This window comes from Dipodomys merriami, unplaced genomic scaffold, assembly GCF_024711535.1.
Source record: "Dipodomys merriami isolate MVZ:Mamm:240054 unplaced genomic scaffold, mDipMer1.0.p SCAF_7, whole genome shotgun sequence".
In the NCBI taxonomy this organism is placed as follows: domain Eukaryota; kingdom Metazoa; phylum Chordata; class Mammalia; order Rodentia; family Heteromyidae; genus Dipodomys; species Dipodomys merriami.
Window position 1 is genome coordinate 21,982,770 of NW_027206290.1, and position 72,089 is coordinate 22,054,858.

The window sequence follows — 72,089 nt, forward strand, 5'->3', positions numbered from 1 at the left end:
TTAGAAGATCTGGAAATAAAACCATATACTTACAGTTATCTGATATTTGAAAAGGGAGCCAGATATACACATGGTAGAAAGATAGCTTCTTCAACAATTGGTGTTGGGGAAACTCGGCATCCTTAGGCAGAAAACTCAAAGTGGATCTCTGTTTGTTGCCAGGCACAAATATCAACTCAAAGTGGATCTAAATTTTCTTAATTATTTTTCTGATATTTTTTTTAGTGTGTGTGTGTGTGTGTGTGTGTGTGTGTGTGTGTGTGTGTGTGTGTGTGTGTGTGTGTGTGTGTGTGTGTTTTAGGGAAGGAAAGCAGGTGTTTCTGCACCTGGTGAAGTAAAAGTTCAAAGATAACTGATAAAATCATAAATTATAAACACATTATCTGAAAATATGCTGCAAGGCCCAGAGTTCAAGCCCCACGATTGACCCCCCCCCCCCCGCAAAAAAAAAGTTGCCAGGGTCCTTTGAATAAATAATACATTTGTGTCTTCAACAGACATAAATTATATGTTTACTGATTTACTTGTACATCAATTCCTGGGTTTAAGGAAATGCTATCCTTCTATAACTTTAGTTACTAGTTTCTAGATTGCCAGACAATATCTAGATTACCAGAAACTTTGGGAATAATTGCTCTGATTAGCTTATCCCTGGAGCTGGCAACCAAGTGCCAAACCTATCTAAATTGCATGGGTGCTCCATCAGGAGATACCAGAATGAATGTTAGCCTGCCAATCATAATCCACCTCACAATCATCCTGATAGAAGTATTGTTTGCTTAATATTGATTCTAACTCAATGTAACCAGCATGCTCTAGGTTAATGTTTCATGATTTCTTTATCAAGCCATGAATCTCTTTATGCATACAGAAGCTATGCAGCTGAATTTCTTTAGTCTTAAATGAAAAGCTTTATATTTGTGTCATATTCCTTTCAATATTTTGAATGCTGATGCTATTTTCCCAATATAAGTTAGCTTCTGTCATTTGCAAATATGGTTAGCATACTTTATTGCAAATATTAAATAAGAACCCAAATCATATTTCTTTCCCTTTCTAGAAAGGATATTTTATTTCTAAAGTTGAACATGGGTCTGTGGGTGAGGAAATCATGTATTAGAGTAAAAGTGTTTTAACAGACACATTTATTACTAAACAATTAATAGAGAACCAAATTAGAACTATTTTTAGCTCTGCTTTCTCAGTTCTTCATTGCAGTTGTAAAGGGTCCAAATTCCTCTGGAGACTAGGAATATTAAAAGATTTGAAAAGGCTAATGGCTTTCTTTTGTTATGTGGTTCCTTTCTTTGTCAAGTTATCAGAGGATTTAGTTTGGTAGTTTCTGTGTCAGCTTAAATGTCTGTTCCCTTAAACTACACTATTTTTGTTAGCAAAGCACTTGTCCTTAGTTTTCATTTGCATAAAGCTACATACATTATGATGTCTCAGTTTGTGGTTTAATATATTCTAAGGTAAGATGTTTCCTTTATATTAACTTTTGTCCCCATCTTTACTTTCCTGTGAATTTCTTAACTTTTCTCATTCCATCCCTAGTTTAGGTTTTTTGTGTGATCATTCTAAAAACTGCTGATCTTCTCAAAGCATTGTGTTCTCTTCTAAGAATCATCTTTATTATGTGCACAATATAAGGACAGCCAGCTATGCCAAGGGTTTTTTCCCCCCCAGTAAACATGCAGATAAGCAGTTACTACTGTTGAATACAAAAGAGCCCTCAGTGCTAAAATAGCCCTTTGCTCCAGCCATCTAATCCCTTCTTCTTTTTTAATGTAAAACTTTATTTTTATCTAAGTTAAACATGCACATGCCTTAAAAAAGATGGTTTTGGAGGATTTATCACGGAAGAAACAAACTCCAAAAGTATACTATTTTGTCTCACTCTTCCTCATCCTCAATTACCACATCCCCAAAACAATCACCTCCAAAATCTTTCCCTATACACCTAGTATTTATGTCCAAGTCTTTGTGTTCTATGCTGCTCTGCTATTTCTCACCTATCAGTTTAAACATTTTGTGTTGATTTCCTACTTTGGGAGATGAAATTTTAAATTTCATTCCTACATATACACACACACAAACACACACACACACTTCTCTAACATCTTACAAAATTGTTTTACAACCTTAACTTTATTAATAATTAGAATTTATATTAGTATGTTGACTTTTGTTTTCTGGTGACTACAGATGATTAAACTAAGGCCTTTCACTTAAGCCACTTGAGAGACACCTCAACATCTTTGCTTTTAATTTGTTTGTTTGTTTTTTAGATAAGATCTCATACTTTGCTAAGGTTGACCTCAGACTCCAATCCTCCTGTCTATCTCTTAAGTAGCTGGGATCACAGATGTGCACTACCACAACTGGCCCTAGATAAAACTATTCTTAGCAACTGGGCCACATAGTATATTAGACATATACTTACATATACACACATTTATATACATATACAGATACACATATATACATGCATATATATATATACATATATATTGCAGTAAGAAGACTGGGTCTAAGTAACATCACCTTGTTCTCACAGACATCCAGGTGCCTAGCTGGGTGATGGGGGCTTTTCATCCAGCTTCAAAGCCCTAAAGGTGAGACAAGCCATCTTTTGAAGTGCAGATGCCTAGCTCAGTCAGTAGAGCTAGGAGGGCTCTGTTTTAGAGGATATACAGACACATCATGTTCTTTAAAAGGATGTGCAAGTGTATTATGTTGTTAAGACCCAGAGAGAAAAGCCTTGCTCCTGGTGCCTTTGTTTAAGCTGTGGCTTTGTCACCACCCAAACATGTGGCTTTTGTCTTTAAAAGCTTTGTGCAGGTACTGTGTGGAGTTTCAGGTCTTTGAAACAATAGTCCACCTGCAGGTGCTGGCTTTCTAATAAACACTTGGGATTCCATCTCTCCAAATGGGGCTTCTCTATTTCCCATGGCTGGATTTACCTTACAAATATGGTTACAACCCGTGGAGTGTGGGGGGGGAGGACTTTTATTTTTGCCAGACCTGGTATTTGAACTCAGGGCCTAGGTGCTATCCCTGAGTGTTAACACTCAAGGTTAGCACTCTACTACTTGAGCCACAGCTCGACTTCTGGCTTTCCTGGTGCTTAAATGGAGAAAAGAATCTCATGGACTTTGCTTCCTAGGCTGGCTTTGAACTGTGATCCTCAAATCTCAGTCTTGTGGGTAGCTAGAATTACAGGTGTGAACTATTGGTACCTGGCTATGATCATATTTTATGACATTTTTTGTTATTCCAGAATTACTTAAAAAAATGGTACTTGTGTTTTTGATTCTTTTCCTATGTTTGCTAACAGCACTAAAAATCTCTGCTTAATATATTCACTTTTAAAAATCTGTCTCACATTCCTTTTTTTTCTTTTAAGAAATATCATTCCTGACTTGGGGGAAAAAACTATATTAAGTGAAGTAAGCTAGTCCCAAAGAAACATAGGTTGCATATTTTCCCTCATTTGTTATAACTAGATTGTGTCTACTAACATACAAGTAAACATACTGGATCATAAATGTGATACATTACACTTGGACATGATAAATTATACAGGACTCTATAAACATTCACATAGTGAGACCAAAGGAAGGCATTCTTTTTTTTCGTGGGACTGAACTCTGGGCCTGGGCGCTGCCCCTCAGCTCTTCTACCATTTAAGCCACAGCGCCACTTCCGGCTTTTTTTTTTCCCGCTTATGTGGTGCTGAGGAATTGTACCCAGGGCCTCAGGCATGCAAGGCAAGCGCTCTACCACTGAGCCACCTTCTCAGCCCAAGGAAGGTATTCTTAAGAGTGGATCACAAAGGCACAATAGCTATGTGCATATGATCATATAAAACGATGTTTTGGAAGTGAACTCTGAGAAATGGAAACAAGAGGATATTTTGTTATTTTTTTTCTCTTTCGTTGTTGTTTTTTATTTCTGTATCTTTTGTCTTGTACATAAGCTTATATGTGTTTTGGGGATGGGAAGGAGGAGCCCAGAAATGGTGGGACAAAGGGTGAACAAATGTAGCAATGATACATGATAAATGAATTATACAATTTGTGGGGGAGGGGATTGGGTGGGAAAAACTGGGAGAAAATGAGGGAAGAGGTGACACTGTTCAAAAAGAAATGTACTCGTTACCTGATTTATGTAACTGTAACTCTTCTGTACATTACCTTTACAAGAGAGAAAAGAAAAAGAAGTATCATTCCTGAAGCCCTGTGGTCTCTTATTCCATTGGACCCTTCAGGCCTTTTATATAACTGTACTTTGAGGTCTCTTTTCTGAACATCCAATTACCTTCTCTTCTCCATCAATATGTGGGACCTCTAGCTTCCTGGATCCTGAATATTCTTGATCATGGGGGTTATCTCATCCATAGATTCCAAAGAAAGACTTTCATGTGAAAATTTTTTTTTGAAATTTAATATAACTTGAAGTATCCTTATTCTGTCTTCACATGGTACTGATAAGCAAGGAAAGGAATCCTTTTACTCAGACTCAGATGTATCTTAGGGAGGGTGTGTTGTCAAGTAAAAGAAAAGTAGCTTAGTATTTTTTTTTCACCTTGAATTCCTTTTCAGTAGGGCTGAGGATATTAGTTACTTTTGTGTGTGATTTTACAATTTTATTCAGATGCTGCATCCACTGTTCTATTTGGCCCTTGGCTTTGACTTTTGAATTTTGTAGGAATTCCTTCTATATTAAGAAATTCCTTCTTTTTCTCTTTCAACCAGGAACTGCTAATAGTTTCTCCAAGGGCTCAAGACCCATGTAGCGTAATATGGTCACATCCTTTTTGTTAGGTTTTTAAAAAGAGGTTGCCGAGTAAGAACAGCACCAGCATGCACGTGGTATTCAGGTAAGGGGTAGGTTTATTCAGTAGACCTGCTGGGACCAGGCAAGGTTGGCACTCCATGTGGCTGGGAAAGGCCTGGGAATGAGAGAGAGCTGGGAAGAGAGGAAAGAGAGAGAAAAGAGCCAGAAAAGAGCAGAGAGAGGGGTAAGAACAGTAGCACTCACGTGGTATTCAGGTAAGGGGTAGACCTGCTGGGACCAGGCAAGGTTGGCACTCCATGTGGCTGGGAAAGAGAGAGAGCAAGAAAAGAACAGAGAGAGAGAGCTAGAATAGAACAGAGGGAGCAAGAAAAGAGCAGCAAGAGAGCGTCAGGGCCTGGGCTAGGCCTTATGTAGGGTATGGGCGGGGAAAGGTGTGGCCACATCAAATTCAGATGTGACCTCAGCAGATGCAGATGTGACCTCTTCCAGGTGTCCCAGCTGCCTAGGTAACGCAGGTACTAGGTGGAGACTTTACTGCGAGGAGGGTGGAGTCTGCTTGCCATCCAGGAGCAGACCTTACACTTTTTTTTTCTTTTCTTCATTCTTTCTTCTTTCCTTTCTTTCTTTCTTTCTCTTTCTTTCTTTCTTTCTTTCTTTCTTTCTTTCTTTCTTTCTTTCTTTCTTTCTTTCTTTCTTTCTTTCTTTCTTTCTTTCCTCCTTCCTTCCTTCCTTCCTTCCTTCCTTCCTTCCTTCCTTCCTTTCTTTCTTTCATCCCAGTCCTGGTACTTGAACTCTGGGACTGGGAGCTGTTCCTGAGCTTCTTTTGCTCCAGGCTAGTGCTCTACTACTTGAGCCACAGTGCCACTTCTGGCTTTTTCTGAGTAGTTTATTGGAGATAAAGAGTCTCACAGACTCCTGCCCAAACCTGCTACAAACCATGATCCTCAGATTGTAGCCTCCCAAGTAGGTAGCATTACAGGTGTGAGTAGCCAGCACATGGCTATTGGTCACATCTTTTAAAATTAAAAATGCATTATGCCAATAGTTTAATAGTATTTGTTCAGGAAGTATATTCAAACACATGGAAACTGATTTATAAGACATATTCATTACAGAATGGCTTGTTAAAAAGCAAGATTAGAGGCAACCTAAATGCTCACCAACCTACTCTAGTTAAATAAATTATAATTTACTTGGTGGACTATTACATAGCCATATAGAAAGACTGAAGCCACTCTAAGTGTACTAATAAGGAAAGATTTCTAAGATACAGATATTTAAGTTGCAAAATAAATGGCCTATCATTGCAAAAAAGGTACTTATTTCTTTGAATAAAAGCACAATATGTGCATAATGAAAATACATGTTAGGACATCTCTGATGGAACATGCAATAAACTGACAAGATGGATTGTTCCTTTTTTAAAATTTAATTATTTTTTATTATCTTTTAAGTAGTTGTAAAAAGCAGTTTCAATTCAACGTGTCAGTTTGTGAGTATAATGCATCTTGATAAATGTTTCTTGAAGATCAAATTCAGTGGTGGGGTAGTAGGAATACAAGGTACATGCTTTTTCTTTTAGTAACAGCTTTATTGGCATATAATTCACATGCCCTGAAATTCATGAGTACTAATGAGGTGTTTAATTCAATGTCGAGTACATTTATAAGTTGCATAATGCTCATCACATTCTAGCTTTGAACCATGTGCATCATCTTCAAAATGACTCTGTCCATTTACATTGCTTCCTCTTGCCCCTACCAGCCCCTTACTACTGCTTACCTACTTTGTAGCTTATACATTTGCCTTTTCTAGATAGTTTTTTCATTGGACTGCATATTATTTGAATTTCTTTTTCTCCAGTTTGAATTTCTAGTCACCTACTTGAAAATTAAAATGGGATTTAGTTGATCCTTTTGCTATTCCTTGGTCTCATAAGTAGCAACCGCATCATGAAAAAGTTAAATAGAACCTCTAGTACGATAAGCAGATAAGATGGAGCTAGAAGTGGAATTAAATCAAGCATTATGAACATGATCTCATTTCCTACTTTTATAGTATCAATGGACCTCATTTTCCTTTAGTATACACTGAATTTTACATTTAATCATTGTTCACATAAGTGTAAATCTCTGTAAAAGGTCAAAACATTTACCATTCAGACAGGAAAGAACACATCATTATGCTGAAAGTAAGAAGATATGGGTATGAAAATAATACTCTGTAGGCACATCACCTTTTTATGCCTTCTCTTGTCAGGAATCTTGTCATGTATACAAAAGTTGACTGTCCTCTAATGTTGAGATTAACAATCTATCTCACAGTTAACTCATAAAATCATGCAAATTTAGATTTGGATGGGGCTTTACAAATTTATCTATGACATTTTCCCCAGATTTATTTCTCTAGATACCAGCCAATCTAATTACTTTAGTGACATATTTAACCATGGGGAAAAAAAGTCTCTATATAGATTTATTTATATGAGTATCTTTGGCTATTAAAAATCCAAGGAGCAAATTTGTGTCCTGTTCTTCTCCAATGACTAATAATGTAATAACAGGAATAAGAGAGATGATGAAACATCCTTTATTAAGCATTATGTATTTACTGTAGCCAGTTGTTGAACTGAGAAGGTTCTCTTTACACACTAAATCATTTAGAATTTATGATAATCTAGAAAGAAGGCTCTATGTTAAGTTGCCTTTCTGGTATGGATATTTTTTCCTGTGGAGGACAGAGAACACATCTAAGGTCCTGTAGCTATCAAATGAAAGAGTTAAATGTGAACCCAGGTTTTATGCAGTATAGTTTTATGATGCACCTATCCACAGGGAATAAGTTCCAAGCCCCTCTTGTCCCAGCAGATACCTAAACTATCGATAGTTCCAACATCCCTATATACACTATTCTATATGTGCATACTTATAACAAAGTTTAGCTTATACATAGGATTGATGAGGGATTGATGACAAAAACTAATAAAAATCAAAGAACTGTGAGAACCACTATAATGAAAGTTACATGAATGTGTACTGCCTCAAAACATCTGATATTTTTGCCTTGTTTACAAAGAAGTGCTTTAATTTGGTATATCTAAATTGTCAGCATTACTCCTCTTATATTTTGAGAGCTTTATTGAGTAATAAAGGTTACCTGAGCACACAATGAGATACTGTGATGAATGAACTGGTTAACTGGAGGATAGCTTATAGAGCCTAGATATTCCAGACAGAGATGATTGGAATTAAATCTGTCTAGGGTGAAATAGAAAAAGGATGGTAAAGATCGTACTATGGTTTACTCAGAATGGAGGGCAATTTAAAACTTACTGTTTACTTCTAAGTTTTCCATTTAACATTTTAAGATCATATTTGGCCTGGACTAACAAACTACTGATGAATGGGGAAGGGAGCCTATCTCTGTCTATGGCTGTATTCATCGCATTCCAGACTCAAGCTGTATTTTGTCCTAGCATTGAATACTTTAGTTCATTTCATTTTTTTTAATCTCTTATTTTCCCGCCTTGACTTGTAAATAATGCCCTTAACTCTTTTCTACAGTGCTTGCTAAAATAAGCAAATATATGTTTGTTCTCCTGTGCTTTCTTAGGAGGAAAAAAAAAAAAACTGAGTTTTCAGGACAACTATACTTTCTTTTACCATGGGGATGGAAAAAATTGTTTCCTCCAGTAGAATAATTTGTCTTTGCCAAGATAAAGCAAAACGCCAAATAATATTGATTGAACCACAGTGTGTAAAGTAGGGGATTAATACTGTATGTAGTTTCTGCCCTTCGGGAGCTTACATTTTAATTGTTGAGCCCAAACTAGTATTTAATATAGTGAAGTTCCAATTAGGGGAGAAGCAGTTTCTCTAGAAGAGATACTGGAAAACTAGAGTCGGTATTCAAATGAACAGAAAATCGTACGGGGTATTTATTTCCCAAGACTTCTGGAGTGGATTGGGAGTGGGGTTGAAGGATGAAGGTGGGGAGAGATGGCAGAGGTGTCATCCACTGAGCAAATTTCTCTAGCAAGTGCCAATCCAAACTGGTCGAGCCTCTACTAGAAACACTATCGTACTATTAAAAAAAATACTACAGGAAAATGTCTACTTCACTATTAAAATTGCTATCTTGGTACAGAGGGCAAAATGAGTTTATTTGCATGGTCCATTGTGATGATTTTTACCTTACCCAATCAAAGGTCCCCAATCCTATCCCCATTTTCTTTCACAGCTCCATAACTATCTGCAGCTTTTGCTCAGCACAAACTCTTAACCCCTCACTCCACTGTGTCCAGAGTTCCCTTCCCCTCCCCCCATAACAGGTGCACACAAATGACCAACTGAAATGAGAACCAGGAGGGCTCCCACTTAGCCTGATCAAGTCCCCAGTTTGCAAGCAGAACTCTTGTTCCAGCCTGAGATGTGGCCCTGGCTTTCGGAAAGTACTACTTTTTACTCATCAGCCGGCCTGGCTCCATGGGGCAAGCCTTTTGCAGGGGAGACCATGAGAAAGGGCCAGGGAGACCGTCTAACAAAGCAATTCTCCACCCCAAGGCACCCCCAGGCCGGCTACATAGGTCAAGGGTCACCCAGCTGGGACTAGCTAAGGAGGAAATAGGGCTGGCTGGGCGTAATCATTGGCAGCCGAGGGCTTGGGACAGGCCGGGGAGGAGCCTCCGTTAAATTGCCCAGGAAGAGGAGGGGGAGCGCTGGCCCTCCCCTCCGCGGCCCCGCCCCTCGCAGCGACCACGCCCCCCTCTCGGCCCCGCCCCCGCCCGGCCCCGCCCCGCGGCCCGGCCGCTCAGCTCCCGCGGCCCGGCGCCCGCGCGCTCGGCTCTTTCCGCCGCCGCCGCTGCCCCGCGCGCCCCGGCACCTTCGGCAATTTCCGTCGGGGCCGGGCCGCCATTTTCTCGCCGCTCGTGTGGCTCGCTGGCTGCGTGGCTCGGTTCTGGGGAAGAGAGAAGCTTTGTCCGGCTCGGCAATGGACGGGTACGTGTGCGCGCCGGGGTGGAGAGGGGCGTGCGGCCGGAGGCGTGAGGGGGCCGGGGCCCGGGGGATGCGGGGGTCCGGGGCCGGGGGGGGGGGGCGCCGCGGCCCCTCCCAGGGCTGGGCTGCCGTTACCCCACCCCCGCCCGGCGCGCACACCCCTCCCCGCGCTCCCGGGCGCGGAGGCCGCGGCGGGGCTGGGGGGGGGGGCGCCGCCGGGTGTGTGCGGGGGGGGGAGGACCGCACCCGAGGAGGGGGGGACCCCCAATCCAGGGCCCGCGTCGAGGGGTGCGCGGGGCCCCGGGGCGGGGGCGCGGGAAGGGGGGGCCGAGCAGGCCGGGGTGGCGCGTTGAGGGGAGGGGGTGCGGCAGGTGTGTGTGTGTGGTGGGGGGGGACCCCGGCCGCTCCCCCCTCTCCCCCGTGTCCCCCGGCGGGGCGGGCTCGGGGAGCCGCGCGCGGGTGGCGGGAGCCCCGGGGAGAGCCGGCCGAGGGCAGCCGCCGGCGCCCCCCGCCTTTGTTGTCCTCCGACTGGCTCCCGGGGCGGGAGGCCGCACCGAGGCCTCTCTCTCTCTCTCTCTCTCGTGAATTTACGTATTTATCTTATTCGGCTTCTTTTTACAAAGGAATTAATTGGGGTGGGGGGAGGGGAAGGTGGGCCCTAAGACCAGGCAGGCCCCGCTCGGCTCTCCAGGCCCCCCCCACCCGAGATTTAATCGGCCTCCGCCCCCCCCACCCCCACTCCCCCGCCCCCCACTCCTCCCCACCCCCCCACCCCCAATAATAAAACGAAGTGGTTGAGGGCGACATCAGTCACACGGGGCCCAGGCCGACCGCCGAGGCCGGGCCCGGAGGACCCCCCCCCCCACCCCCCCACCGGGGTCGACGGTGGCCCTCTTTATTATTTATTTTTTGGTGTTTTTTCCTTGTCTACTTTAGTCAGTTTCGAGGGGGAGGGGAGGAGGGGAGGACACCCCCCCCCAAAGAACCCAAAGGCAGAAGCGAGGTGCGTCTTTTGAGAGCCGAGGGTGGGGGGTGGTGCTGGTAGGATGCTGAGGGAGGTAACACGCAGGCCAAGGAAGAGGTGTGGACCAGCCACGGGCTCCCCACCGAAGAACTGACTCTGTTTATCTCACTGTCAGAAACGGGGGGGGGTGTGGGGAGCACTTGAGGACAGAATGACAGCTCGACTATGGGTATTAAGGAAGAAGAAGAAGAAGAAGAAAAATAAACCCACACGGGGTCCCTTTAACGAAGCACAGCTGTTCAACTCAGTCTTGTCCAAAGTTAAAATCCGAATTTATTTTGGCCAAACCCAGAGGGTTTGGTGGTGTTTACAAAAGATACTGAGTAAAAGTTTTAACAGACCGAAGAAATCATCCTAGAACACTATCTTGAGAGATTGGGTGTTCCAGATAAAAACATAGGAGTTTGGAATCTATTCATCAAGATCAACAGAGGAAACTGATCGACTTGAGCTTCCCATCCTGTTATCTTACCCCTAGATTTCATTTAGAGTACTAAAGAACTGAGATATTAAATTGGTTACCTAGCATACTAGAATGGTAGGAATGCTATTACAATGTTTTGGGTAAAATCATTGAAAGTAAAAACGTTAAAATTATTCTTAAAGATTACCATGCGTTCCCCAACTTTGCTGTAGTGTTTGAAAGTTACTTGTAAACCAAGGTGATTAAAAAAAGTACAAAGAAGTAACCACTGTGTCTGGAAGTTTTATGAATGATGACTCTGGAAACTTGAGTCAAGCACTGATCATTAGAAGGAGGTTAAAACTTTTGTTTTTGTGTTTTTTCTTTACAGAATAGTCACTGAGGTCGCTGTTGGTGTGAAGGTAGGAGGTTATGTTTGAACATAATATTACTGCTTATTACTGCTTCAGTGCTAGAAAGAGTAAAGATACAATCACACAGCCTGCCTGAGGATACTAAAAATGTATCAATTAACAAGGATTGTTGAATATGTCATGGTGCAAGAGTTCAGTTAAATAGCTAACGAAGTGTTGTAGCTAACAAAACCTGTGCATGAAATATTTTAGTTTGTAAAATTAGAAAATCAACCATACTGTAAACTTCTAGAACTGACAGCCTACAAGAATAACATTTTAAAGTCACAGCAGTGCTCAATGCATGTTTTGTATTCATTACTCGTGAATACAAAATTATGTCATTATTTTCTCAAGGGAAGCAATGGTTTTAAGTAGATATATTTTTATTATTAAGTTTTGTAATTTTATTAATCTAAATTTTTACTCTTCTATTTTAAGAAAATGAAAATGTTTTGTTAGTAGTACACATTAAAATGATTCTGAGCCTTAAAAGAAAAAAGGTTAGACAATGTAGATTTGTGTCAGAAGATGAAGAGTTTTATTTATTAGGTCAGCCTTCCTCACTTTTTTGCCAAGGGAAACTCAATCTTTTAAACTTTAGTTCTTAACACTTAACATCTTTCATTTCTTTGAATATCTTTTAATGTCCTAATACAGGTTTTTTTTTCTTTTGTTTGTAAGCTTGTGGGTTCTTTCTGCCTATTAGAGCATGGTTCTTGTCTTTCACCAATTTTTTTTTTTTTTTGGCAGTATAGGGCCTTGAACTCAGGGCCTGGAGCTTTGAGTGTTCTCTACTAGACCCATGTTTCCACTCCTGAAATTTGTGCTAGTTACTTGGAGATGTCCATCAGAAGACTTTCTGCCCAGGCTGGGTTCATCCCCATCTGAGATCTTTTGGATCTCAGCCTCCTGAGTAGATAGGATATCCGGGGTTTAGCTTTTTAATTTCCAGAGCATGGCACAACAATGGGATTTACTGTCCCTTTACCCACTTCTTTACCTGCTCTCCTCCCAAATGTGAATAGTCTTGGGATTGCTATGTACTTAGTCCAGAGAGGTTGACTGGTTGGCATGTTTTTAAAAATTCTTAAATTGCATCTGTAATATGATAATTGTTTCTAGACTGGCGTTCTACCACTTGAGCACTGCCTCTAGCCTATAGTTCCTTAGAATAGTTTTGGTGATATTTTTCTCCTGCTCAGTAGTGACCTTGACCCTTCTCTGTGTCTTCATATTTAGGTTTATTTTTTGAGTGTAGATGTGGGGCATAATAAGCTTCTGGGGAAGGACATGTTGGCATTAACATTTCAAATTGCAACAGTTATGGTATTTGAAACAGTAGGTATTTGAAATAGTAGCTTTCTTTTATGAGTTCTGTAAAAGAAGAAATGTTGAAAACTTCTGCAAAACAATCTAGTATTAGCAGATGGGAAGAGTTTATAGACAAGAAAGGAGTAGCTAGAAAAGTAAGGACACTTACACCAATGGGTCCAGATACAAGGGGTTGGTTTTACCAGTTTTCTACCTTTGTAGTTCTGATATAAAAAAAATTAGTGATACAGAAATATTACCATGAAAGATTTCTTAATATAAAAGTTGAGGGCTGGGAAGGTGGCTCAGTGGTAGAGTGCTTGCCTTGCATGCATAAGGCCCTGGGTTCGATTCCTCAGCACCATATAAGCAGAAAAAGCTGGAAGTGGTGCTGTGGCTCAAGTGGCCGAGCACTAGCCTTGAGCTGAAGAGTTGAGGGACAGCACCCAGGCCCAGAGTTCAAGCCCCACAACCACCACCAACAACAAAAAAGTTTGAATAGTGGTCTTTTTGTGTATAGTGTTTTTAGGATAATGGTCAAAATCTTTTTTTTTTTTTTTTTTTTTTTTTTTTTTTTGTCGGTCGTGGGGCTTGAACTCTGGGCCTGGGCGCTGTCCCTCAGCTCTTCAGCTCAAGGCAAGCGCTCTACCACTTGAGCTACAGCACCACTTCCAATGGTCAAAATCTTTTACTTTGGTGTCAGACTTTTGTGTACAAGTACTTAAGTTTTGTTAAAAATGAAAAGGCCATTTTAAGTAAGTAGTACATGTGTGTTTGAAAATTTATGTGAAACATATTTCTCTTGACTTCCAGTTACATTTTTAGGTTTAATTTAAATTTTTAATTTTTTTTGAAATTAAAGTTATCTTACTCCACTAGGCATATTTTTCTTATTTCTGCATGTTTGTATCAATAGTCTGTTCTTTTTTGTTGCTCAGTAATATTACACTCTGGCGTATAGCAATATTGAACTCTTCATGGACATTTGTGTTTTCATATTGAAGCTGTTGTAAGTAGTTCCTGTATGTCTTTGTATGGGCATATGCTTTTATTTCTTGTGGGACTTACTGTTAAGATTGGTTGTATCATATGGTAAGCATATGTTTAACTTTTTAACTTTTTGAAAATTGCAGAGTTTTCCACAGTGATAGTACTATTTTACACTGCCATTAGCAGGGTGTGAGATTTCTAGTTTCTCCCCATTCTGTCAGCCCCTATTGTGTTTTTTTAGTCAGACTTTTTGGGAGATATGAAGTGTTAGTTATAACTAGTGGGAGTAGTCTTAAGGTTTGAACTCAGGACCCTTTGCGTGCTAGGCAAATGCTTTACCACTTGAGTCATGCCCCCAGTCCTACACACTTGGTTTTTTTCATATAGGATATCTTATTTGTGCCCTGGCTAGCTTGGGTCCTGACCTGTTTATACTGTGTTGACAGCCACTTGCCACCACATCCAGCTTTTACTGGTCAAAATGAGTCTCCTTGGGTTTCCCCTAGCTTCTGTTCTCCTTATCTCTGTTAGGACAATAACAGGCTGGAACTACCACATTTGGCTAGTTGTAGTTTTATTTTCTATTTGTGTGTGTGTGTATAAAATGATGAACCTCGTCTGAGGTGCATTTTGACAAAGTTATTGTCTTCATTTTGATGTTGTTGGTCCTGGGGCTTGAACTCAGGACCTGGGTGCTGTCTGAGATTTTTTTTATACTCAGGGTTAGTGCTCTTATCACCTGAGTCCCATTTCCGGCTTTTTTGGTGGTTAATGGAAAGAAGAGTGTGGGACTTTGCTGTCTGTGGACTAACTTTAAACCATGATCCTCAGATCTCTGCCTTATGAGTAGGTAGGATTACAGGTGTGAACCACCAGTACCTTGCTAGTTTATAATCTTTTGCTAAACATCTGTTTAAATCTACTCCTTTTTTGTTGGTTTTTCATAGTAAGGCTTCTGTCCTTAGATTCATCTTATTTCATATCTCTTGATGTTACTATAAGTGATAGATACTTTTAGAAATTTAACTACAATAGTGGTAGTATTTAGAAATACAAATAGTTTTTGAATATTTTTTAAATAAGCAAAATCTTTTTAGACATAGCATTTTAAAAATTTGATCGTATTTTCAAACTATTTATGTCCTGTTGTCTTTAGACAGTTTTCTCCCTTTTCTATTTAAGTACCATTTTTCTCTTCTCTATGACAGTAGTAAGATGCTGAATAGAAGTGGTAAGATTGGGAATCTTTACCTCATTCCTCACATTAGGGAGAGCACTCATTGGTACTATTTTTAGTTTATCTTCCTCAACCGTGATTTGTGATTTATACCAAACAAAAAGTTAAGGGAAGAATGTTATTCTAATAGTGTGCAATGTCTGAGGCTTCCACATGTTCATAATCATTTCATTGCTGTACATTCTCTCTCTTTTAAATTTTTAGTTTGTTGTGGGGCTTGAACTTAGGGTCTGGGCACTGTCCATGAGCTCTTTTGCTCAAGGCTAGTGCTTTACCACTTTGAGCCACAGTGCTACTTGAAGTTTGCTGGTGATTAATTAGAGATCCTCATGGCCTTTCCTGTTGGGGCTGGCTTTGAGCTGTAATCCTCAGATCTCAGCCTCCTGAGTAGCTAGGCATGAGCCACCGGTGCCCAGCTCTACAGTCTTTTTATTAGAGAGCCAAAAGAGACTTTTAGGAAGACCTTATCTACTTGGAGATGTAAAAAAAATCTCATGATTTTATTTAAGTGCCATGAAGCTATGAGAGGTTACTTCTGGATGATAGGATATGAGTAGGTTCCATTATTAAAGTAGTAGTCTTAATCTGTGCTTTCTAGATAGGTTTGGAGATGAGAAGAACAGAGAGGTACATGAAGGAATGGCAGAAGTTGTGTGGATTAACTGGTATAAATTTATAGTCACTGCACAGTGAGTCAAATAATTTATTGTTTTTCTGTAAGAATACTGATCAACAGATGTTTATTATGCACAAACTGCACCTAGCAAAACAAGTTACAACAACAACAAAACACAATTATTGTGTCTTCTAATGGAAGAACTAGTACCAAAAGTAGAAAAAGAATTTGGTCAAGTTTCTAGTTCTGACTGTTGAATTTATATTGGAGAACATACTGTATTACAATTAGAGTATAATCAGTAAGTGTGGCTGTGGTCAGGTCTGCAGAATCAATACCAGTAACTAGTAAGAGACAGTTAAACCAAACAGAATGAGAGAGAACTTGTAGACTAAAAGATAATTCAAGAGGCAGAGTCAACCTATCCAGCATGTAGTTTTTATTAGACCCTGATTCTTTCCACTTTAAAAAATTCCTATAAAAATACTATAACTTTTATTTGAAATGAGAACTTTTAATAAATAAAACATTTGATAATAAGTTTTTGGTTTAAAGTATTATAGTTGTATATATTTTTAAAAAGAACCCTTTTTATGTAAGCTCTAAGACTTACACATAGGAAGTAATATGCATTTCTGGAATTTATCACAACAGGAAGAGAAAAATGGACAGTGCTTTTATAATTTTTAGCTATGTGTTTTTGATGATAGCACTAATAATAGATAACTTTTATACTATCATGTTAAAGATTCATGATAGTGTTATGAAAGGATTATTGTTCAAAGTCTCCTATGTTAACTTTTAGTGTTGCTGTTTTTAAAGTCAAAACAATTGTAATAAAGTATGCCTAAATACTCATATTCATTACCAAAAATATGCCTAAAACTAATTCCATTCTTTTGTTCACTTTAAGTCAATATTGAGCTCCATATTTTTTGATAAAATATATTTGAATTTCAGGGTAAGTTAAGGATGATAGCTTTGTCATCAAAGTTGTGGCTTTTACAATTCTCCTTTTTATTAAAAAATTATTATAAAAGTTGTAGTGCATACAAAAGTAGAGGAAAAGTTGTAATATACTCCTTTCTGTTGAGAATATTTTAGCATATCTTCTGTGCTTTATATCATCTCGAGATAACTTAGTATATATCTCTAAGTAATAAAATCTCCCTAGTGAAAATGACCATGACATTGATACTATTGTTGTAATTAATAAAATTAAAAAAATTACTTAGTATTCAAAATGATTTTTGCCTTTTATGTCAGGAACCAAAGAAAGTTAATGATTTAATTGACATCTCTCTTAAGTCTCTCTCAATCATAAATCACTTTATCCTTCACTTTATCCTACCCTGTTTTCTTGTCTTTTCTTTGTTAGGGGAAATGAGTAGTCTACCCAATATTCACTTTCCTGCATTCTGCTGATCATACTTCATTTTATGTTCCTCATGTCTTCTGTATTTCCTCCAAATTTGTAGTTAAATGAGGCTTTGTGAAGTACAGGTTTAAGTTTTAGCAATATTTTGCAGATATTCCCATGTGAATTCTTGGTTTACCACTGCTAAGGAACAGAATGTCTAGTTTTCTCTGTGATAACATTTATCAGTAGGTTGAGGTATTGTCAGCTTGATGGATTTATTACAGAATGCTCCCATCCTCCTTTCACCAAATAGTTTTTTTAATACGTTTTTTTATTGGGAAAATACTGTACAGAGGAGTTAATACAGTTAATGAGCAAGGTAATGAGTACTTTTTTTGGGGGAGAGGGGGTCCGGTCATGGTGCCTGAACTCTGGGCTTGGGCGCTGTCCCTCATTTCTTCAGCTCAAGGTTAGCGCTCTACCGCTTGAGCCACAGCACCACTTCCAGCTTTTTTCTTTTTTGCTTATGTAGTGCTGAGGAATAGAACCCAGGGCCTCAGGCTTGCAAGGCAAGCGCTCTACCACTGAGCCACCTTCCCAGCCCCAATAAGTACATTTTTTATCCAGCATTGTTGCTGACTCCTTCATTTTTCCCCTACCACCCCTTCCCTCCCACTTTCACAATTACACTTCCCTCCTTTGCCCCTCCCCTGCCTCCCCAACTAAATTGTAAAGTTTGTTGTTCAACAGTGTCTTGTACATCTCATTGTTACAGTGGGTCAACCTCTATAAATAGTTTTTAGTAGTGAGTGATTGCATAATCGAATTGGTTATTCTAAAAAATGGTAGTTTTCCTTTTCATATATTAGGTGAATTTCTCTATTAGCTCTTAAGAACTTCATGAACTATTTGGTAACAATGAAGTGCCTTTTTATAAGAAAAAAGCAGGGTAGATTTTCTAAACTATATTCCTGATGAACAGCCTCCATTGTAGCTTTTCCTTTTATTATTGTTGTATCATTGTGAAAGGTTCTAACACTAAATTGCCTAAATTGTTTCATCTTGATCCTGGTTGGACCTTGGAATACTAGTAATGTTGAAGCAATTATACTTTTTTGATCCAGAGCTTTAATAAACTATTTTTGGAAAAGTACTGGTTCCATATTGTGAGTTCCTTTGAAACCATGATAATGCGGGGGGGAGTTCTAAAGTGCTAGGTTATATTCCAAGACCCTTCCGGTTGATAGTTAGCATTTAAAAAAAAAGCAGAAATCAATTATATTCCTGTTACTTCCAATAATACTTCAGGTTATACATTTTTTTGCCTATTTGATTTTATATTTGAGTTTTTGTACACTAAAAAGATCTTTAAAAAATGCTGTTTTAAGCATTTTTTTTAAAAAGTAATGTTAATATTATACTAACATTGTTATTAGTAGTCACTTTTATCTTTAGTTTATTCCGCAAAGCAAATATTGTGTAATTGCTGTGTGTTAGTTTATTAAAATAAATCTAGATAGTGTGGAGATGCAAGGATAAAGTTGAGACTAAACCAGATAAAAATAGTTAATAGCAAGACTGAAAATAAAAAAGTCAGCTAAGTGTGGTAGCAGAGGCAACGGTAGGCTAATCATGGTTCCAGCCCTGAACATAAACTAGATCCTTTCTGAAAAGCACACTTGCTAAAGCATAGAGGGCTGAGGTTATGGCCCAAGTACAAGGCCCTGAGTTCAGAACCCAGTACAACCAAAGGAAGAAGGACATCTCTGGTTTTAGCAGATGGTTTGAGTTGTACTTTTTAAAAGTCAAGATTGTAAAGCAAGTACATTTAGAGAAGTCTGCCAGACCACTGCTGTGTAATCTATTCTGTGTTTCTTTCTCCTCTATTTTCATAATCCTGGGTTTATCTTGTCAGTATGTTCTTCCCATCTTCTTCTGTGTGGCTAACACAGTATGTCCAGTCTTGACTTCCTTTCACCTAAGGATACACATCTTGGAAGTCACTGTTTCACTTTTCCTTCCTTAAGGCATAGTAGTCTGGTAGACTGTTTCCCCACATCACCATTGCTCTACTACAGGTTACATGGTAGTAAATAGCTTTGTGCATACTCACTTTTGCCGGTGTATTTTAAAAGCCAATATTTCTTTAGAAAAGCTCCTGCATGTGGAATTCTGCTGGACCAGCAGGTAAATACACATTGCTGTATTTGTTTTTTGTTTTGTTTTGTTTAAGTGTAGAAATTACATTTTGCTATCTAGAAAGAATCCCACAGTCTGCCCAACAGAGTGTATTTGGAGTTTTGATAGACTTGATAGGTAAGTGGAGGGCATCCAAATGTAGTTTGGATTTGTCTTGCCAGAAGTAAGATTGAACAGATTTTGAACAGATTTTCAGTTTAAAGGTAATATTTACTAACTGTATTGAGAACTTTGCATGTTTTCTTTTTTAAAATAGAGTAACTAGCCTTAATTTTTGTATGTTTCTATTTGAGGTGTAGCAGTTGAGTGAAACATTTTCATGCACTGATTTTAAGAAGTAAGCTATATAAAATGAAAAGAGGACAGTACTAATCTTTTTATACCATTATTTAAAACATGTAAGTTCGAGTGGTTGCAGAATTGTATGCAATTTAAGGATAGTTTATTTTGGAGTGAGAGAGAACTTATATTTATTAAAATTGATGTTTGAATTTTGTTACTAATTTTTAAAATGTTAACCAGGGTTATCTGACCAGAGAGATTATGATCCATGGTTCCTTCTTTGTAATATTCCTATTCTAAAAATAATATTGCTTTGTGTTGTTTTAAATATGTTGTTTTAAGCTTTTATAAGTAAGTAGATGACCAGAATATGAGAAAAATTCTTCGATTAGCTTTTAAGATCATTAAGTAAAACAGCCACATTTAGGGATAGCTTAGTTGTAGAATAATGCCCTGTTTTAGTACATACGGGATTTTTTTCCCCCCATGGTGTTTTTGAACACAGGATCTCACTTTTGCTCATCTTGCTTGCATGGCTGGTGCTCTACCTCCCTGCCTCCAAACACAACCTGCTTGTTCACTGGTTGTTTTGGAGGTGAAGTCTCTTGGACTATTCTGCCTGTGTTGGCTTCAAGCCACTATCCCTGCTTTTCAGCCTCCTGAGCCATAGGCACCCATCCAAAAGTCATATTTATATATGCAGTGTCTTAAGTTCCTTAAGTTCTCCTTATTCCCTCTGTTATGTGAACTGCTTATGAAAGTACTCTTCTGGACCTTTCTTTTGGTTGGTGGTTATTTGGGTTATAAAATTTTTTAACTTTAAAGCTACCGTGATCTTTCTGTGTTGTTACTGGTGTATGTATGGCAGAATTTTTGAGTGTGTATATCTAAGGATATTTTTATTGCTGGGGATGGTTAAGAGTACAGAATGTCACAGGATAGTAGATTGATTTCCTAGAATATCAGTCTAATTTATGTCTCACTAATTAGTGCATGGGTGTTGTAGATTGTTGCAAGAACTGTAAGTATTTAATTTGTTACTTTTTGTTAAATCTGGTATTACAATTTCTCTAGTCTCTGCATTTTCCTGATACCAGTGAGATAGACCTTTTTATCTTCATTTATGTTTCTTTTTTTCAAAATCATATGAAATGCTTGCATGTATCTTGCTTGGTAAAATTTTGTATTATTTAACTGATTTTGTAGTTTTATTGAAGTATATATTATGTTTACTGATTTTCTGTTGGCTATTTTTGTTGGTAATATTTTCTTTCCAGTTGTAGATAGCCTTCTCACTGCTTAATGTTGTGGGGTTTGGCTTTTTTTTTTGGTTGGTCATGGGACCTGAACTCTGGGCTTGGGTGCTGTCCCTCAGCTCTTCAGCTCAAGGCTAGTGCTCTAGCACTTGAGCCATAGCGTCACTTCAGGCTTTTTCTGCTTATGTGGTGCTGAGGAATCAAACCCAGGGCCTCAGGGCCTCATGCATGCGAGGCAAGTGCTCTACCATTGAGCCACCTTCCCAGCCTCTTAATGCTGTCTTTTGATGAGATGTATTTTGCAGTATGGACTTTAAGTAGTATATGTTCCATTTACATCTTATTCCTTACACATTTGAAGATTTTCCTGTTTTGGATTCTTTTTGATTGACTGTTGCTTTGAAAACAGTTAGAAAAGCAAACTTTTTCCTATCAAGCCACAGTGGACACAGATGAGTTCTTTGACTACATACTAAAATAGTATCATCTTTGCGATTTCTAGGATTTTAGGAGTTTCCTAGGATATGGAGATGAAACTACACACATACACACACACACTATAAACCTTAATAGATGTTAGGTTTTCAATGTTATTGATAGAACAGAAGTTTATTTTCTCATAAACAGGGGTCCTGTAGGAATAGGAAAATGGTCATATCAGGCCAGTGTCTTTCATCTTGTATTACTAATCACTAAGCTTTTTGGTCCAATGACGATGATTTCTTCCTTTCCCTTCTCCTCTCCCCCCCCATTTTTTTTGTTTTGTTTTTGTTTTTTGTCGGTCATGGGCCTTGAACTCTGGGCCTAGGTGCTGTCCCTGAGCTCTTCAACTCAAAGCTAGCACTCTACCACTTAAGCCATAGCACTGCCTCTGGTTTTCTGGTTTTATTGGAGATAGTCTCATGGACTTTCCTGCCCAGGCTGGCTTTGAACTGCAATCCTCAAATCTCAACCTCTTGAGTAGCTAGGATTACAGGTGTAAGCCACTGGCCACCCAGTTTTTCCCTTTTTTTTTTTTTTATTAGCTTTGGAGTATATTTTTATTAGTTGTATGAGTTACATGCAAAATTGTTGTATTAACAGTATGAAATAATTTAATAGCAATTACATATTCAAAGTTTGAAAGAACACTTTGCTGTGATTATAAATTTATTTAAGGGAGATGCTATCCTAGCTTTTAATAAGTAGCACTCAGTATACCTCTTTACCTCCAGCTTTATGAATTTATTTTTCCTCAGTAACTTGATAGGTGTCTTTGCCACTATGTCTTTCTGTCATGATTTCTTAGTCTGACATCTTGAGAAGAGGAAGTTTTGGCCAGACCTTAGTAGGAAACCTAGCAGTCTCAGTCTCAGCCTCGAGTTCTTGGTTATCTTGCTGGCAGCTCAAGAGTGTGTGGCCAAGGAGTGATAAATGTTTGTGGGATTGAACAGAAGAATATCAGTCACTATGAGTAGAAAAGCACTAACTTTAATTTGAAATTATTGCCAGTGGGTACTAATGTACTTTTGTACTCACCTTTTCTAAAAAATATTTTTATTGTAAAATATTCTATAGAGGGGTTACAGTTACATGAGTAAGGTAATGAGTACATTTCCTATTGAGCATTGTTACCCCTCCTTTATTTTTCCCCTACTATGTACTTAACTTTTTTTTTTAAAAGCTTCATTCTTCCTCTGATTGATATTACATTGTGTCATCTTCTATATTTCCCAAATTGTTTCTGTGGGATGCGAGATTTTTTTATGGACATTAATACACCATAGAAGTTTCTGAATTCAGACTTAACAAGACATCTAAGCCAATCTTAACGTTTAGTTTCTCTTTTTAGTGACTAAGATAAATCAGTAACTATCTTGTATGAATTAAATTATTAAAAGAGTAAATATTTTTAGTGGAGTTTTCCATCCTGCATTTAAGTACTAATAATTTGATTTGGTTTCAACAGTCACTAATGTAGAATAGCTGTCGATCATTATTGAATCATTCGTTTTAAGTTAAACAACTAGGTTAGGATTTCATGTAAAATTGCTCTATTGGCAGATATATGAAGTCACCTTATAAAAATTGACTACATATACAAAATTTTTAAAAAAGACTTTGCCATGGGTAAAGATTCATTTCAGGGAGGAGATCTTTTAAGCATCCTGCTTAGAGTAAGTCAAGACCTAATATTTTCCACCGATTACCTTCCACCAACCAATAGTGCTTTAGGCTAGGAACCAGGTCTACCAGATAGGCCTTGAAACACCACAGTGTTAGTTAACAAGTATGTTTGGATATTATACCTGATTGACACTTGGGAGTAGAATAGTGCACACTACTGGTATGGACCAAGTACCTGTAATCATTCTCCATACAACATTAATGATAAGGACAATCACATAGGTGTTATCTCTGTTTTACAATGAAAACTTAAATGTTCAGAATGGTTAGATACAGTTAACATTGGTGATAGATGGAAGCTGAGCTTCAGAGCTCATTTTCTACCATCTTATTGGAAACATAGAAGATTCAAAGAGCATTTTTTTATTGTTGTTAGTGAGCCTATAATGTATATCAGTGGTTCTTAAGTTGTAGTATCAGAAGCTCCCAGAAGTCTTGACAAAATTGGCTTGCTGAGCCCTCTCCTCAGGTTTTCTTTTTTTTAGTAGGTATAAGACTGACCTAGAAACTTTGTATTGTCAAATGTCCAGGTCTAATATTGATCTGAGGAACTATACATGAAAAAATACCTAAGTATCTAGTCCCACATACAAATGTCTTTATTAAACCTAACTATGCCATGGCAGGTCTTCTGAGCCTTGAATAGAAATTAGACAGTATAAAAATGGTAGGTTGTAGTGTGAACCTTTTTTTTCTTCTGCTTTGTATTTTACTAAGTTTCTGAGACTAAGGAGTAGAAGATGTTAAAAACCTTTTTAAAGATTTAAATCTTAAAAATATGCTTTTAACATTTTTATATGTTATGATATAGCTTAGAAGTTTGAATTGCCATAAGTTTTGCAGTTAATTGGAATTTTCTTGGATATTTTCTCATTTTTTGATAAATGATTTTTATGCATTCTTTCATTTTTAAGTTACATTTAACTTATAAGTTCATTTCATGAGCTAGTATTATTTTTAATATTAATACCCATGTTTGTAAGTACATTCTTACAGTAGGCCAAATAGTTGCTTTAGCTAGTCCAAAATTGGTCTGAAGACACTTTTATAACTGAAAACATTTTTAAAGTAGTTTAAACATCACTGATGCCTTGTGCCTGTGGCTCACACCTGTAATATGTAACTCAGGAGGCTGAGATATGAATATGTGATTTGAAGCCAGCCCTGAGAGAGCTGCTCTTGAGCAGCTAGGATTACAGGTGTAAGCCACCAGTGTCCAGCTTTGTTTGTATTTTAGTTGAGTACCAATCTTGAGTAAAAAAAACAAGTGTCAGGCCCTAAATTCAAGCCCATTAGCACTGGCATAAAAACAAAATTACATAAAAACATCACTGGTTAGTTAGAACAACTGTGCAGTTTTTAAACAAGAATTTAAAACCTTTCCTTAAGGATTTTAAGACATAATTCCATCTATGTTTTTGCAGAAATACTCTGTGTAGATTTGGCTTCGGCTTTCAATGTTCTAGTAACTGACATACATACATACATACATACATACATATATATATATATATATATATATATATATATATATATGCCTTCAAGTTTTGATGGATAAATTCAACTTTCCAGTATACATTTCTAATTTTTTTTGGGGTGGAGGGGTCAGTCGTGGGGCTTGAACTCTGGGCCTGGGTGCTGTCCCTCAGCTCTTCAGCTCAAGACAAGCACTCTACTATGTGAGCCACAGTACCACTTCCAGTTTTCTGAGTGGTTTATTGGAGATAAGAGTCTCATGGACTTTTCCTGCCCAGGCTGGCTTTGAACCCGGATCCTCAGATCTCAGCCTCCTCAGTAGCTAGGATTACAGACGTGAGCCATGGGTGCCCGGCTATCTAATTTTCTATAAAGACCCAGTTTATCTGAATGGATAAAGAGCTCTTTGGAAAGGAACAGACTACTTATAAGAAGGTCTAGATACTGTGTTTTTGTAAATAGCTTTAATAAACAGTTTTTGATTATGAGGCTTAGTCACTTTTCTTAACTGTGCTGGCACTTAAATGAAAAGAAAAAAGGCATTTTAAACAACAAAAAAAGGATGAGAGCAATGAAGTTAATTTCTTAATTTTAGGAATTAAAAATTTTAACCAGTAGTGAAATTTTGGGCAGTTTTCTTTTAGGAATACTAGAACAGTTATTGTTAAGTAACACCTTGATGTTAATATTTTTTTAATTTAAAGCTATGCTGATTGTTTTTGTTTTGTAGAGAGGATCTGACGAACTACTCTCAGGCAGTGTTCTCAGTAGTCCCAACTCTAATATGAGTGGCATGGTAGTTACAGGTAAGTGTTCTCTCCTTAACAGGCTATCATTTGCCATTTTATGCAGCAGACTATTATACTAGAATAGTTTTTATGTTTTAAGAGATATGTTAAAACTTTTAGAGTAAAAGTAAGTGTATTATGTTCTAGATGGAAAAAGAACACTTCACATTGGTGACCATTAGACAAATAGCTTTTGTAGTATGATTGCTTAAGGAATTTTGTGTGTGTGGTGCTGAGGATGGATCTCAAGGTCTTACATATGCTAGACAATCCAGTTTACCACTAAGCTATAAATCTCCCCTAAATAATTTTTTCTTTTTTGTACTGGTTGTAGGGCTAGAACTCAGAACCTGGGCACAGTTCCTGAGCTTCTTTTGCTGAACAGTAGCATTACAGTTAATGGAGCCACAGCACAATTCTGGCACCATTCTGAGTAGTTTATTGGAGACAGATGTCTCATAGACTTAACTGCTCGTGCTGGCTTTGAACTATAATACTCAGTTCTCAGCCTCTTGAGCAGCTAGGATTACAGGTGTAAGCCACCAGTGTCCAGCTTTGTTTGTATTTTAGTTGGTATAGAAATTATATGCATTTATGGTGTTAAAGTATGACATTTTGATAGATTTATGCAATATGTAATGCTTAGGTCAGGGTACTTGACACATTTATCAACCTAGACTTTACATTTATCATTTCATGCTGCAAACACATTGAAAGATACTCAGTTTTTCTTTATGAGATGTGATCTCACTTTTGCCCAGTTGACCTTAAACTCCCAAGTCTCCTGTGGGAAAATTATTCATTTTTCTGTTTCAAGTTTTTAAATCACAAAAATATTCATTTTATATCTCTCATATATTTTTCTTTTGCCTTTTGCTTTTGTGTGTCATTTGCTTTTAAGTTTTTCTTTATACCAAAACCTCAAAGTCTACATTTTAAACAATAAAAAAAGTCTACAGAGTTGCTTTTCTTTCTTTATCTTTTTCTTTGCTCCATTTTATTTTCATTATTTCCTTAGTTACTCACTGAAAAATTTAAAATGATTGATATTTAGAGTTAGTTTTTCTTTTTTAAAATAATTTTTATTGAGATTGTGATTATATAAATTTCACAATATTGTGGGAGAGTGATACTTAAAGTCACATATACATTTTAATCTTCACAAGGCAAATTGTCATTATCATGGTCTATAAAGTTTGTGAATTCTATAAGCTTTGACAATACAACCATTTCTTCCACATTGAGTGATATGTACATTTCTTTCCTTTAGTGTAAGCTGTTCCCTTTCTAGAGTTTTCTTAAATGTTTCAAATACCTTGTTGTTTTAATGTCTATTGGTACACAAATGAAGTTTTTAGGTTTTACTCTTAGAGTTGAAAAGTAAAAATTTTGAATCTTTGTTACTGAGTGAATTATAACCATATAACCATATACATTGATCTGAAACTCATGTTTTGTTTTGTTTTTTTCTTTTCCTACATACTGTTGTGAGTTACTTGGCTTGAGGAATGTATTAAGCAGTAAAAAGATCATATAAGGCTAGAAGACATTGATTTCTTTAATGTAAGCATTGCTTGTGTCAAGGTGTAGGCACATTAATCAATACTTGCACATTCCTGACAATTCAGTTAATCAAAAATTATAACAAGATGTATTTACAGTGTTTACAAAACTGCAGGCTGTGCTTTTTTTTATTTAAGTATTTGTATATAAACCAGTGATCAGATAGACTCAAATGTCTGTAACTGTTCTCTATCAGTTTTGTTTTTTAAACAAAATATAGTTATTGATACTTGAAATATTTTCAAAGTATCTGAATACTTTGAAATACAGGCCTCTGGGTGAGTAACTGTTAACAGCCTTGGCCACTTACCACTCTCCCTGCAAAATCCTCAAACTATAACAAACATCTCAAGCATCCAGGATTTGTAGGGAAGTTTCCTGGAGAATAGGAAATCATTACAGAGATTTTGGTGGAGGGCAGAAGTTGGTTTAGGGATTTGCTGCTTTCAGAATTTTGTGTGATGGGTAGGTTGCAGGGATGTAGGTTGAGTATTTGCAAGATCTGTCAGAAATTACATCGATCTAAAAGATGTTTCATATGGTTGAGCAGTGCTCTTGAGACTTCAGAGTTCTGTTAAGTCCATTTTGAAAACATCTTGCACTCAGTTTAGAACACAGAAATCTCAGAATTCAAATAAAGTACATATTTTGTTGCTGTTGGCAAAACAGAATAGCTCTTAAAGAAGACTAAGGAAGATGATCTTCCTCGATCTTCTATATCGGTCCATAGTTCCAGGTCAAAATCACATCATAATCACATCATATAATGGGGCAAATGTAACCTATAAACTGGAGAACAGGTACTCAATAGAAGCAGACTTTTAAGGTCATATATGTTGGAATTAGAAAAGGAGACTATAAATATTTTCAAGCTATAAAGGAAAAGATTGAAATAATGAGTGAACAGATGGAGGGAGGTTTTAAGAGATAAAGAACTATAAAGACAGCATATAGAAATATTCTAACCCCCAAACACAATATTTAAAGTAAAACATGTTCAGTAAAGTGGAGACAACAGAAGAATGGTTAGTCTGCCAGAAAAACAAATCAACATGTGGGACAGGTAAGCAGTCTACTATATATGTAGTTGCTAGAGAATGAATAGAGACAATGGAAAAAGTAAAGTGCATATATATGTACATGTGTGCGTCATGCATACATATGTATACTGTATAAAATATTGTAATATGTATACATGTGTAATATATATTATCGTGTATAATTGGATAAAACAATAGACAGCTGATAGCAAGAATTGATTATCATAATAGATCTTCAGTATGATCATAATACTGAGTGAAGGCAAACATGAGGGAAGTAAGTCTCCTGATCATTGCCTTTCTGCTTTGGGATTTCTCACAGCTTTTAGCACAGGAGAGTCAATCCCCCGAGTCCCTAGAGGTCTCAGTGAACTAAACAAACACATAAAGATTCAAAGGGAATCAAATACCTGTGACTTGTGGATAGCTGACCTGTAGAAAGGAAGTCATTCAGAGATTTAGGTCAAGGACAAGGCAGAATTTGGTGTGGGGATTCATTTTCTTCAGAATTTGGATTAATGGCTTAAAATATTTGAAACTGTGATTACCAAAAACTTGTAAAAAATGTATAGGCAGACTATCACTATATAATAATAAGATTAATAAACTCCCCTTATAGAATACATTTAAAAAACACAGGCACATCTTTTTAAAAATATTTAAAACTATAAATAGCAAACCCTTTAAAATAAGTGATGATCTTTAGATTAGGCATCTATTTCTAGTAGTACTGCACTACTAGAAATAAAAGCTATCTTTTCAGACTGAATTGAATAGCAGATAAAATCCCTGTCTTGTTCGATTTTGTTTAATGTATAAAATATAAATGTAAAACTTGGTATTACGAGTTTAGAGTGTGTGGTCAAGTTTAAAAAACTTTCGTGGTACTGGGATTGGAACTTTTTGCTCAATTGGATTTCTATTTCTATCCCTCCTGTTTTATTTATTTATTTTAAAAATAGGGTCTTGCTTCTCGTTCATGCATGTGCCTAAGCCTCACTCGGCATCCTTCCAGCTTTCTGTTGCTGGGATTACAGGTGCACACCTTTGCATCCCACTTGGCATATTAGAGATGGAATCCTGGCTGTGCTGGTCTAGAACCATGATCCTACTGTTCTTAGCCACCAGCACCAAACTATACAGTTCAGACACACACACATACACATATGTATGTATATTGTATGTATGCATTACATCTGTGCATATATAAATATATATTTCTATGTATAATGTTTGAACTTAGTTAAGGCCTTGTATTTGCTGGCAGGCATTCTGCCATTTGAACCACATTCCAGCCCTTTTTGCTTTGGTTATTTTTGAAATAGGGTCTTTCTACGTTATATCCAGACTGAACCAGGATCATGCATATCTGGGGTAATAGATGTGTATCACCAAGCCCAGGTTTTTGTTTTTTTCTTTCCATGCTGGTTACTGGGGCTTGAACTCAGGGTCTAGGGGTATTATCCCAGAGTTTTTCCCCTGAAGGCTGGCGGTCTACCACTTGGGCTATCACTACACTTTAGGCTTTTTTTTTTTTTTTTTTTTTGGTAGTTAATTGGAGATGAGATTCTCATGGACTTGCCTGTCCAGGCTGGCTTAAACCACAATCCTCAGATCTCAACCTCCTGAACAGCTAGGATTATAGGTGAAGCCACCAAGCACCCTGCTCAAACCCAGTTTGTATTGGTTGAAATGAAATGGATTCTTGTTACCTTCTGCCTATCTTGGTCTGGCCTATCATGAGACTACCATCTTCCAGGTTTCAGCTGCTAAGTAGTAGAATCCTATAGGTATTATATATGGCAAGCTTTCATATTTTACATGAAGTAATACAGAATTGATTCTTAACATACAAATATTCTGGTAACTCAGAAGTTGGATATTGAAATCTCACCTGATCTCTAAACATAAAGGCTAAAGGAAGTATACCTAAAAGCCTACAAATGTAATAAAAATTGAAGTCCGATATTGTGATATTTTCAGCATTTCTCTTTTTCCTCTACATTGCTTTGGTGATTCTTTTGTATTTTAAATAGATTTTAAGATTTATATTCTGCTTGTCATACAAGACAATTGTAACTTGCTTCCCAAATAATAGGATACAATAGGGAATTTGAACAAATGATCTAGTGTATTAGAATTAATTTTCATACAGTTCTGCTTGTATATTACCTATTTCGTGTTTCTTTGATTTGATTTTTACTTTTGGTGCAGCTTTGGAATGAAAGCAACTAAGTTTGTTGATTGAAATATGTTAGCTTACGTAAAACTCGAGTAAAATAATAAGACAAGTTTGACAAGTTCATGAGAGATTTTGTACTATGTTATTAATAACTACAAAATATTTGGGTAGGTTACATGGCAAGATTAACAATTTAGCAATTAACAAGAGACTCTTTGTTGCAGATAAGCTGTACTATGAATTGATTGCATAATCATTTTTATAGCATTACCTTGTTTCATACTACTATTGAATATGACACTTTCAAATTAAAAGAAATAATTTCGCAATAAAATTATGGCTTCTAATTATTGCCAGCCCAGTTTTTCACACTTCTTTATACAGTGGGCCCTACTTGTGGCCCATTTTGTTTTCTGTGGCTCCGGTTGCCTTGATAGCTGCCTTCTATGAAATGAAAGATTCCTGAAACAGAGAGATTTGAGGCTTGTGCTTTTTGGGGAGGAAAGTGGGGAGGAAGCACACTTAGGACGCAAGTGCTAAAGCACTTCAACTGTGCCTCAGTCCCTTTGCTCATGCTTGCCTCAGGCTGTGGTATTCCTGTCTTCCCAGTAGCTGGGATTATAGGCATGTACTTACATATCCAGCCTCAAAAATTCGTAAGTTTTAAGAGGTTCCTTCCTCTGGTGTGATAAAATCTCTTGATGTCCCAGTTCATCTCTCTGGGGATAAAAATCAGCCCCTTTATCCAGTGTATCCATACTGTTGAAGTTACACCTGGTAGATATTTGCTGACTTAGTAGATTGACTCTCATGGGATCACAGTCCAAAATAGCCCTGACTGTACTTAATAATGGCTTCAGTGCATACAGTTTTATTTCAATATAGTTACAATTGTTCTATGTTACTATCGTTCTAATACCTTACTGTGCTTAGTTTTTAAATTAAACTTTACCACAGGTATGTATGTATATGTGAGAAAGCATAGTATATGGAGAATTTGGCACTATCCCTGATACCTTACGTACACTGGAGAATTGGGGATGGATTCTGCTTGCTAAAAGAGGACTTTTATGGTTTGCATAGTAAGATTTCATTGCAATTCAATTGGGCTCCTTTAGTCATTGGATAGTTTATAAATTGATTTTTGGCCCTTTTGCTAATGTTTCATTTTTGCCTGTGTTTTCAGAAATGTTGATGTAATAATCTTAAGTTAATTTTATGGTTTTATTCTTTTGAAAACCCAGATTTTGAACTTTTAGCAACCCAAATTTACTTACCTTTGATATTTTGTGGGTATATGTGTGTGCATGTGCACATGTGCACTGGTCTTGGGACTTGAATTGAGGACTTGAGTTTTTTTTCTCAAGGCTAGTCCTCTACCATAGCTCAACTTGTGGCATTTTGGCGGTTTATTGGAGTTAAGAGTCTCATGGACTTTTCTGCTTTGAACTACAATGCTCAGATCTCAGCTTCCTAAAGCAAGGAATATATAGCCTGAACCACTGGTGTCTTGCTTTTACTGTGTTTTAAAGTTATTTTAAGTCCCATAAGTTGTACAAAAATGAGGAAAATTAATATACTTTATGTATTAATGTATTGTACAAAATAATGTATTAATACGTAAAGACTATATTTAAATACCTTTCAGCCAATGGTAATGACAGTAAGAAATTTAAAGGAGAAGATAAAATGGATGGTGCTCCTTCTCGTGTACTTCATATTCGAAAATTGCCTGGTGAAGTGACAGAAACCGAAGTCATTGCTTTAGGCTTACCTTTTGGTAAGGTAACCAACATCCTTATGCTGAAAGGAAAAAACCAGGTATGCTGATACAATGCTAAACCCTAAACTATAGCATGTATGAGGTCACTGTCACCTCATTAAGGGTTACTTTTATGGCAAAATGTGAGGAAGTGTTACTCTTTAAGTTTTTCTGGCAGATGTGTTTAGAAAACTATAGTGACCAAAACAAATCTACATAGTTTTAAAGTTTTATCTGGTAAATTCATTTTTAAGACTAATTTTGAAGAATTGTTAGATGGTAGAAAATACAAATGAAGTGTTTCTTTCATGTGGTTCTATTTTACGGGATACTGCAAATCAGTAGGGGTGCTAGTACATCTATTCTTAGCGTTTTTCCCATGATAATATTTATCTGGAATTAGCAGATTAGTCATTAAATTTGAGTATCCAGTGGTATAACAAGCATGAGAGCTCAGAAGTATTAAGTTTGAATTTTTGTTATATAATTTTTGGTGATAATATTTGGAGGAATTTATGAAATTTAACATTTTCTTGAATATAATTAATCTGAAACTTAATTTCTTTGTCTATATTATGACTTTAAAAAATTAGATACCTTAATATTCTCTGGGTAAGAAGAATAATGCTCTGATGCTACAGAATTTTTATTTTTTGTAGCTTTTACTGATTTGGAAAGATTGGTGACGTGTGGAAAATCATAAGTGGAATGATGCAATAGTACTTACTGTTTTCTTCTGTGACTATTTGTATTCTTCAACTTCAATAGGAGATTTCTAATTTTACTTATTAGAACTCGCCCTGGGCACTATCCCTGAGCTCTTCTGCTCAAGGGTAATGATCTACCACTTTGGGCCACAGCACCACAGCTCCATTTCCTGGTTTTCTGGTGGTTGATTGGAGATATGAGTCTTACAAGACTTTCCTGCCTGAACTGGCTTTGAACCCTGATTCTAGATCTAAGCCTTCTAAGTAGCTAGGATTACAGGTGTGAGCCACCAGTGCCTGGCTTACTACAACATTTTAATATAATTTAAGATTATATTCTAGATAATTCTTTTTTTTAATAGCTGAATAGATCACACAGGTCTTTGAAGTTAATTAATACTATTAACTTTGCTGTTTATATTCCAGGCATTTTTGGAACTGGCAACAGAGGAAGCGGCTATTACCATGGTTAATTATTATTCTGCTGTGACACCTCATCTTCGTAACCAACCAATTTATATCCAATACTCTAATCACAAAGAATTAAAGACAGATAATACATTAAACCAAGTATGTATGAATGAGTACAGAAATAAAGTGCCCTAGAACATATTAAGAATCTTATAATGCATTACCAGAAAATCAAATTCTTAACTATTCAAAAGATGCTTTTATCAGCCTCTTGTTATATTAAGATTTTTACCCATGTATCCCTAAAGTATTACATTCATTTACAAAAACTTGGTGTACTTTATTAGTTTAATGTTCCAAATTAACATTAGAGGAATTAATTTAGAGATTTTGTAAGGAACTAAAAATGGTGTAGAAACTAGAACTGGAGGATGTAAACTACCAGTAGAGCACAAATCTACATGGACCAGTATCTAATAACAAAACAAGAAATCATGATATAAAATGAATATTGTGGTACTACCCATTGTCCTCATTACTCTGGGGACTAAAGCAGGAAGGAGCCCAGGAGTTCAAGAACATTTTGATCACCATAGAATATTCCTTTTTAAAATAAAAGAAAAAAATTAGAAGAAAATTTGATTCTTTTAAGGCAAGGGTTTATGGTGGTGGTAGTTTAATGATTGGGGGTGGGGGGGGTGAGGGGGTAAGAAGATGTGAGTGGTATGAAGAGAGAAGATTAACTTAGCTGTTGTGTAATTACCTAGAGGTTCTCTTCATCTTTTTCACTCTGGTTAATGTCATATCTTAATTGGAAATACCTTAATATTCACAAGAAACACTAATGTATTTTATAGCTGACATTAGATACTATAAAACATGAAATTTTCTTCCTGTTATATTGAAATTTTCCTGAACATAGTAATTTCTGTCCTGAAAATTTAGGTTTCAGAAGTTAGCATTAGTATGAAAAGGACACATTTTTTTTTCTTTGAAAAAGACATTTTTAATCATTGCATTTATCTGTAACAGTTATATTAGGTATTTCTAATAAACTAACAGTCTTGTTGCCATTTTCCCTCTATTGTAGAGCAAATTAACCTTTTTATATTCTCTAAAAGTTTGTTACAAACATTTTGATGATTAATAGTTCTGTAAAACTATAGGTTTTTGTTTTCTTTATTTTTGATTTTTGCCAGTCCTGGGGCTTAAACTCGGGGCCTGGGCTCTGTCCCTGATAGAGGCTAACGCTTTATCACTTGAGCCCCACTTCTGGCTTTTTCTGAGTAGTTTATTGGAGATAAGAGTTTCACAGACTTTGATGCCCATGCTAGCTTCCAGCCATGATTCTCAGACCTCAGCTTCCTGAGTAGCTAGGATTACAGGCATGAGCTACCAGTTCGAGCTTATAGCTTATTTTTTGAAGAGTAAGTTATATTGTCTTATCTTTGCTTGCTCAAGTTTGGTCCAAGCTTGCATACCTGTTTTAGAAAAATACAGATAGAATACTTAAATTGCAGCAAGGTAGTGTAATGTAAAAGTATAAGTGGAAATAATAGGTGTGCGTTTAAACTACTTATCTTTTATTTTCAGCGTGCTCAAGCCGTTCTTCAAGCTGTGACAGCTGTTCAGACAGCAAATACTCCTCTTAGTGGCACCACAGTTAGCGAGAGCGCAGTGACTCCAGCCCAGAGTCCAGTACTTAGAATAATTATTGACAATATGTACTACCCTGTAACACTTGATGTTCTCCACCAAGTAAGTTTAATTTAATTTGCATGGTTATGTGTAAAGTTAAGAAATAATAAGCAGATGATATTTTATTTTAATGTTTCAACAGATATTTTCTAAGTTTGGTGCTGTACTGAAGATAATCACATTCACAAAAAATAACCAGTTTCAAGCTTTGCTTCAGTATGGTGATCCAGTAAATGCCCAGCAAGCAAAACTAGTAAGTTTAGAGCTACTGCCAAGATGGTGGCTGTTCCTCTGATTGACGCATGGTATTAATACTGGTACAACTTACACATACAGAATTTTGTATCATTAAAATATTGTGGCTTAGTGGTAGAGTGCTTACCTAGCATGCATAGGGCCCTGGTTCTATTCCTTGGTACCACATAAAAATAAAGTTAATTTTAAAAAAACCTAAAAAAACCTTGATATTGAGGTAAAAATGCTTGTTTTTAAGAAGAATTACATCTGAAGTTATTTGTAACAGGCTTACAGTTAATTTGTTCTGATTTTGTGCGTGTATTATACAGTGTACTTAAAAGATTTTAAGTAGTCTAAGTTTACAAGCTAGTACACTTACTTTCAAATTTATAATCTAAAATTTTATTTTTGAGATAGGTTTTTATTGCTATATATCAATATTGTAGTTCAAGTGTAAGGTAGCCTATAGTTTAGCTATATTAAAAGAGATAAAATGTTCCCCTGTCATTACTATTATTGAAAATTATACACACATTTGCTTTCAACTGTCTAAATCTTTTTGTATCTTCGTTTTACTTTTACTTTTCCCTGAAGCCATTAAAAAAATCATCAACTCATTATGATGAAATGGTTAAGTCACATATATTATTTACTTTTGTATTACCTCTTTTTCTTCATTTCATTCTTTTACTTTTAGACTATTGATCTCGAGTGCTTTCTCCAGATTGTGTTCCACCCTCAGTACTCATTTGGGGAATAAAAATAAGCAGTTTAAGATTATAGTAGTAGTAGTAATAGCATAATTGTGTAATAGTTACAGAGTACTTTGAATCTTTTCTGACCCTTACTCTATGGTGTACAGAGAACAGGTTTGTGTTGTACCTTTGTTACAGAAGGATGCTAAGACTTAAAAAGAAACACAGTTTGGAAGACATACTGTTTTGGTCTGCCTTTCAGATAATCTATTTTACTAGTATTATTGCTGTTCATTAGTTCTCAGATTGTATAATTTGATATTATTGACAAGTTGAACATCTTTTCGCACTCATTTTTTCCACAGAGTACCAAGAATGATCTCAATAAAGTCATATTACTTCAGTTCCCCGTGCACCCTTCAAGACATGCTGTTTGTTGTTAGGAGAAAGTCTAGTCATTCAGATGGCTTACAAGATTAAATCACTTCCTTACTTGCCTCTAGTCTCATTTCCCTCTTTTAGCTCTTTTGAAGTTTTTTGTCTCATTTCTAACTTCTTTTTCAAGTATCTCTTCTTAGAGAAATCTTACTGTTTCAACCATGTTATATCTTTATAATTGTTTGTTAAAGGTATGTTATTCTCTAAGACTATTTTATATATTATAATTTGTATTTACATTGCAGATACCATGTCTGCTTTGTTCTACATTTACTGAACACTGACATTTAGGATGATAATCTGAAGTCACAGTTACTAGCCTTTCTTATAGAAAGCAAGTGATCTCACATTAATGAAAGAAAATACCTTAATACTTTTGAAAATTTTTCTTGATGTTTATTTATTTATACTGGTAAAAGATAGATACTTTCCTTTGGCTTTTTAATATGGCTTTTAAATTTTTGAGGAAAAAAATTGATGAAGTTTTTCAGATTTATAAATAGCAAAATATGTGTTATAACCCCTTTCTTTCCACATGGGAAAAGGAAGCAAGTCTTTTTTGCCTCTTTTTTTTTTTGTCAGTTATAGGGCTTGTCTTTTTTGCTTTTGTTAGTAGAAATGTTAGTTTTCTGTAAGACTTTGGATAATGACACTGGCTTTTAGAAATCTTTGCATATGGTATTTTAGCCTACCAGTCAGTTGTTTTTATTATTAATTCCTTTCAGGATTTTTCTACAACAGTAAAAAGAAAAATAAGGTAAAAATATTTGTATCAGTAAGTTCATATCATTTTCTTCATTTTCTTCTTACAGAATATCAATTGCTTTATGCAAATTTTTGAGAGACCTAATGGAATTTTGCTTTCTTACTCTAATTTTATTTTGTATTTTATTTTCTCTTTTTGTGCCAGTCCTGGGGCTAGAGCTCAGGATCTGGGTGCCTTCCTGGAGCTTTTTTTTTTTTTTGCTCAGAGCTAGTGTACTACCATTTGGGTCACATCTTCATTTTGAGCTTTTTGGTGATTAATTGGAGATTGGAAAAAAAAATATCTCAGACTTTCCTGCTCAGGCAGGCTTCAAACAAAGATCCTTAGATCTCAAGTCTCTTGGCTAGAATTATTGTCATAGGCCACTGGCAACTGACTAAATTTATTTTTAATTATCTTCAAATAAGTTGAACCAGAGGGGTTCTAGTTCAACATGTCAATTTATATGAATAACTTTTTCTTGTTTCCCCTCCCCCCATGACTGGCACTCAGAAATCATTTATCTAATGTTTGCTTTTGCTCACTGGCTGGTGCTCTATCATGTGAGCCACACCTTCATTTTGATCAGTATGTCACCCCTTCCTATCTACCTGAACCCCAACCCTGTCCCCTCATGTTTTCTAGTTCCATTTTCACATATGTACATTGAGTATTATGTCTTCGTTATTTCTCTCTCCATTAGTCTAAACTTCCACTTAAGCTCTACCTCCCTCATAGAAGACATGTTTGACATCTTAATTCTGGTTTTTTTTTTTTTTTTTTAGCATTTAGAACTAATGCATTCCATATGCATATGGATGAGACTGTGGTTAAAAACAGTAGTTTTAGGAAATTCCTGAATAATCTACCAGTGTGAACTTTTATATTGTAAATAACTGGCCTGGAGTAGTTTATTAGTATTGTTAACTTAATTTTATGTTTTCGATATAAAGCGCCTGCAAACAAAAGCACATTATGTAAGTAAATGGTAAAAATTAAGATAAATTATGACTTATTTTTAATCTACATGCAGTTATTCATTTGTGTTGTATTTTGTGTTAACATCTTGACTGAATTTTGATTTCAAATTTTCTATGAAAACTTTCTTACTACTTTTGTTTTCTTTTTTGGTTACTGTCTAAATTTTTACAGTAAGGTACATTTGGGTACATTTGAAAGGTCCTATGAATTATCTTGAGCTTTTCCTCTCAGAAATCTGTGCTGCAGCAAGATGACTACAGTTCTGATTGATGTACCCCAAGACTAGTTTTTGCTATTATTTCCTGGGTTTTATAAATACAAGGGCTTGAAGTTAATTTTCATAACTTTTTAAATTTGATTTTTGTTCCTGCATTATTTGTGGTCATCTTACTTTAGCCCACTATTAACAATGCCTAGATCCTGTTTCCATGCATTCTAAACTCCCTTTTTTTTTTTTTTTTTGCTTTCCTCTGTTTGCTTACAATTTTAGTTTACATCTTATTGGTTATTTCTCAAGATTGTATACATTTTGTATAGTAGTATATTTTATACCTACATAAAAATGTAAATTGCTTCTAGAGAACTTTGTAACAATTGGAAAACTTACTGTGATTAGTTTAGCAGTCTACCTCAGTATTACTTAGAAATAGCTTTCAAATGACTTTATTTCAGATCTAGTAATTTCTAAAAGTACTGTTAGAATTAACCTAGACATTGTGGCACAAGGTGAACTCTTCTTTTACAAGGTATTTTCTTTGGTAAAACTGAGTTTCTCTGTGATCCTTTATATGATCTTATAACACACCCTGAGAAAGCATGACAGCCTTTAATCATTCTTGTTTTCCAGATTGAGGAAGGAAGAGTTAGAGCTTTACAATGTGCTCTAAGACTGGCCTAATTGATTCTAGGTTTCAAACTCTACACCTGACACTCTTTCTAAAATTCTAGCAGTTTTTTGAATACCATTGGGTTTGCTGATTTAATCAGTGTATTCTAATTAAATTTGACTATTTTGTCTTAAGATAGTAGTTTTTGCCTGATGATGGGGAATTGCTGTACCCTATAATGATAAATTTATTTGGTTTGAGACAACCTCCTACAGTGTGGCATCCACCAGTACTTTACCTTATCAAAATCAGTTCATATATCCATTGCCATGCAGCAATAAGTATTACTGTGTAATAAAGTTAACTTTATTGCCCTAATTAGTAGAGAGTGTTCCAAATTCACATGCAACTCACTAATTTGAAGAATATGATGTCAAATACATTGGTGTCTAGTTTGCACATTCCTATTCTGGCAGAACTTACACATGTGTGACTTAAGTAATTTTTTAAAGCTACTTGCGCTTTTTTTAAAGTTATAAAAGTGTCAGTATTGATGATGCCATGGTTATACTTTGGATCAGTTTTTATTTAAAGAAGATAATCCTTGATGGCAACTCCATCTCCAGGAGGACCAACCCTGTATACATGTGAACCTTGAATCGTTTACTCTTTTTGTTAATTCTTATTCTGTATTTAAAATGGTTGATATGCTTTATTCACTTTTACAGGCCCTAGATGGTCAAAACATTTATAATGCTTGCTGTACACTAAGGATTGATTTTTCCAAACTTGTGAATTTGAATGTAAAATACAACAATGATAAAAGTAGGGATTATACCCGACCTGACCTTCCATCTGGAGATGGACAGCCTGCCCTGGACCCAGCCATTGCTGCAGCGTTTGCCAAGGAAACATCCCTTTTAGGTATGACTTTTACTATTTCCTGTTGTGCTAAATGGGAAATTGCCCATAATTCCAGTAAGTATAATGAATCTTTTTTTCTTTTACCACCTCACCTTTTTTCCCATACCACTTTCTCAAAACAAAGAAGAAAAATCTAATGAAAAAAATACTATTAAGTTTGTAAGGAAGTATTTTGTGCTTTAAGTTTCATATTAAACTCTTGTGTCTATCTTTAAATCTTATGTAAAATATATAGTAAGAATGAGCATGTGTTATTGTGTTATTTTTCAAAGTATATTGTACCCTCTTAAATCAGAAAAGTTTTCTACAAAAATGCTTTCCTATTCCTTTGCTTTTTGCCTTATTATTTACTGTGTACTACAGTGGAGTGTGAGAAGCCTGAATCAGGATAATTGATGGAGTCATGATGAAGAGTAAAACAAAATAAAGTACTTGGCTTTGAAAGGAGTATGAGGAAATTGATTCATAGGTTCAGGTAGAATTTTAACAGTGTCTTTGTGTTTTTAATGTCTTTTTCTTTTTAAATTTGTTTTCTGATGTTTATAAGATTTAAAGTAGGGTATCTATGTGGAATCCAGTTGTAATGGTAGAAAAACTAGCTCTTATTGTTGAGTCTATGTCCATCATTTTTAAATAGTTAAGTGAAGTGGTATTAGGGAGAAAAAATTCTTTACTGACAGAACTTGTCTTATAGAAGAAAAATAATCAACATTTTTTGTAGCTGCTGTGAGATCTTATATATTCTGCTAAAGCACTTGGTTGGGTACATTATCAGATTTTTAAAATACTGATGAGGGAAAGATTTTTCAGTTTCTGAGGTTCAGAATTTCAAGCAGTTATTGAGGAAACATTTTGAAGGATAAGATGCCAAGAAATTCTAGTGTTTAGCATCAAACATGGACTGTACAAAATAATAATTAGTTAATTGTACCTTACACATTTTGGGTATTTGCTCATTTGGTATTATTTGTTTAGATCCTAATTGAAGACATACTTAAAACTTACCTGGGGGCTGGGAAGATGGCTCAGTGGTAGAGTGCTTGCCTTGCATGCATGAGGCCCTGGGTTCGATTCCTCAGCACCACATAAGCAAAAAAAGAAAAAAGCCGAAAGTGGTGCTGTGGCTCAAGTGGTAGAGCACTAGCCTTGAGCTGAAGAACTGAGGGACAGCGCCCAGGCCCAGAGTTCAGGTCCTACGACCAGACCCCCCCCCCCCAAAAAAAAAAAAAAAAAAAAAAACTTAACTGGATTCTTCTCCCAGAGATTTCCTCATTTTAGCTTGCTTTATCATGTTACTCTTAGTTTTTCCAGGGTATTACTGAGTTTTTTGTTTCTGGTTTTGTGTTGTTGTTTTACTGTAACTGGGGTTTGAACTGAGAGCCTTACACCTTTAAACACTCAAGTCACATCTTCAACTCTTGCTCCAGTTCTTAGTTTATTGTCATTCTTTCTCTTCCGTACTGAACTCTTTGTTGTCTGTGTTTGTGTGTTTTGTCTGCATTTCTACCTGTTGAGAAAAAGGAAAACCTTTTCTGGTAAAAATATGGTGAATTCACTTTGCTAAATGACTTCACATTCCACATCTAATGTCTTTTTTTTTGTTTGTTTAAATTTTTTATCTTAAACATTAAGTAGTTTTGAAAATAGGTGAAATAACTTTTAAAAATCGAACAATAGGCTCTAATTTTTATATTTATGAGAACCACTCATTTGATACATCTCACTTATAAGGCAATGATTTTTAAAAAATTAATTTGATGCATGTTAGGATCTGTATGGGGAAACACTTAATGCTTTCTTTTTGTGTTTGTTGGATAGAGTCTTGTTTTGTAACAAGGCTGGTCTTAGTACATCTTTCAGCTTAATCTTCTAAGCCTTGGGATTACAGGTGTACACACCACTGTGTCCATCGTAAAGATTTTCTTTTTAAAATGGTCTTCAACTATTCTGCAGGGGTGAGGAGACTTTTCTACCCAGGGCCAATGGGTATACTAACATCATTCTAGGGCCATAAAATTATCCATGCAAACAGATGGGGCACAGCAAGCTAAGAAGCATACAGGTCTGTGCAGTCTTGTACCAAATGATCTTGCTTATAGACCATACATATATGTATATACACACACACATACATAAAGCTTGCCGGCTGGATAAGCTCTTCCTTTCCCCCACCCCAATATTGGGGCATCAAGTATTGCACTAGTAATATATGCTTTTTGGGAATAAGAACTAACTCTTCTATGCCTCTGACCTTAATGATATTTAATCAGATAGCTTTCATAGACCTTTGGGATTCATTTCTTGGTTCATTTTCTTTAGAACCTAAGAAATAACCTCAAAGATTTAGTAAGAATATAAATACAGTGATACTCTACTACTGCCAAAAATTGAGGGACATGTAGTTAACTGTGCATTAAAAAAATTATTTAGCCCATTGACTGAAATCCATTGCTTGTTAGAGTCAGTATTATAGACTTTATGTTGAACAGTAAAGTTTGGGTTTATGTGGGCTTAAAAAAAAAATCCTCATTGCCAGTTTATTCTATAGATGGAACCAGTGTACACTTATTTATTTGTGCCAGTCTTGAGACTTTAACTCAGGGCCTGGGCACTGTCCTGGAGTTTTTGTATTCTCTACCACTTGAAGTTATACACTACTTCTGGATTTTTTACTGGTTATTTGGAGATGAGAATCTCATGAACTTTCCTGCCTGGGTAGCTTTGAACCATGATCCTCAGATCTCAGCTTCCTGAGTACCTAGGATTATAGGTATGAGCCTCTGGCACCCAGCTTGAACAGTAAGTTTTTAAAATAATTTATACATAGGTTCTGTACTTTCTGAAATGCCTAGTGATCACAGGTATCTGAGAAAAATGTTAATTTATTCAAAGAGAGGCAGAACACTTAGTAATTATTTTAAAATCTGATCTCTAAGTAAGGTAATCATGAACCTGACAAACCATTAGACATTCACATTTTCTATTTCAATGACAAAGTTAGCCGAAAAATTATAAATTATATTGTTATAATCATATTTGGTCATGTTAATAAGCACAGCTAATTTATTAAGGAGTGGGTCGCTTTTTAGAAAATTGCAGTTTTTGTAATCATGTAGTTTCAAAACTAAGGTCTTAGAACTTAGTACTATTTTAATTTGAATAAAATAATAGCTATTCTTTTTTTAAAAATTAAATTTTAGTTTTTTTATTGTACAGGTGATTTACAAATAGCTATTCTTAGTCTTTGCAAAGACAAACTTTTTTGTGTATATATTTTTTATTGTAAAAATACTGTACCAGAGGGGTTACAGTTACATGAGTAAGGTAATGAGTACATTTCCTATTGAGTGTTGTTACCTTCTCCTTTGTTTTTCCCCTACCATCCCTTTCCTCCCTACCTCCGAACTCCTACTCTGCCTCCTGAAGTTGTAAAGTTCATTTTCAACATAGTGAAAGACAAACTTTTATAGATAAGCTGTTGTCTTGCATTATAAAAGATATTTAAATTATATTTTCTTCCAAAGTCAGTGTGGTTATCATGCCAGAGATGACTGAGGAAATGTTAATAGTGAGAGAATGCTTCTAACCATGTATTTTAAATTATATCTTCCAACATCCAAAATCTGACTCACCCTTACTGTCTCCTTTTCCTCTTTTGTAATGGAGATAATGGTAATAATTCCTATCATCTTAGATTAATGTGAGAATAAATGTATAATATGTACAAAGGAGCACATATAATGAATGCTTGCCACCTATTGACAAGTGTGGTTTTAGGGCTAGATTAAGTAGTAGACTTGGTGATTATAGTTGATGGGGTCAAAAGTATAATGGGAAATGTTGAGATTGAGAAAATACATACGCTTTTTAGTGTGTTACTGATTTTAAAAAGGGAGGACTTTGAAGTTAGTTGAAAAACATTGAGATTTCTGATACAGATTCTTTAAATTGCTTGCTGAATACAAGATGATAGATAGTAGGATAAGAAAATACTTGTAAAAATTGTAGAGAGGTGTGTGTATTTGTGTGTTTTCACTCTAACACTTGTCATACCCAGATGACACCATATAGTATGATACTATATTTACATAAGCCCAGAATTATAGTCTGTAAAGGCAGACAAGGAGTGTATGAATAGAGGGAGGGAGTAGAATGAGAGCTGGTCACTATAACAGCCAGAAGTGGTTCACTGGTTGGTTCACTGGTTGTCAGGAAAGAGGAGTTTAACGTTAGAGATGAATTGCTGTAAGATAGCGGCGGGGCTAGTGTGGGGGAAAGATGTATCAGGAGAAGTTGTTAAAATGAATTGGTCTAAAAACCATGGAAGAAGTTTTTACATATGTGGCCAGTTTGGGTCAGTGACAATAGTAAAAGAAGAAATGAAGACAGATGCTTGAAGTTTAGGTAATGTTCCAGTGACTATTTTGGTGAGAAAAGAGCTCTAGTATGATTAAATGGCATCAGCATGAAAGTTGTCCTTGATGTTGGTCAAACAGCAGCCTTTACATAAAGTTGGATGGTGAAATAGTGAGCAAAAATTCACCTTTCCTGCCTGCTGGGGAGAAGAGGAAGAGGAGGGTGTTAGAGAGAAATTTCAGGGCTTTTTTGTTTTTACTTTAGTGGAGTACTAGGAACTGAACTTGAGGACCTCTAAAAGCATTAACACTTGAGCTCCAAACCTCTAGTTTTCCCCCCTTTTCCTTCCTTCCTTCCTTCCTTCTTTCTTCCCTCCCTTCCTCCCTCCCTCCCTTCCTCCCCTCCCCTGCCCTCCCCTCCCCTTCTCTTCCTTCCTTCCTTTTCTTTCTTAAGTTTCCTTTCTTACCTTTCTTTTCTTTATGGTGGAGCCTGAGCTCAGGGCCTGGGCACTGCCCCTGGGCTCTTTTTTTACTCAAGGCTACTTTGAGCCACAGCTCTACTCACAGTTATCTGGTAGTTAATTGGAGATTAAAGTCTTGCAGACTTTCCTGCCCAGGCTGGCTTTGAACCACCATCCTTGGATCTCAGCCTCTTTTGAGTAGCTAGGATTACAGGTGTGAGCAACCAGTACCTGGCTTGGTTTGTTTTTAAGGTAAATCTCACACCAACTTTGCCAGGACTGTTTCAGACATTTATTCTGTCTCTGCTTCCTGTGCATCTGGGATTATAGGAGTGTGCTATCTATCACCCTTTAAATCTAAAAGCAAGCTTTTAAAAAACGTATGTCAAGGACAGTTGAATGGTTGTTCAGTGATAACTGTGCATAGCATGCATGAGGTGCTGGGCTTGACATGCAGATCTTCAAAAAATAAATTCATAAATAAGGTTTAAGAAGAATTGTGGCTGTTAATGAAGAAGAGATAGATAATGGATTCCAACAAACCATGGAGGAATTGAAGGGAATGTTAAATATGAATGGTCAAGAAGGGATTGTTTCAAGAAAGATCAGTAATTGCGATTCTTTTCAAGAGTGTTTTTTTTCAAATTAGGACATTCCCCCCTCCCCCATGCCATCCTTATGAATGGAAATTGGAGAGAGAAAATATTCAAAGGAAGGGACAGCTTTAAAAACCAGAGTAATTTTTTATGGTTAAGCGTGTTCTTAGGAAACATGATGAGTAAACAGAATGTGGAATCTTGGAACAACAAAAAGGTGCAAACTAAGGACATGTAAATGGAGTTAATATAGCAGTATTGGTTGATTATTTGCAGCAACTATGCTAAACTAAGGGACAATGATATTGGGGAATGATGGTTTGAGATGCCCACCTTAAATATAAAGTCAAGTAAAATTTATAAATGGTTGAAATGAACAATATTTGAAATGTTCAAGATTAGGTGCCTATATTACTGGATCTCTATCAAGTCAGTATACACATACACCTGGTGTGTCCATTATCACTTTCAGTAGAAGGTGAGTCAGAAATAGAGTAAAAGAGCTAATGTGAAATATTTCCAAAATATCTGAGTGGTCCAGCTGATGAAGATAATTTCTTTTCTTTTCTTTTTTCTTTTCTTCTTCCCTCCTTCCTTTTCCCTTTCCCTTTCCCTTTCCCTTTCCCCTTTCTTCCCCTCCCCTCTCTCTCTCTCCCCTCTCTCTCCTCTCTCTCCTCTCTCTCCTCTCTGTGTTGTGAGGCTTGAATTCTGGGCCTGGGCACTGTCCCTGAGCTCTTCAGCTTAAAGCAAGTGCTCTACCACTTGTGCCACAGCACCACTTTGGGTTTTCTGAATGGTTTATTGGAGATAGTCTCAGGGACTTTCCTGCCCAGGCTGGCTTTGAACTGCAATCCTCAGATCTCAGCCTCCTGAGTAGCTGGTATTACAGGCAAGAGCCGCCAGTGCCCGGGTGCTGAAGATCATTTCTTATTTAAAACAAAACAAAAAAAAAACCATGCGGCACCTTCCCTCCTCTCCCTCCCTTCAGTATATGGCAGTTTACAAAGCTTTTTTGCTTTAACCTTTACACCATCCCAGTAGTTGAACAGGCATAATTATTATTACTATTTTTCCTCCTCATACATAAATGCTGTTTTTTCAGCATAACTATTGCTTCAGTGATGGTTTGGCTGTGTTTTGCCTCACAAGGTTCATGTGTTTGAAACTTGGCCCATGAGTGGATGTTGTGTACTGAAGGAATTGTACTGAAGGGTTGTTGTGAAGATTGTTGTAAGATTGGGACTGGCCTCACCCCTCACACTGTTTTTCTGTCTCCCCATGTGACTTCTCACTCTTAGATGCAGTACTACCCTGATGCCATTTGCTATCTTGTAATGCAGAAGCCAAACAGATGGGGCGTTTGCCTGCCTTAGATTTCAGTCTCTAAACTTAGCTTAAACAAACTTGTTTTCTTTTAAGAACCCAAATTCAGGTATTTTGTTAACAGTAATAGAAAATGGACTCTTGTACTTAGCTAAATTGGAAGTAATGTATATATTCAACATGTCCAATACTATATCTTTTACAGTAACATTAATTTAGAAAATACAATGCAAAATTCTTTTGTAGAATTTATTGATTTAGAATAAAATAGTACATCAGGTATTTTGTAAGTTCTCCTATTTTTATTGTTTTATCTAAATCTGAAGACTTGTGTATTAGTATATACTATACATGAACATTTCTGTTTTAAGTAAGATATTTCTTTATGGAATTTACTTTAAAATTGAAATGAGTTGGTAAATGAAACAATTATCCATGAGGGGATTTTTTTAAAAACTTGGATGATAAACTGCCATGCTCAACAGTTCATTGGGCTTCTTTCTTATATATCTGTTGGAGATTTTCTAAAGTGAAAAGTAAGTCAAGAAAAAGAGGAAAAGGAAAGGGTCACCCTAAGATTTTCTCTGGATAAAAAGCTTTAGAATATACTCATTCCGAACATTACTCCACTGATGGAATTCTCAAAAGGGACGAAAACTGAATTAAGAAGAGATTGGAGACAAGACTTTTAAGCAAAAAAATTAGAAACATGAACAAACTGCCAGTGAAGGTCATACTAGTTTCTATAAAACAATCTAAAACTTGACTGAAGAGTAAAATGTCTAAAACTAAAGGTAACAACAGCTCCTGAAATACACAAGAAGGCTGGAAAGGAAGAAGAGGGGATTAAATGGGAACTTGCACAATTCTGGGAGCCTTTTCTACTCAGGTAGGTCATTAGGTTAACATCATAAGTTGGGTACTTGAGCCTTTATCGTAGGAAAGTCTTTAGAACATAATTTCCTTTATGAACTGATGCTTATTGGTAAATGGTATAAGTATTTAAAAGATGAAAGTATCTGAGTTCATTGATAATTGAAGTAAGAAAGAGGTGCACCGAGACAAAAAGGAATTCTCAAATGGTACAGTGGTGTGGAAAGAACAAGAGGAATATGGAAAGTGACAGTAGAAGAAAGAAAAAGTTCCCAGCAAATTGAGAAGGAAGTCTTAATAATTAGTGTAACAATTTCTTGCTCATTTTTCTATGAGTATTTGGCAAGCTACTGTGTTTCCACTTGACTGTGGAATTAAAAGAGGCAAACATAGTTTACTATGGATTTCTTAGGATTATTTTCATGAATTCAGTGTTAGGTGATTTGTCTCTAGGAGTGAAAGGAATGACTATTCCTTAGGACTATTTCATAAGCAATGACTGATTTCAAGAGTGAGCTTCTCAAGAAAAAAGCACTGTAGAAAAAGGATGGAGTGAAGATGGTATTTTTTTTTTTATATTAAACTTCACTATAAACTTTTGGAAGTGAATTTTTCAAGTCTCTGACTTGGAAACCTATTCATGCTTTGTTTGCTTTTCAGTAGGAAAGTATGAAGTGCGTTGCATATTTTTTTTAACAAGACACAGGTATGTATTGTAGTTCAAGTAATTAATGACTGTGTTGAAAGCAGTTCCTCTCTACTGTACACCAGCAGTCGTTTTTGTGAACACTAAGAATCAACTTTCAGGAACCGTTGGGTCACCCACAAGCCACACAGCCATCGTGCTTAAATTGGTTTTTGTAAACGACTTGTGTGTGTTTCGTAAAATATGCTTTATTTTAAAATTAGGGCTTCCTGTTGCAGCTGTTCCAGGAGCTCTGAGTCCTTTGGCTATTCCAAATGCTGCTGCAGCAGCTGCTGCAGCTGCGGCTGGCCGAGTGGGTATGCCTGGAGTCTCAGCTGGTGGCAATACAGTCCTGTTGGTTAGCAATTTAAATGAAGAGGTTAGTAAAATAATACTCTAATCTTTATTCTTGAACTCCATTTCATTTGTGAAAGTTTTTCATGTTTATTTTGTTTTGCTCTTGCCTTTTCTTTTTATGTACATTCATTAGCCAAAGCATTTTGTGTTTCTACTTCTGAATAAAATCTATGTACTTGTATAGGTAATATCTTTTCCTTAGACAGTCATATCTCTATGTAAATATTTTAAAACTGATGACCTATTTTTCCTAAGAAAAATATGGTGAAGTACCATAGTTTGGCTTTTTATCTTTTTGTTGTTTTCAAAGGCAAATATGATATTTGCAAATTTTAACTGTAAAATTAATTTTGCTCTTTGCCTTTTCTAATTATTTGCTTGTTCATTTCATGCTTATATGTCATTGCATTTTATTTAAATCTTATTTTATGTGAACTACTCTAATACATTTTTCTTTGAAGGTTCTTCCAAAGATCTTGGCGAGGCACTCTTCCAGTCTCTCTTAGTAATTTTTTCTTTGCAGTTATTAGTCATTGTCTTCTAAAAAATATTTTTCAACTTTATCCCCTCCCCTGTTCTTGTTAAATAAAATTGCTGTTATTTTCTTTAGTTGTATATTTTATGTCCAGTATATTTTATTTTGATTGCTATAAAAGCTGGTATGAAATGTGGGAAGCTTTATGTATCAGTTTATGATGTCTAATTTGGATACTTGTTTCATTTTGGATTGGCCTCTGTTAATAATGAGCATTAAACTTACCATTTAATACTGTTATCACTCATAGTTCTGCATGCTAAACCGTTTGAATCAGAGTGCCTTTGTTTTCATTTTTTAAGACTTTTGCCTGCATTTCATAACCAGCCATGCTTAAGCAGTTAAAGTTCAAAGTTTAAAATTCCAATGCATGCTTTCCTTCCCTATGTTGATGAAATGCTGTAATTTACTCTTTGATGTAGATGTACTTTACCCATATTTGTCTTGGATGACTACATTTTACTCAGTTTTTCTTGTACAGTACATAAACCAACCATTTTCTGACCAAATTCCTGCATTTCCTATGTACTGACCTATATTTTATTTTTTTTTTGTTCCCCAATTCCTTATTTTTTTCTTCTGCATTGCTGTTTCCCTTCCCCATTTCATCCTTTTCCCTGTGTGTTCACCTCCCCTTTCCTTGTCTTTTCCCAAATGCCCATTCCCTTCCCTGTCTTATCCTTTATTTTCCTTGTCCTTGTCTTCATTCCCTGTCTCCATTCCCTATGTTCATGCTTCTGTGCTTGAACAAATGTTCCTCGGACCAACTTGCCCCAATTAACCGCCTTGAACCATGATCCATGACCACCTCACCATTCTGCGGGAACCACCCTTCGTTATGGATGATCTGTTCATCTCCGCTCTTCCTCGACTCTTCTCTCTTCTTGTCTTACGCTGCTTGCTCTTCTCTCCTTCTAAAGATGGTTACGCCCCAAAGTCTGTTTACCCTCTTCGGTATGTTATTGTTAGCACTATACTTTTATTATTGATTTGATTTTGGTTTCACCTTAATTCTTATTTGTAGCTAGCACTTTGGCTTAAAGTTGAATAGTAAATCTTTTGCTATTTTCCTTTGCTATTTAAAACTCTCCATAGACACAAAATTTGTTTTAATGCATGCTGATTTATTTTGCATGGTTTTTAATTTAATATCATTCACATAGCTTTGAGGGTTTATCAAAAATTATTCTTTTCAAAATTCACTGTTCAAAATCTTGATCTTCTTTATTCATTTGTGAGAATGGTGAGATTGAATGAGTGATCATGTTGATGTCTGAATGTTTCATTGATATGTCAGAAACATAAATCTTAGCTGGCTTGCCATAAAATTAATTACATTTTTGGATTACTTCTCTGTGACTCCAACAAAGGTGTTTATGGAGATGTGCAGCGCGTGAAGATTTTGTACAATAAGAAAGACAGTGCTCTCATACAGATGGCTGATGGGAACCAATCACAGCTTGGTAAGAATTAATGCAAGTTGTCTAAGCAGTGTTCGTTTTCAGTTCTACTTTAGTGTAAATAGTGACTTCATTGTGTCAGTAGGAAATCATTTCTTTTTTCATCTCCAGGGTACAAAATAATTTCTATATTTTAAATTTTGTATTTTCATGTGAATAATTGCACATGATGAATCTGTATTTTTTTCCTACTGGTAGCTCCAAAATTGCAGTTCACATAGAATTATATCTTAATATCGAAACTTCTTGCTGCTTTTCATTTACTAGCTATGCCCTTTTTTAGGAACTGCCTGTTAAAATACAGTTTATGGTGTTTCAGTTCCTCTAAACTAGGTATTTGACCATACTCAGTAATGGAAGATCACATGGAAATGTATTTCAGATAGATAGCAAGTTCTTGATAAACCCGTACCAGTTGTTATTCTCTTTTGGAGAGCTTAAAATATACTGTAGTCAAGTTACATGTAATATTACTTTGATAATGATTTTAAATTTGTTTTATTTGACTTAGTACACAAAATCAAGTCATATAAATTTTGAGTACAACTGACTTCACAATATGATTACCTTGTAAATATCATTAAGTTCTTACAATTTTATTCATGGAGATTGCTGAATGATGTTGCCTCAGACTAATTGTATTCATATGGTTAATTTTGAAATTTATCATTTTGATGTGAGGAATCTGATTTTGATTTTGACATGTGAAATTAACAGATGAGCACGATATACTACTAGTTATTGCTCTTTGGAGCTAGGAGTGCTTGAATTTCAAACTGGTAATGAGTTTGAATTGATTGTTTCTTGACAGTAAATTTCATAGTGAGGTACAAAACTGCATCTGGCTTTCCAATTTGAAAATGGCAATATGTGTATTAAGTCAGTAAAAGATATATTAAAGTCCTCATTATAGGTGTTTAATGTGTCCTTCACTGTGTGTACTTCTGTGCTTTGTTGAGAGTGGCAGTTATTTGTATATATACTGTTAGCTGCATTTTAACAGCATTTGGCAGGGCACGGTCAACAAAACATTCTTAAAATGCTTAGTTTTTTTTTTCCTCACTACCATTTAAAATGTGTATATCATTACCTTCATATAAATACCAAACATTTTGGTTGAGAATTACCTAAGGTAGAGATAAATTGTTCTGGATATTTTGCCCTTGGTTTTAGTTTATTTAAAAAATATAGTAAGTGATGTTTCATTAGATTATTCTTCTTGGGCTGCCATAACAAAATATTGTGTGGTTTAAACAGCAAATTCATTTTCTCAAAGTCCCAGATCAGAGTGCTAAGCCTTTGGTGAAGGTTCTCTTCTTGGTTTGTAGACTGCCGCCTTCCTTCTCCCTGCATCCTCACATGCAAACCCTGTGAGTGAGAGAGATCAGTTCTTGTTGTAAGGATATCAGTCTTTTGGGATCAGGGCCCCACATTGGGAAGTCATTTAACCTCGGTTACTTAAAAGTCCTGTATTTACATAAGCTCATGTTGGAGAATAGGGCTTAAACATATCAACTTGATGAAGACAAATTTCAGTCGATTATGATACTTTGTAAATCATCTGTTCTTTTAGCATGATTTGTAAATTTTGGACTCTAGTGATAGTTATTTTGTAGTGATACAATTTTTCTTACTGCTGCACAGATTTTGCTTTCTTAAAGTGCATGACTATACGTATTCATACATCATCAAGGCCTTTAAAAGTCCATACAACTCACGCCACACAGCTGAAGGGCTGTGCTCTCTCTAGAGCTTTCATGGAATTGTGTATTGTGTTTTGAAATACTCATTGCTTTAAATTACACACAGATGTTTTTATTCTTAAGAAACAGAATAAGAGAAATGCAAGAAAAATTAATATATGCAGCCTATAATATTTATATGTGAATATCATTGTAAGTTTTAATGGATAGCAAGAAGTTGAAGATACACATTTTAGATTCTTTGCACACTCAGTTGGAGTAATAAAACTATTAAAATGAATCCAATGATCAAAACTGATTGTTATAGTGAAGCCTACAAAGTAAAGAAGTCCAAGGGAAAGAATTAGCTATCAAACTGTTGTTGTAGACTGGAGTTTTAAAATCTGCAGACATTAAAGTGTTTCTTGAATCAACTGTTTACCACAAACCTATTTAATCAATATAGTATTTTAAATTTATATTTTAAAAATAATGTAATTGCGAATCCTTATCTTTAAGTAATGTATACTGAAGCCAGATTTACTGGTGCATACCTGTATCAAAGCCCTTGGGGAGGGAGCTAAGGTAGAGGAATTGAGTTGGAGGCCAACCCTAGCCTACCTAGGGAATCTGAGACAATCCTGGGCTATATATTAAAAACCCCATCTCCAAAAAAATCAGTGTCCTGATAAAATCCACTAACATGTCAAATAATGAATTCCTTTGTGATAAAATAATTGTCTACTAGTTTTTCCAATTTATGTTTTCAAATACTTCTTTTAAAAGTACCCCAACTATTCCTAATTTGGTTACCAAATAATTCCCATTTCAAAAGTACATTTACTTGAGTTATTATTCATAACAGACTTTACCTACTTACTGAATTATCTATTGTGTGATTAGTATCAAGACTAGTATATCCACTATCATAGCAAATATAAAGGAATAAGTTTATCAGTTAAAAGATTTTAAAAGGCTACCCTTATTTTTTATAACTTGTAATGCATTTTCTCTGTTCTCGCCTAAAAAAAATAGAAGTATAGAACATGGAAAGTATTTTATAATTTAGTTGGTTTGGATAACTTGGAGTTGGTTTAAGTGTATGCAAGATATGAGTGAGAGATGACCTATGTCCAAGAATGTTTGTTGTTGTTTTTCTTTCTGTAAGCTTCTTTTTAAAAAATGTTAAGTATGTAACGGTACAGTGTTTTTATAGAGTAGTAGTAAATAAGTAAATGGTACCTAATACTTTTAACAGGATTGTTCTTTATAGATAAGTTATATTGAACTAGTTTATTCTGTACAAGAAAGAACAGATTTCTGACTATCAAGAGTTTTGCTATCTTCTGTGTCAGAACGTGTGTATGTAGCTCACATTTCTAATTGTATTAGAAATTTTGAGAGTAAAGATAACTGATTCTGAGTTTTTTGGTCTTCTCCTTTGCTGTTGATAGTTTATCTGGTTTTATTTGTAGTCAATTAAATCTTCAATTTAGCTAACATGTGAGACTTACTAGAAATGTTAGTTTCTATGACTTATGAATAAAAAAGAACTTACAACGTCTATAATGTTGTATTCATTTCATTTAAAAGTAGTTCTTGTCTACCTTCATAAATAGCCATGTTAATGTGCAGTGTTCACACTGCTATATGTTAGGTTCGAGATTGATTCCTGTCACTAGTTTCCTACAGTCTTAAATAGGAAATTAAATATGTATTCTATCGGGTACTCTGTTGGTATCCTGTCTTGTATCTGTTGAAGTATGAGCTTTTGATAAAGAAAAGGACTTTTTGGAGCAGTAGCTTTAAAGAATGAGTAGTTAAGAAATTTGTTAAAGGTAGAAAAGCATCACATAAAGAAAACCAGCCCTTTCTGTTAGGATGTATGTTTTGTGTAGCCAAAGCATATATAGGGCAAAGAGAACAACAGTTGAGGTGTATCCTAAGTTCTGACATGTGTAGAATAGTGTCTTATAACTTTATTCCCAGCTGAGAGTCAGACTGGGAAAGATACATGCTAGGTTAAATAATGAATTATACTTTGCCCTAAGTGTTTTGAAGAGGTAATGACATGGTCAGGTTTGTATTTATGAAGGCCATTTTGCCATGTGTATGAAATGAATGTGTTAGAACCATCTAACAGGAAAGCAAATGAGATCGACTTGAATTATCTTGATTGTTTGAAAGTGGCAGTGAGAAGAGTTCAGACTGACTACTAAATCTTTTTATGGGTAGCTATTGTTCAAGAAGATAGATATTTATACTCTGGATTTTTTATCTATGAAAGAAGTTGGCTTTTTGCCCTAATGCCTTTTCGTGTAGAAATGAAAGTGAGATTTATGTCTTAATAACCAGTGGCTATGGCAAACTTCTTGACTGTTTTACTAACATAGAGCTGTCTAAGGGAGTTTCTCTGTGGTATTTTCATACATGCAAGTAATGCATCCTGATCAAGTTCACTTACTCTGTCATTCACCCCTTAATACATCTTCACAGGTTTTCATTGTTCTATTTTCATACATTTATATAAAGTAATTTGGTCCTGTTCATCACCCTTTACCCTCTCCACTTGGCCTTGTGGCTCCCAGTGGTCCCCTTCCCCAAAGAGAACCTGTTTTACATTCTTGTCCTTCGGTTTTAAAGACTAGATTTCCACATACATATGATACATATGAGAGAACACATGTTTGTCTTTCTCATGTTCATCTGTTTTGCTTATCATGCTCTTTACATCCATCCATTACATCATATCCTTCTTTGTTTAGAATTGCCTTTAGTTTTAATAAATTGTATTTATCTGTACACTAAATGAACAAAGGGAAGCTCTATAGAAAACAATCCAAAAATTCATCTGGAACAACAAAAGGTCCCAAATTCCCAAAACAATCTTGAGCAGAAAACGTAGTATAGGAGGTAATAACAATAACAAACTTTAAATTCTACTACAGACCTATAGTAAACAAAACAGCTTGGTACTTGCACACAAACAGTCTGAGGAATAATGAAACAGCTTAGAAGACCCAGAAATATACCCACAGACATACAGCTATCTAATAATACTGGATAGGTACGCCAAAAACAGGCTGGTAAAAAAGACAACCTCTTGAGAAAACTGGTTATCCAATGCAGAAAACGGAAACTAGAGCCCTATCTTATCACCTTTACCAGTTAAAAATGGATCAGAGACCTCCATATAAGACCTGAAACCATGAAACTTACAGAAAGAAGTAGGAGAAACACTAGTGATCCTTGGCAATGGCAGGAATGTTCTGAGTAAAGATCCAGAAGCGCAGCATATCAAAGAAAGACTTGATAAGATAAATGAGGCTGCATCAAACTGTCAAGTTCCTGCATGGCAAAGGCCATGGCCAGCAAGCTAAAAATGATAGCTTATTTCAGAATGGGAGTAGATATTTGCCATCTGTACATTAGACACTGGCATAATCAGAATATCATATTAAAGTTGTGATTACTTTAGAGTTGTTAAGAAATTCGAACTTAGCGATATTACTTGTTTTTATAGCCATGAATCATCTTAATGGACAGAAAATGTATGGGAAAATCATTCGTGTTACCCTCTCTAAACATCAGACCGTACAGCTACCTCGAGAGGGGCTTGATGACCAAGGGCTAACGAAAGATTTTGGTAATTCTCCATTGCATCGTTTTAAGAAGCCCGGATCCAAAAATTTTCAAAATATTTTTCCTCCTTCTGCAACCCTTCACCTATCTAATATCCCGTAAGTATTTGAGTTTTGAGTTTATTAAGAATATATGTTGTGGGCTGGGAAGGTGGCTCAGTGGTAGAGCACTTGCCTTGCATGCTCGAGGCCCTGGGTTCGATTCCTCAGCACCACATAAGAAAAAAGCCGGAAGTGGCACTGTGATTCAAGTGGTAGAGTGCTAGCCTTGAGCTGAAGAGCTGAGGGACAGCGCCCAGGCCCAGAGTTCAGGCCCCACGACCGGACCCAAAAAGAAAAAAAAAAGAATATATGTTGTATTTTAATATAAAATTTATTGCTAATCTTTATTCTTTTTTTCCTATCCAATTTTCTTAGTCCTTCAGTAGCAGAAGAGGATCTCCGAACACTGTTTGCTAACACTGGGGGCACTGTGAAAGCATTTAAATTTTTTCAGTAAGCAAGCTTCCTTATCTTTAAATTAGTGGCTTAATAGAAATAAAAATGTTCTTCAAGTAATGTACAGTATTTCTTGATTTTAGAAAATTTTAGTTCTGCAGTGAGAAAAGTTCAAGTATTTGACTTCTTTCTTATGTAGTATCTAATTTCATAATTTTGTTTCAGAAGAGATCACAAAATGGCTCTTCTTCAGATGGCAACAGTGGAAGAAGCTATTCAGGCCTTGATTGATCTTCATAATTACAACCTTGGTGAAAACCACCATCTGAGAGTATCTTTCTCCAAGTCCACAATATAAAGAAGGAAGGGAAGAGGAAGACTGGGGTGAATCACATTGTTTGGTGTCATCACCTGTTGACTGTTCAGAAAAGTGGGGACCAGAGTTTGATTTTTTTTCATGCTGTTATCATTCCTTGGTTATAAAATGAATTGGCTTATGTAAAGGCAGAGTCATTAACTGCTCTATTTCATCTGTTATATAGGGAAGCCATTTTTATTGTCTGTTTAAAATTTCAGTTTAATTTTGCTTTTTTTTTCAACTTAGTTGACATACGTGCCTTACAAAGGAAAACTAGTGTTGCTGTTGTGCATTTACTAGAGAAAACGGAATTGGTTGTCTAGGGCACATTGTTAAATGGAAATTAAAATATGTTTAGGCAGGGGTGTGTAAAAAGGTTAAGTTTTTGTTTCTCCTGCTTGGAACTTCTTTTGGATTATTGGCTTATCACATTTCTTTGTACTTAATCAAATAAGATACTTGATATTGAAAGAATAAAGAGGCATTTTTAGTTTTTACTACCTTAGGCTTTATTGCTTTTTAAACGAAAAACATTGGCCTTTTGTATCTCACAATTCTGGTCTAGATTCAGTTCTGAATGTAGGCATTAGTTAAAATTAACACGATGCAGAGTATTAATTTCTTGAGAGGAAGTGATTTTTGTAAGTTTGAACCCTACGTGGACAGCATTGTGGAATCTTAACCTTTTTGTACACACTCTTGTGGGACGTATCACATAACTGTCAGCACTAAGTAATGTCTTGTTTGTGGCTGAATATTTTTCGTAGATGTTTTTGAAGTTGACATGACTTATGTGCATTTAAATATATATTGCCATCCTTAGTTTGTAATTAAGATTTGGAATATGGTTGTGGATTTCTGAGCATGTGCAGACTGGTCTAGCTAGTTCAGGAACTGGTGCATGTATTTTTCAAAGACAAAGAAAGTGTACTGCGAAAATTTGCAGGAAGATTAATTTTGTGGCAGTTTTCTAAAACTGACAACCAGGTGGGACCAAAGTTTATGTGCCTTTAGTCTTAATTTACCTTGCATTGTAATATTCAGTTTTAATAAATCTTCAAAATATTTTGTATTTAGGAATAGATCTGACTTTAATAAAAACATGGCTCAGAATCTACAGGTCAAATTTATTTGAACAGTTCTTGTCAATCTGAATTGTTGATTCTGTTAAATGACCAATACTTTTTGAAATTGATGTACTTAGTTTCAAGATTCATAGATTCTGTTACCTATGTAGACAGAATGGTCATGTATATTTTCTATTAGTTGAGTTTTTACATCTTTAGAAATGTAAAATTCAGTATAGTTTGAAAGCGGCACAATTAAAAATTAATTTTCTAACAAAGTTGGGAGGTTTGATGGTTGTTTAATTTCATCTGTGTGTACTCTGCTTACCTCTGTAGCATGCTCAATAAACACTTCTGTAGCTCTGTATTCACCTTTTCTGTCTTTCTCTGCTGCCTTTTCTCTCTCTTTGTTTTCACTCCACTGTGCTTCTGAATTCATGTTTATTCTCTGCCAGGGTGGGAAAGGAGTAATAATAGTACAATTCTATGGCTTTATACCACAAATAAATCTAGATGCTGTGAAAATACACCAGCTGTTCTTTTTTGTAATGTAAAAGATGGTAACTGCTTTTCAGGAGGACACATATTAAACATTTCCCACCCTGTTTATAATCTACTGCTTTAAAGACATAACTTCTATTGTAGCTTGTTAATTCTCTCTATCTCTTTCGTTGTTGTTGTTTTTCAGTAGATTTTTGCACTAATAGATCTTTTGGATTTTCCATGCTCTCGCTGCAGTTTCATCTTTCATCTTTTGTGTCTGCTAAAGATTTCTTACTAATCTTAACTACCTTGTGAGTTTTATCAAACAGTATCTCATGTTATTGGAAAGAAAACATCCTATCATGTGCTTTGACAAACCTGGGTGGGAAAATACACACTGAGTGTTTTTTTTTTTTTTTAAAGTAATGTATATTGAACAGGTGAAGTTGTTACTATTACTTCAAAACTGTGATGAGGGTGCTTATAATTCAGAATACTTTTGGACACTGCTTCTTACAAAATACTTCAAAATTGTGCACAGTTTTATCCATTTAGTATGACAAGTGAATGAAAATAAGGTATTTAAAGTATTTTAATACATAATTCAGTAACCTCCAAGAAAGAACATAGTAAAACAATTGATTTTCATTTGCAGGGTAATTCACAATTTCAGAGTAATTTGGAAGTGAGGCAATTATATTTTTCTTTTTAACATTGTAGTACTGGGGCAAGCAGTCCTTTGACTACAAATATATGTTCTTAAAATCAATACCATGCATGGCTAAGGACACACAGCTCGTGTAAGCAGAGTGTTCCTCCATCTCCCATGGTGGTCACCCCACTTGGAAGTTAGGCTTTCCCTGCTTTTCCATAGTTCCTTGTGGGTGGGTTTGCTTCAAGGGAGAAACAAAGCCTCTGCAGTTGCTGCTGATATAGAAAGAGTTGCCACTATCTCCTTGACAAGATGACCAGAAACCAGAGTTCTTAGCCTGCTAAGGCTGTAGCAGATTTTTTTTTAATAGGATGCACCAAGACAATGAGAATTTTGACATTATAGAATTCTTTTACTTTTTTTCTTGGGACTAGGGTTCGCACTCAACTTCCTGCTTAACTAGGTTACATGCTACACTCTTGAGCAACAGCAGCCCTCATTCTTTTTGCTTTATTAGGTAAGTTGTCGCTTTTTCTCAGGTTGGCCTTAGACTCTGATCCTCCTCCCTTCCCTTTCCACACAGCCGAGTACAGACCTGGCTTGTTTTTTGGCTGCCCTCAAATTTTGATTGTTTCACCTCCTGGGTGGCAGAGGTATACCACCATACCCAACTTTTAAGTTCAGTACATTAAATTACCCATTGGTTTGTAGTAAGTTGTGTGGTAAATGTTGGTAAAGGTCTTGCCAGTTTTGAATATTATAGACTACTCTTGAGGAGAACTAGCTAATGCTGAAATAGTCTTTAAGTTTCAGCTGCCTTGTTAATAGAAGCAGTTCCTTAAATATTTAGGAAGAAATAATTAGGTTTTTGTGTGACTGTTATTGGAAGAGAAGCACTGTGCTACTTGATCTGCGCCCAATCCACAAAACTCATGTTGACATGGAATAAGATTTGGAGGGACATTGCTAAGCACCTGCTTCTGAAGTCATACAGTTTAATGTTGGCATGTGCCTTCCTGTTTGAAAGCAGCTAAGAAAACTTGCTGAATGAACCAAACATGGCAAGGGTGAGGCCCTGAGTTCAGATCCCAGTACCACGAGCAGAACAGGAAAAAAGGTTTGAGCTTGACAGAATAGTTATTGTAATTTGTCTGTTCGGAGAGTTGAGTTTGGAATAGTTTCCAGGGGAAATACACATTTCTACGCTTTGGTGTAGTTGAAGACCATAAATCGTGTAGGCATGAGGCTCAGTCAGCTAGGTAAGCGTAGGAATGCTGTAGCGTGAATCAGCCACAGTAGCGGTGTGGCCTGTATTGCTCAGGCCAGCCTGCACCACCATTTTCCCTGTTCATCCCAGCTTCTCAGGGCTGAGGTGACAGAGCTGCACTAGTATGTGCAGCTTTTTATTGATTTAAGTCGGCATCTCAAACTTTCTGTGTAGCCTAGCCTAGAACTGAGGTCCTTCCTGTCTCTGTTGCCCAAGTAGCTGGGATTACAGTTGTGAACCACCATGCCCAGGAAATTATACTTGTTTTGGAGAGTTCTCAAACACACAAATGAAAAAAAAACCTGTAATATTAATCAGAAAATTAGACTACAATATCATACTCTGTTTCAATGACCAACTTAATACCAATATTTTTATACTCTTAATGAATACTTGGACATACTTCATCATTAAACTTGGTGGCAAATTTTCCATATGGTAGTGTGCTTCTTGTCATAGTCTGTAGTAGTGCTGATCCTAGTTTGTCACTATTCAGTTTCCTCAAATCCTAGAAACTTGCTACCCAAAATGCAGTCATCAGACCAGGGTGCATTTAGTATCACTTGGAAACTTACTACATGGAATTTAACATCTCTAACCCGCGGAATTTTACCTCTATTTTGACAAGATGGGCTGGTTACCCATTTACTTGGACATGAAGGCCAGAGAGCACTGTAGAGCAAGTTCGGCTCCCGCCCCCAGTAATTGCAAGTTACTGAAAAACGTGCTGAAAACTCAGAGGAGTCATTGTAGAACCGGAAAAGATTCCAGATAACCTGGTTTTCACCTCTTAATTTACAGGTAAACGGTTCTAGTGAGGTCAAATGAAATTAAGTGTAATTTTAACAGGTTCTCGAGTTCCCAGGCAGAGTCACTCTTCCAGTGCATTAGTCTGAAGGAAATACAGGCCTGCTCTTAGTATTAACAAACTTATAATACAACAGTTGATAGGTAAGTCACTAATTAAAATAAGTATGGTTTGTTTAGTACTAAACATCAAACTTACTATGTGAATTGACTTAGAATTCTAAGTGACTACAAATTAACACTCTTTAAGCTCTGTCTCATTATGTTGTGTGACATAATGAAATAATACCCTTGGGTCATTTTAGTAAATAGTTTTCACTTAGCACTGTTTGAATGCTTTTCCTCATGCCATTCAGCACAGCTTTATAGTTGAGATGCCCAGTGAAATGCCAGGGCATTTCTGAAGGATGACTGATCCTCCATTATAGCTTTGTCATAAACACAGATTTAGCTGCGCCACCCTAGGCTTTCAGGGTCCGTTCCCACTGTTAGCCCTGTGCTTAATATTAGTGTGACTAGCAGTTGTGTCACAGTCTTGCTACTTAGAGCTACCCACTATTTATGTCGCCACTTGTTAAATCATTTTTTTTTTTCTAGTCCTGGGCTTAAACATAGGTCCTGGGCACTGTCTTGAGCTGCTTTTTCTCTACCACTTGAGCCACACCACCACTTCAGGCTTTTTCTTTTTATGTGGTACTGAGGAATCAAACACAGGGCTTCATGCATGCTAGGCAAGCAATCTACCACTAAGCTACATTCCCAGCCCTAAATCATTCTCTTTGAAATTAAATTTCTTGTCTCTTAGAAGTCTATTTTTGTGACCATAGCCAACCAATTAGACTATTCTCCCTCACACCCTTTTTTTAAAATTTTTGGTTTATGAATTGACAAATGGTAGAATATAGTACATGAATGTAACATCTAATTTTTTGTTGCTGTTTTTGCTCTGTGTGTGTGTGTGTATGTACTCTCCAGAAACCATATGTCATGCATTTTCTCACTAGTGTATTCAATTTAAGTGGAAGGAGATTGTTTGAATAATTATAATAGGTATTGGTGGCTCTCATCTGCAATCTAGCTACTCAGGATGCTGAGATTTGAGGATCACAATTCAAAGTCAGTCTGGCCAGGAAAGTCTGTGAGACTCCATCTCCAAAATAACCACCGAAGAACAGGAGGTATAAGAATGGTAAGAGTGCCAGCTACACAACATAAAGGCCCTGAATTTAAATCCCAATATTGGGAAAAAAAAAAAAAAAGGTGATTAAAGGGTTACTTGAAGACTCACAATTCTAAAAGTTGATTCCAAAACTCACCTTGTATTGGTTTCTGGAAATTGTTGTGTAGTTTGTACATCATTGATGACAATTTTGATTGTTATGCCCTAACGTTTTCCCCATAAGTCTTTTTTATTTTACAATGTGATAATTTTTGGAAATGCCATGTTACAGTATAATTATCTCCATTCAGGCTACTAGTGTAATTCACATTATGAATGGATAGAATAAAATAATGTACCATTGAGCATCAGAACACAAAAAGCACCTTTTAGACTAGTTTTAATGTGACATGATTACATTTCTTTTTCTGAGGAAACAAGTACTTTGAACCACAAAACCTCTATCTTCTCTGTATCATATACCATAGTGTATATAGTATGATTAAGTTACTACTTCTCCTTTCCATTTTGTTTGGGTAAATTGAATTGATTATATCTGTTTATAAAATTAGCTGCTATAAAGTACCCCAGTACAAGAAGAGGCAAATTTTAGTTGTCAAGATTGTGTGTCATGGTAAAACACCCAGTACTAAGCTTTCACATTCAATGATCTCTACAAATAAGGATTTCTACCAACAAGAAGCCCAACTCATAATTAGACTTTTAGACTTTTAGACTTCAGGCTCACATCTAGTTTTCATCTCTTGGGAGATGAACAAATATTCCTTAACAAATACACCAGTTACACTTTGGCCTAGCTATGGAGAGTGAAACAGCCCATAAGGCTTCCTGCTTAGTGTGATATAAATAATACACACAGTGATAGTTTTGTTTTTTGGCCAGTGCTGGCCCTTGAGCTCAGGGGCTGGGCAATGTTCCTGAGCTTTTTGCTCAAGGCTAGCACTCTACCACTTGAGCCACAGTGCCACTTCTGGCTTTTTCTGTGTATGTGGTACTGAGGAATTAAACCCAGGACCTCATGCATGGTAGGCAAGCACTGTACCACTCCACCTTCCCAGTCTAATGATTCTTTTTATGGAGAAGTCACTGCATTGCTATTATGGTATATACTCAACCTTCAGCTGTTAAAGAATTCTTAGGGCAGATGTTGGTGTACAGTAGTTACTGACACAAATGTAGACAGAATAATTTTGTGTTTTTGAACAAACGATGACTAAGATGGCAGTCTGGAGTAGCCAATTTTAGCATGGCTAAGTGAGGAATGAATAAGTAGGTGGCAGAAGTCAGGCTGTTGGTCATACTGACGTGTTCAGTTTGTCCTGAGATCAGTGTATACACAGTAAGGATTTAAACCCAAATTACTGGCAGAATGGATTTAGGAAAATGGAACAGGGTTAAAGAGACAAGACTGAACAGTAATGTTTGTGATGGTATCCCTTTAAAATTGATAGCAGTTTTGTATGCTTTTAAATAAAACTAATCCTTAAATATTTTTGAGACTATTGTTTACTTAAACTTACCTGTCCAGGAAATGAAAGCAAAACTGGGTCCTAAATTCTTTTCAAAATATGGCATAATTAAGGCTCACAAAATAATCTTGTACAATGCCAGTTAGAATTTAGGACCCAGTTTTGCTTGGTAAGACTGCATTATCCCAGTATCTTAAATGCCAGGGTCAGGATTACTCTAATCCTTGTCTCAGAGACCATGCCATAAATGCAAAGGTGTGTGTTTTAGTTGTAGTGCCTTTATGGTAATTCTGAGAATTTCTATGAAATTTTTAAATGTAAAATTTTACTGAGAAGAGTGTAAATAACTCCTTCATGAAATGTGTTGAGCATTTAGAGTTTTTGAAGCCTTACAGTAAGATTAAATATTACTTGTAATATTGAAGTAGAATGATACGTGCAATATATTTCTGAGTTCACAATCACACATAAAACCAATTTGTTGGTAAAAAATATAGCATACTTTACCATCTGTGCCTCTCAATTCTAACTACTGCAAACATTTTGGATATAAAAGCTATAGGTAATTGAATTTAAGTAATTAAGTTTATCTGAATTCAAGTAACTATGTCTACGGGAATTTTGAATTTTATAAAAGATAAGCAAAATTCCCAAAAATATTTGTGTTACCACCCCCCCTTTGAACCATTGAATTCCTATACTTTATCTAGAACTGTAGAGATTCCTTATCAATATTCTCTCTATATAAAGTATTTTTCATTTGTGTGTCTTTTATATTAACCATAACTGGAGTGATATGTGGAATTCATAGCTATATAAAAATCAGCTTAGAAACATCAAAAGAACCAAATTTGCACATGTACATTAAATGAGGTGTTGCTGACTAGAAGTAATTTAGTTGTCATTTGTGTTTGAGATACCTAAGAAAACCAGAGAACTCCCATTTTAGTTCCATACTTAATACATCTACTGAATAAATATCAGACTTATTCCACATATGGCCTGAAGTCAATATATGTGTCAGAGTTAGTGCATTTTTTGTCTTACCTGTCATCTCATTTTCACTAAATTCTGAACACAATCCACATCTATGAACATACTAGTACACGGAAGTTTTCAGCCTTTTTTCAAAAGTAGAATGTTGAATTATGGGTCAGACACCTAAAGTATTAGTTGCATGTAGATTGTCTGAAGCAAAGGTTCAAACATTTTAGGTGATAAACCAAGACTTAATGAAAACAGGAAGGAAATAAAATGAGCAAACAAGATTTTCTTCTTGTGTTTGCATTATATCCACCAGTCAGTTCATCATGCAATGGAATTTAGAATTAGGGTGACCACTTTGTCATCCCTGTCCTTTTAAAAGTTTTTTTTTTTTTTTTTTTTTTTTTTTTTGCCATTTCTAGGGCTTGAAATTGGGGCCTGTGTGCTATCCCTGAGCTTTGTGCTCAAATCTCTACCGCTTGAGCCACAGCTCCACTTCTGACTTTTTATCTTTTTTTGGGGGGGGGGGGAAAGAAGGTATTCATTGGAGATAAAATCATGAACCAGGTGCCCATAATCCTACCTACCCAGGAGTCTGAGATCTGAGGATCTTGGTTCAAAGCTAATCCAAGAAGAAAAGTCCATGAGATTCTTATCTCCAGTTAACCAGCAGAAAACCAGAAGTGAAGCTGTGGCTCATAGTGTTAGAGCACTGACTTGCACAAGAGTTCAAGGAAAGTGCCCAGGCCCTGAGTTCAAGCCCCAGGATGGGCAAAACAACAACAAAAAGGAGTCACATGGATTTTCCTACCCAGACTGGCTTCAATCCATAATCCTCAGATCTTAGCCTTCTAAGGAGCTAGGATTACATCTGTGAGCCATGGGCACCTGGCTTCACATTTATTATGTCTTAATTGTCATGCCTACATCAGGCTCTGGGCTTCAGAGTCAAGTGAGGAAAGAATAAACACAAAGCTAAAGGTATGGGCTGGTTTCTATTCTTACTGATCAGATTGAGTGAAAGCTTCAAAATCTCTGCCCTGTCTTTCCTAGAAGGTGTGTATATGTGAGAAATGATTTGTTTTCTACTTCAGCAAGTCTAGCTGATTTTTTCTTTTTTTAATATATTTATTATAAAGATATTGTACAGAGAAGTTACAGTTACATGAGCAAGATAATGAGTACATTTCCTTTCAAGGGTTTTACCCCCCCCCCTTTGTTTTTCCTCACCATCCCTTTTCCCCTTACTTCCCCAATTACTCCTTCTCCCCTTCCCCCCACAAAAAGTAAAATTCATTTTAGTGTGTTGTACATCCCATTGTGACAATGGGTCATCCTGTATCATTATTCCAGCATTTTGTTATTTCCCTTCCCCTCCCCAAATTAGAAAAATGAATATATAAGATGCAGGACACCAGAATCAAACACAGTGACAACAGGGTTTATACCATGGGGGAAGAACATACAAAGAAAGAAAAAAAAATCACATAGTACAAGTAAATTAACAAGAACAGCAAGAAAGATAAAATCTCTTGTGTCCCTATCTTGGGGTTCATTTTGCTTAGCATCAGCTTATATTGTCATATGTACATAGCTTTTGATCTTTTCTGCTTGTCCTACACATGTACTAGTTATTGCAGATAAGGGAAACCATAGGACCTATGTAAAAACCTGAAAAAGGAAATTAAAGCAGAACTAAGGAAGTGGAAAAACTTCCTATGTACCTGGATTGGGAGGATTAACATCGTGAAAATAGCAATACTGCCAAAGGCTATCTACAAATTCAATGCAATACCTATTAACATCCCAACCTCATTCTTTAAGGAAATAGAAGAAGCAATCCAAAAATTTATATGGAACAATAAAAGACCCCAATAGCAAAAAGAACAGTGCTAGAAGAATATCAATACCAAACTTCAAACTCTACTACAATAGCCATAATAGAACAGCTTGGAATTGGCACAAGAATAGACCTGAGGACCAGTGGAATAGAACTGAAGACCCAGAAATGAACCCACAGACCTATAGCCACCTAATCTTCAATAAGGGAGCTAAAAAAATAGAATGGAAGAAAGGCAGTTTCTTCAGTAAGTGGTGCTGGCAAAATTTGTTAGACACCTGTAGAAAACTTTTTTTTTTTTTAGGTAGGTTTTTCCCTGTGTTTTTCTCTAAGCAGTCTTACTTTGTGCAGGACATATAGATACTGATATTTTCATCTTCCTCCTGTTCTATCAGTTTTCTCTGATTACTAGATTTTGCTTCTTGAGGGCTGGGATGGAGTCATATTTTCTATGCTTAAAAAAGCCCAGAAATAGCCAAGCTATTACAAGCTCATGCTTGTAATCCTAGCTACTCAAGAGGCTGAGATTTGAGGATCATGGTTCAAAGCCAACCTGAGCAGGAAAGTGTGAGACTTTCTTAACTCCATTGAACTATCAAGAAAGCCAGAAGGGAAGCTGTGGCTCAAGTGGTAAAGCAATAGCCTTAAGCAAAAAGAAGCTTAGGGACAGAGCCCAGGCTCTGAGTTTAAGCTCCAAGACTGGCACAAAAAAATGAGTGAATGAATAAAATAAATGAATAAATGTTAAAGCCCAGCAGCAGCAGAAGATACTTTCAACACGAATGGGTAGTTAAGGACTTTTTTCCTTCTTTGCTCTTTTATGTTTAAAGCACTTTTCCTCCTTTGCTTGTGCACTCCATGTTCAATTCAACACAGTAATTTAGAAAGTAATTTCTGGCAAGGTGCATAATATAATGAAATTCCACCACAGGGAGAAATTTGAATGCTCCATGGAACTACTATATAACTCTAGGCACAGTTTCTTTTTACCTTAGAGACTTTTCAAGAACATAGACAAGTCTTTTCTCTTTTTTCCCCCAAAATAATGATGATGATGCATTGTAATTTCTATTGTTCTGCTTTGAAGTTTAAAATATATGCTAATCAGAGAGACTACAACAAATAGGCTTGGGTAGTATATAGTTTGCACTATGTGAAAAAGTGCTTAGTATATCAATGCTTATTCCATAATGATCAAGACAGATATAACATCAGGAAACTACACAATTCTATACCTGCATATGCTTAGTGTTGATTGAATGAATATGTTTATACATATGAACATTTTATTTTACATTGGAATTATCTTTATATTTTCTCATATCTTGTTATATATCTATATCTATATATATATACACACACACATAAGTATTTGTATTTGGTGAAGTTCTCTCTCCTCTCTTTTTTGCTCCCTCTCTGTTGTGTTTTTCTCATTCTAACAAATGTGTGTGTCTCTTTTATTTTCCCCTCATACGCTCTTTGTTCCATTAAAAATCTCCAAGTTAAATAAGCAATTTTCTAAGATGTCCTTGTCAAGAGACATTATGGAAATTATTTGAATATCATTGCTAAGCCAGGTGAGCCATTTAGAAATGTAAATAATTTGCAATACCATGAATTTAGCTGATGAAGAGCAACCTTAATGCTGATTGATTTATTAGAATCTTTTCCTGATTAGTAATTGCTTCAAAATCTCTTTTCTATGGTTCAGTTTATCATTTTGGTGCCAGCTCCTAATACATAGCTGTAACATTATCCCATCTGTAATAAGCATTCCACATTAGTAGTTACCCTATATTTTTCCAGCCAGTAATAGAGGGCCAGACACTGTATATTTCTTAACAGCTATTGACTGTTCCTACTTCATGCAAGGCTGATAGCATTAATGATCTGATTTATAAATATGTAAAAGCTTTGCAGTGGTCCCATTTAGCACTATGTTCTACTTTTTAAGTATATAACATGACAACAAAACAATAGCCTAGTCATGAACTTTCAGGTTTTCACTCATTCTTTTCTTTTTTGGGGGGAAGGAGGATGGTCTGGTTGTGGGGCCTGAACTCTAGGCCTGGGTGCTGTCCCTCAGCTCTTCAGCTCAAGGCTAGCGCTCTACCAATTGAGCCACAGTGCCACTTCCGAATTTTTTCTTTTTGCTTATGTGGTGCTGAGGAATCGAACCCAGGGCCTCATGCATGCAAGGCAAGCACTCTACCACCGAGCCACCTTCCAGCCCCTCACTCATTCTTTAAAATTACTTTAAGAGATATAATCATGACCTTGAGGCATTGTGAACTTGAACTTGAGTTGAAATTCACAAACATGATTCTCATTTCAAGATGCACTGTCTTAAAGTTGTGTTATCACTGTAATGAAGCTGCTAGAAGTTTCATTTATTCTCGTTAAATCTCAGGAAACCTATTTTATCATAGGAAATCAGTCAGTGCTAAAATACAACATTGACGCTGGAATTCATATTTATTCATATAACTCCTGAGAAATGCCAACCAGTCAATCACAAAAATTTTATTGCCTATCTTATTTATTTTTTAATATAAATTTCAATTTAGCATCCTCTAAGGGTAAGCACTCTGTGTATTGCTACTTTTATCAGGTGTGTATCTTCATTTCTTTAACTATGAAGTACATTGGGAAGTTTGCCATATTCTCCGTGTCGTGGATTTTGATTGCATAATGATAGTAGGACTTAAGTGCAATATATAGTAACTCTACATCTATGATTATGGCCTATTTTCACTCTTCTATTGAGGAGAGTTAAGAGATAAAGCCAGTATAGCCTGTAATCTAGTATGTGAGATATTGAAGCAAAAGAATCATGAGTTCAGGGCCAGCCTTTGCTACCCAGTGAGTTCAAATGAGAGAAAGAGAAAGAGATTGAGAGAAAGAGAAAGAGGGTGACACTTGAAATTACTTTGATAGCTATAATTAAAACCAAACCACAATGATTTACTAATACAAAGTATAAAACTTGATATATTCCTGAAAATGAGGACAGATCACTAAAATAATAAGTGTAGATCTCGTCTAAAATGTTTCCTAGTGGCTCAAAATCTTATACACCAATATTGTATTGTTCCAAAAATGTCCTTGTGCAAAAAACAAAACTTCATGAGTTTTGTTAATTTCCCAAAAACATAAAATGAAGGGCAACATAGTTGTATAAACCATTTCTGTATAGTGTCCATAAGTTTTACAGTATTCTTATGTCAAGAATGTAACATGGGTCAAAATTCAGAAAATTACCCAAGCAAGTCCCAGTGGCTCATGCCTATAATCCAAGCTACTCAGGAGGCTGAGATCTGAGGATCATACTTTGAAGCCAGTTCAAGCAGGAAAGTTCCTGAGACTATTATCTGTAACCACCAAAAATTCTAGAAGTACTTCAAGTGCTAGTCTTGAGCACAAAAACTCAGTGACAGTGCCCAGACCCATAGTTCAAGCCCCAGGACCAGAAAAAAAAAAAAAAAAAAACTACACATCACGGTATTGCGAAGCAAATATGATTTCTTTTTGTGTATCTGTTATTACCAGAGTTCTGGGTCAGAGGCCCAAGTATAGGGAATCCAATGTCAGGGCCCCACAATGCCAAATAAAGAGAGAAATGGCAAAGGGCCCTAAAAGAGGAGAATTTATGAGACAGAAGCAGTAGGCCACGAAATGAGGCCAAGTCAGCATACCAGCCCATCTTTGAAAGAGTACAGACATTTAGTTGAGGTTAAAATAGATGAAGTGAGGCAGGGGAAAGAGGTGTGGGTAATTAGTACTGGTCCAAAGAAAAGCCTAATTGATAATTTGCTCAGTTCTGGTTGTTACAGGTTCCAGAGACGTTGTTAGAGCGATTACTGTCTACTTCTGTGAGATGTGGGCAAACAGCCTGTTTGGTGTGGCTTTGCTGTTTCTTCCCTTGGGGGTGGTTTCTTATCCCTGGTCTTAACAATGTTATGGATCCGTCTTGTTCTTAGAACCAGTTGATTGCAGGAAGAGATAGAAAGAGACTGAAGAGTAAAAGAGAAGATGTGAAATAATAATAATAATAAAAAGGATACCAAGCTTTTTTCTTTAGTACTAGGCTTAAACTCAAGGCCCACAACTTTCAGAATCACTCTGCCACTTGAACCACAGCTTCACTTTCTTTTGCCTTTTTTTTTTTTTTTCAGAGTTGTATCTCTCTTTGTGCTTGAGTTCGCTGGACTTCAATCCTATTAGTGTTTCTTTGCATTACTGTTGATAACAGGCAGTCTTCATGCCCTGACATATACCAGTAATGAGCAGGTTGCCTGTCCCCCAAATTGCCACCCAGTGTATGCTTTTAAAGAAAGAAAAATAAACTGCTTTTGCATTGACATACATACTAAAATTCCAGGTTATATCTGTGCCAAGACCCTAGATTTGCTCTTGACAAATACGCAAAATATTACCAACCTACTATGTCCTCTCTGTAATTCCTCTGTTGCTACACCAGCCATCAAGGCTTGTCTTCTAGGATAGAGAGTCCTTACTGAGTAGATGCTTCATTCTGTTCCTGTTTCCTAAGTCTCACACACAGGATAGAAGAATGAAAGTTCTAAACCACTCCATAGCAGTATTCCATTTATCAATCTATTTCACAAAGTATTCTTTTAATATTCTTTAATAGAAACATATGCTCTTTAGATTGGACTATGCATTCTTACACAAGCAAGCATTTTGTATTTGAGAATCTTTCATTATATGTTAAAAAATTCTGTCTTCATGAAAATGCAACTTTTTTATTGTTATTGTAAATGTGATCTACAGAGAGCCAGGCACCAGTGGCACTCATGCCTGTAATCCTAGCTACTAAGGAGGCTGAGATCTGAGTATCACACATCAAATCCAGCCAGAGCAGGAAAGTCTGTAAGATTTATCTCCAATTAACCACCAGAAAACCGGAAGTGGCGGTGTAGCTCAAGAAGTAGAATACTCACCTTGAACTGAAGAACTCAGGGACAACACCCAAACCCAGAGTTTAAGCCCCATGACTGACCAAAAAAAAAAAAAAAAAAAGATGTGATTCCTTGGTGGGAATATAAACTTGTTCAATCACTCTGAAAAGCATTATGGAGGTTCCTCAACAGACTAAACATAGAGCTCTCCTATAACCCAGCAATTCCACTACTGGGCATTTCTCCAACTGACTGCAAGCCAAGCCACATTAAAGCTACAAGTACAACTATGTTCATTGCAACATTGTTTATTGTAGCAACTTTTGATTGACAAGAGTTCCTCCTAGAGTGAAAGTATGGCTTTAAATAGATCTTGTACTTAATGAACCACAGATAATTAGTTAAAACCATTTTAGGATGGCTTCAGTCAGGGCTTGCACATGGTCAAAGTTTGCAGCTACCAGGACACGGGATTACTGATCCCCACTAGGTGGTAGACAGTTCCAGAAGGATTTGCAAGAAATGAGCAATGAGGTTTTGGTTTTATTATCAAAAAAAAGTACATGGTGATTATTTACTTATTTTTTCTTCTGTATTTTTATCTTGTTTCAGAAAGACTGAATATATAGGATAGGTAGCATAAACATAGTGAAAGGAAAATAAAAGCAGAGAGGGAACGGGATAGGCAGGATAAAAGGATTTGTCATCCATTTACCTAGCTCTACCTCTAACTCTTCTTGGATGTGGAGTTTCATCCTAATTTAACATTATCACAATTTTCTTCTCAAACTGTCCCACTGATTGCTTCAAATTAGTTGTTTCCTTGGCTTTTGCTTGTCATCCTTCTCAGATCAATCATTAATTCTCTGAATTTTCTTTTCTCAACATTCTCTTAGTTTCTCCACCCTCCCAAGTGACTTTGGTATCATTCACTTGGGAACCTATGAGGCATTTAACTCTATTTTCTTTGTTTTAAAAAAGACACATGTGCGTTCATGTAAAAGACACATCATTTGCATGTGTGTGTCTCCTGTTATAAGCTACTTTGTGCAGTGGGTGTAGATAATGGGGAGCATTAAACACCACAACACATTCTTTTAATGCAAGGGAAGTTATTGACCCCAAA

At 36.2% G+C, this 72,089-nt stretch overlaps 1 protein-coding gene across 4 annotated transcripts; it reads left to right on the forward strand.

Annotated features, from left to right (window-relative positions):
• Nucleotides 1-9,622: 9,622 nt before the first annotated feature.
• Nucleotides 9,623-57,637, forward strand: Ptbp2 (polypyrimidine tract binding protein 2). 4 transcript variants are annotated; one of them, XM_070007737.1, is made up of 14 exons: nt 9,623-9,797; nt 11,613-11,643; nt 25,261-25,336; nt 31,752-31,924; nt 32,999-33,142; nt 34,577-34,741; nt 34,824-34,934; nt 39,333-39,528; nt 48,061-48,200; nt 49,634-49,667; nt 50,084-50,176; nt 55,379-55,595; nt 55,914-55,991; nt 56,160-57,637. In XM_070007737.1, exons 1-14 carry the CDS (start codon nt 9,790-9,792, stop codon nt 56,290-56,292), a joined length of 1,599 nt encoding a protein of 532 aa, XP_069863838.1. In that variant the 5' UTR covers nt 9,623-9,789; the 3' UTR covers nt 56,293-57,637. The 4 variants fall into 4 exon arrangements, with proteins under 4 accessions (XP_069863838.1, XP_069863836.1, XP_069863837.1 ...); XM_070007735.1 differs by having other exon boundaries at nt 9,693-9,797; nt 48,046-48,200; XM_070007736.1 differs by having other exon boundaries at nt 9,693-9,797; nt 48,046-48,200; nt 56,163-57,637.
• Nucleotides 57,638-72,089: the final 14,452 nt, after the last annotated feature.

Coding starts and splice junctions, on each gene's coding strand:
- Ptbp2 (XM_070007735.1), top strand. Junction 39,529..48,045: donor CAAGGAAACATCCCTTTTAG/GTATGACTTTTA, acceptor TTTTAAAATTAG/GGCTTCCTGTTGCAGCTGTT. Junction 50,177..55,378: donor TGGGAACCAATCACAGCTTG/GTAAGAATTAAT, acceptor TTGTTTTTATAG/CCATGAATCATCTTAATGGA.